Genomic DNA, 63,374 nt, shown 5'->3' on the forward strand with positions numbered 1-63,374 from the left:
AGGGATTAAGTCACCTGACAAACATCACATTGGCAATAAGCGGCATGGCCAGGATTTGAATACAGGCACTCCAACTCCAAAGCTTACAATCTTAACAACTCTAAGACACTCTGTCATTGAATACTTTCAGTAACAGTACTACTAATATCAGCAATGACCATTTCTTACATGCCTTTTAGGTACTGTGCACACATTATGAAAACATTCTTCTTCCTTTTTTCACTTCATGTACTTTGCAAGAACTTCAGTTGCTCTTAAATTCTTCCAGGATTTTTCTGGAAGTTGTTAGGGGTTGTGTCTGGTCTAGTTCCAGGCTCCTGTGGTGGTTTCTGATTTCCTCTCTTTCATCCCAGTTCATGGAGGCATATATCCTTTGATGCCAGTGTCCATATTGCAACCATTTACAGTACCCATCTAAAGACCATGATTTCTGAAATTCTCAATACTTCCCAGTCTCCATATTCAGTGTGCTGATGGGTGAAACCAAGAAGGAGTTTTCTTAGTTGTGTCTGCCCTTGTGTTGTGAAGCTCTGAATGACAGGGATAGAGGGAAATCTGAATGACGGTAGTTCCTGTGCAGCACAAAGAATTACTCTACCCCTCATACTCTGGCCCACTGTCTATGAACCAAAGTTTGGGCTTCGACTCCCTTCTCCTCCTGAGTAAGCTGTATGGATCCACATGTGAAAAAGCGTATTTAGATCTTTAATGCCACCATAGACATAACTAGACAATCTGTAGGTAAGTCCAAACTATCTATAAAACCATCTATTAGAGGTCCCTTATAGTAGAATGATTTTGGAGGGGGGTGCTATTCGTCAGTATCATCTTTTCTTAAAACCTCTACCAATAAAACTCAGGAGATAAAGCTTCCAACCCATAAGTTATAAGTCAACCTATTTATAACCCTCATCAACTAAAGTTTAAAAACATATTTATCCCAAGATATAGCAAAAGAAGACAATTGTCTTATATTCTAGAAACAACAAAATATCTCTATAATACCCATAATCACTTCTTCAATTTATATTTGTAAACAGATTTACAGTTTATATAAATATATTCAACAACCCTTTAGTGAATGTTTAGCTTGTGACTTTACTATGCTAGGAATTGGGAAAAAAACAGAGGTAGGATACACTGTCATTTATGGACAATTAAAACAAATTATTTATGTATCAATGCATAATCCATAGTGGTAAGAAATACAAAAGGTTAAAAAATGTGCTTTGGTTTTCAACAGAAGAGGACAACATAATGAATACAATAAACACATAAATACATGAACTTTCATGACTTAAGACTGTGACTTTCCTCTATATTTCCTTCTGTCTATCCAGAAATGTGAATGTATATAATATGTGACATAAAAAAGAAGGGGTTGTTAAATCAGTGGGAAAAGGTAATCTGATCTATGAAATGGTATTGAGAGAACTAGTTAGCTAGTTCATTACTCCTTCAAATTATATGCCTTAGAAATGTGGCTGTAAGTTCTACGTAGGAAAAAGGCAGTAGAAGATGTGGGGATGGTTGTTTAATAGTTGTACCTGGAATAACTGGGAAAATAATATATTTATGGAAACCAGATATTAAGCTCTCTAAATAGATCCCAATATAGAGAATCCCTGCTCTCCATTGAAGTTCTGAGAAAGGACATATAAGGAAAAGATAGAAGCTAAAATAACTTTATTATTGATTGAAATTGATTTAATTTTATGTTTGTCAGTCAAATAGGCTTGTTAATACTGGTCTCAAAACTAGGCAGACATAGTTGTGAGTAATTCTGAACTGGGTCTATAGGTCTATATGGTCTACAGGTCCAATAGGGGGGTGGCCTATACCTGGAGAAGCAGAGCAGAATACCTTAGTGGCCAGAATAACAGTCAGAAGGTGAAGAGTGCAGCAGAACAGTGCTTGCTTAGTTATTTTTCCCAAATTTACTAGTTTCATGACTTAACCTCAGCTTTAGAATCAGTAGAGGAGAGAGGCCTTGAGTTAAATATCAGAACTCTTTTCACAGAAAGAAAACACAGAGAGGAGGAGATGCTTCCTACTAATACTCTTTCAATATTTGTTCTCTTTATTCCTTTGGCTTAATCAATCAACTATGATCAACTAGGGATAATGTCATTTCTCTTGAATGATATTAGCAGTTTAAATTTTTTTAAGGTTCATTTATTTATGAGAGAGAGACAGAGTGTGAACGACGTAGGGGCAGAGACAGAGGGAGACACAGAATCTGAAACAGGCTCTAGGCTCTGAGCTGTCAGCACAGAGTCCAACAAGGAGCTTGCACTCATAAACCACGAGATCATGACCTGAGCTGAAGCTGGATGCTTAACCAACTGAGCCACCCAGGCACCCCGAGATTAGCAGTTTAATCAGGACTGTCCTGGTGACACCTTTCCAAAGCCACTCCTCCAATACCAGTCTATCCTTTGGGACTGCTGGTCAGTAGTTAGATTTTGCCCTTAGAAACCTGTGAAATTATCCAAACAGCACATTAAGTCAACAGAAAGGCCATTCTATAATTTGCTCCATATTCTATTTCTCAACCCAATTATGTCCAGCCCTATTGATCATCATCAGATTATTAGAGATTCTGCAATGAAATTAAATGATACACTTAGGATAAAGCCCCCCCAAAATTCTAAAAACTGCTAACAGCATAAAAATATCCCAAATTGGACTATATTCTCACTTCTTTTGTCAGATTCCTAAGAGAAGTTAAAGGTTAAACATTAAATCCCATTGCAACTCCAACTCCAAAGAAACAGAATTACCAAAATAAAATTTTCTTTCTTTTCTGAAATAGAAGTACATAATCCAGGGGCAACTGGGTGGCTCAAGACGGTTGAGTGTTAAACTTTGGTTCAGGTCATGATCTCACAGTCTGTGAGTTCGAGCCTCGCATTGGGCTCTGTGCTGACAGCTTGGAGCCTGGAGCCTACTTTGGATTCTGTGTCTCTCTTTCTCTCAGCCTCTCCCCCACTCGTGCTTGTTCTCTCTCTCTCTTTCTCTCTCTCTCAAAAATAAATATTTAAAAAAATTCTTTTAATTTTTTTTTTAAAATTTTTTAATGTTTTTATTTATTTTTGAGACAGAGAGAGACAGAGCATGAGCAGGGGAGGGGCAGAGAGAGAGGGAGACACAGAATCTGAAGCAGGCTCAAGGCTCTGAGCTGTCAGCACAGAGCCCAATGTGGGGCTCGAACTCACAGACCGTGAGATCATAACCTCATGAGCTGAAGTCAGACACTTAGCCTACTGAGCCACCCAGGCACCCCTTAATGTTTATTTTTGAGAGAGAGACAGAGCATGAGTGGGGGAGAGGCAGAGAGAGAAGGAGACACAGAATCTGAAGCAGGCTCCAGGCTCTGAGCTGTCAGCACAGAGCTCCACGTGGGGCTCGAACCCACAAACTATTAAAAAGAATAATAAAAAAAAGAAGTTCATAATCCAAAGCCCAATTTCTCTCAACTTGGAATTCTCCTGAGTCACAGACAGATGGATTCTTAATAATTTAGTAGATTCTGGGGTTCTATTAGCAGTTGCAGCCTAAATTTTGTCATTAGAATGAACCTAATTCCTTCAGGGTCTCAGAAAATCTAAAAAAAGTTTCTGATATGCAGCAGATTAAAAAGTTTGAAGACTTAGTAACATATAAAATAATATCACAACCCTGCCACCATCTATACCACATTTAGAAAAAAAACTATTCAGCTCATCTGGTTAAGTGTCTGACTTCAGGTCAGGTCATGATCTCAGAGTTCGTGGGTTCAAGCCCCCCATCAAGCCCTGTGCTGACAGCTTGGAGCCTGGAGCCTGCTTGAGATTGTGTCTCTCTCTCTCTCTCTCTCTGCCCCTCCCTCACTCATGCTCTATCTGTCTGTCTCTCTTTAAAAAAAAAATAAATAAACATTACATAATATTTAAAGTAAAAAAAAAGATAACATTAAAAAAAAGGGGCACCTGGGTGGCTCAGTCGGTTGGGCGTCCAATTTTGGCTCAGGTCATGACCTCACAGCTTGTGGATTCGAGCCCCACATCAGGCTCTGTGCTGACAGCTCAGAGCCTGGAGCCTGCTTCATATTCTGTGTCCCTCTCTCGCTCTGCCCCTTACCCGCTCATGCTCTATCTCTCTCTCTTAAGAATAAATAAAACATTAAAAAAAAAAAAAAAAAGAAAAAAAAACTATTCCCTAAGGCAATTATTCCAGGCAATGTTGAGCTACTGAACCTCAATATTGAGTATTCATCAAGACCACAGCAGGAACTCAATGGTATTCAAGGAAAAGAGAAACTATTCCTCGTTTTAACCTTTCCAGGGTGCCAATTACTTTATGCCTGTTGCCCAGATACCATGTGAGGTTTTCAGGATTCTTCAGAGCAACAAAACCAATATATGTATGTATATATGTCTTTATATTCATACATGCACATCCAACCATATATATATATATATATATATATATATATACACATTTATGTGGGAGGAAGTTTGGGTGATTGTAGGTATGTGGGTGTGTAAAGAGATTTTTTTTTTAAGTTTATTATTGTTTTTTAGTAATATCTGCACCCAACGGGGGCTCAAACCCATGACCTTGCGATCAAGAGTTGCATGCTCTTCCAACTGAGCCAAGCAGGCGCCCCTGAAGAGATTTATTTCAAGAAATATGCTCACATGATTTTGGGGGCTGACTAGTCCAAAATCCATAGAGTGGGTTGGCAGACTGAAACTTAGGCAAGAGTTGATGTTGCAGTCCTGAGTCTGAAATCTGTAGGTGGCCTGTAGGGTAAGGTTTCTATGTATAGTCTTGAGGGCAGAATTTTTTTTTTTGGGGGGTGGGGAATCTAGCTTTTTGTTCTTAATGCTTTCAACTGATTGAATAAGGCCCACCTACATTGTGAAGATAATCTCCTTTACTTCAAGTCAACTGATTAGAAACATTAATCACATTCCAGAATACCTTCACTGTACCATCTAGACTAGTGTTTGATCAAACAACTGGGCAACATAGCCTAGCTATGTTGACACATAAAATTAACTATCACATCATGCCCTGTATACTTAAATTAAGCTGTGAACAAACTCCCAGAAAGATGTTGGTTTTGACACAAGATTTGGTATATTAGAGAGAGTTGAGTACATGAAGGAATCCTAAGCTTCCTCTTATTAAATAAGTCAATAGCCAACATAAAATCATGCCATGGGAGGAGGGTAGCCCTCAGTTTGTGTTCAGTACCAGATGGGTCCAAAGTTAGCTTTTCTACAGCTCCTCTGTGGCCCTAAGCATGGAATAAAATTTGGGTTAGTGATTCTGTTGTCTAGATCCTGCTAGAACCTGAGTTTTAGAATATCTGCTTTCTAGAAGCTGATTTCTATAATAACAAGGAATATAACTTCTTTGCAGTTTAGAAGCAACCAATACTCTTCTGCCAACCATTGACCAAAAAACTTTAAAGGATCTTTTCTCTGTATGGAATGTTTGTCTCAGCTGCTCCAATTGAGGAAAAGCAGGGCCTGCTAAGAGGTCTCAGAGCCATACTTTATTAAGGCGCTATTGTTGGTGTTCTTGTGTATTTGTGCCTATAACTGAGTCTTTGAGTCTACTGAGACAAAGCAGAAAGTTCTGCTGTCATCTGCGAACTCTGTCTCGCAGACCTCCATCCATTCTCTGAGGCTATCCATTTGGCCGCCTTTGGCTTGGATCCTCTTCTGGCTCTCACTGAGGCTGCTCTCAAGGAATATACCACCTTTGCCCAAGACCTGCTTGAAGAAAAAACAAAAAAACAAAAAAACACTCCTTTAAGGTGAAATCCTACATAAGCTGCAGTTATCTATAAGGCCACTATACCATATGATTGACACCAAGGTTACAGGGGTCAAAACTGGCCCAGTATAACCCTTATTAAAACACCAACTTCGGGGCGCCTGGGTGGCGCAGTCGGTTAAGCGTCCGACTTCAGCCAGGTCATGATCTCGCGGTCCGTGAGTTCGAGCCCCGCGTCGGGCTCTGGGCTGATGGCTCAGAGCCTGGAGCCTGTTTCCGACTCTGTGACTCCCTCTCTCTCTGCCCCTCCTCCGTTCATGCTCTGTCTCTCTCTGTCCCAAAAATAAATAAACGTTGAAAAAAAAAAATTTAAAAAAAAAAAAAACACCAACTTCAAAAATCTTTCCCTTTATACCAGAGATTAAGGACAGAAACAAATGCCCTTTTCATTCCAAAAACCTCTCCTCATGAGTGTTTTATCTAATATTTTGTTATTTCATTTTTAGTGTTCTCAATCCAAGCACAATTGGGTCCTTTACAGACCATCGAAGGCTACTCTTCTTGGCTCAGCTTCTGTACAATATTAAGAAACAAAATAAATGATTAAAGATGATGCAAGAATATTGCCATTATTATTGACAGAGGACAAGCTGGAAAATATGACATTAGGTCTTAGCCAAAGAGAATTACTAAACCACAAATTTAGGCAGAATTTATCTTTAAAGAAAGAGTACATGCCCACTCCCAGAAGAGAGTAGCAATGAGCAAAACATGCCAGCCCTTCTCTCCAAATTACTAGTTAGATAAGACACTTCACCTCTTCAGGAGCAGAATGAATAAGGTAGTAAATAGCAATTCAAAATTAAAACAACGAATCTCCTTTTGCTTTGAGCAAATCTCAGAAGTACCCTCATTATCATGGAGCAATCAATGATCATCTGTTCACATCCCCCCCTCCCACACCTGCCCCAGTCGTTCATTTTTTATCATTTTGGGATTTTTGCCAGACCGGCCTGAGAAGGGGCTTCCTGGTGCTTAGCTACAAAGCCTGAGAATCATTATTGTTAGTGGGAATCATGCAGTTGGGAGGAGTTCGGCAATTAAGATATATCTTGGTTCCTAGCACTGCTAAATCCTTGGAAGGGTGCTATTTGAACCTAATTCTAACTGTATAGTTAAAGAAAAATGGATTTTGTGAAGAAAATATCTGCAGAAAAGGATATGGTTAATGAGCTCTATTGGAATAAAATAAAGGGTCAAATAGGTCTTCAGGGACCATCTGCCAAAAAGAACTCACAAAGACCTGAGGCATAAACTGTAAGCACTGTATGACATTCCTCAAATTGTTTGTTTTTGTTGTTATTCTTGTGTGCCCATTGTATTATCAGTAAAAAAGGGCACAGACAAATTGGGTTTCAGGTATCGATTTGAGAAATTGCAGGTAAGTAGTAACAAAAACAATAAAGTGAGAATGTTTGGTACACTCTGCAGGCAGTTACTAGAGACAGATGACAAGGTATATAACAGATGGCGGCAATTTAAAAAATCTGTTATTAGATTTCTTTGATGAAGAATTACTTTGAAGATGATATTTCTCTATCTTCAGACTAATTCTAAGCCTAAGACTAATTATGAACTATTATTATAAAAGAAAGAAGTAGTGAGAAAGGAGGGTCATGAATTTACTGTGGGTGAGGTAGGTAGAGATTTGTTTAGTAAATAGTTGTTTTCCTCTTCTATATGCAGTCTCCAAATTTTCTTTGGAATAGAAGTCATGTTTTCATTGTGGAAGTGTTAGTTAAGAAAATAACTTCAGGCCTCAAGTGCTTTCAGGACATTTGTTCTATGACAGATTAGTTAAGGAAATAATTATTTCCACATATCTTTGGCAAATAAGAACAAATTCATAAATTGTCATGTGCATGATCATGTGAATCCGAGTTTCCATATCTTAGTTATTTTCTTTCATAGTAGTTCAGAGCTGAAATTTATTCATTTGAACATCTTAATTCTTAGCAGTGGTTGGCCTACCTTCTGTCTGAATGAAATTATTTTACAAATAAGAAAATAGATAAGCCTATGAATTAGAACAAGGCATACTCTTATTATACTAATCATTAGACTTTATTATTACCTGCCAAAACATAATGTGACTATGTATATTTAAAGCTGAAAATATTTTCTTGAATATCTTAGTTTTCTCAGAATTATTTGAATGGGTAGAGGTGGGGGTGTGGTATTATGGAGAGCCAGAAAAAATATTCTCAAACATTCTATTCTGGATATGTCTATGGAGGGAAAACATTTCTTGAGTTCTACCATAAAAGTATTCATTACAGAATGATTAGACTTGTTAAATTAAGCAATAAACCTTTTAGAGGAAGAGTAGAACATCTTAATGACCTGATATTAAGCAAATATTCTTACATAGGACATAACTATAAGGGAAAAAATGACAAATTAGATTATATCAAGATAATAATACCAAAAGATACCACTAAGAGACCAAAAGTTAAGTCACAGAATCAGGGAAGATATTTGAAGTACATATAATAAAGGAAATATAACCAGTATGTGTATATATATATATATATATATATATATGTACATATACACACACCTATATACATCTATGTGTAAACATACTCAACACACATACACACACTCATAAATATAATAGACACACAGTATCTTTCAAATCAATTTTATTTATTTATTTAGTTTCAAGTTTTTATTTAAATGGTAGTTAGTTAACATAGAGTGTAATATTAATTTCAGGGGTAGAATTTAGTGATTCATCACTTATATGCAACACTCAAGTGCTCATCACAAGTGCCCTCCTTAATACCTATGGCCAATGAGCACATCCCCTGCCCAACTTCCCTCCAGCAACCCTCAGTTTATTCTCTATATTAAAGGTCTGTTTCTTGGTTTGTCCCTCTCTCTCTCTTCTCTTTTTCCTTCCCCTAGTTTCATCTGTTTTTTTTTTCTTAAATTCCACCTATGAGTGAAATCATATGATATTTGTCTTTCTCTGATTGACTTATTTTGATTAGCATAATACACTCTGTCTTTAGACAGTCAAGACATTGAAAATAAGTAAAAGATTTGAGCATGCATTTCATAAAAAAAAGTATATTAAAATGACCAGTTAACATAAAAAGTTACTCAACTTCACTAGTCAATAAGGAAGTGTAAATTATAACCACAGCGTGATACAAACTCACCAAAATGACTAAAATGAAAATTACATAAAATAAGTCATGGGGAGAATGTGGGACTGAACACCAGTAATGTAATTGAAAATTAGTATAACTACTTTAGAAAAATCTATGTGGTATTTTTTAAACCTGTGAATATCATATTTAACTCTTAGGTTAAATTCAAGGAAAAAACACCAAAAATATGTCTGCCAAAAATATGAACAAGAATGTTCATAGCAGTAGTATTTATAAAACCAAACAGGAAACTCTTTCAATGCCATCAAGGGCAAATAAATATTGGTATATTTCCACAATGAAATGTTATATAGTAATGAAAATGAAAAAAAAAAAACTACTAGTACAAGCAACATGGATAAATCCTCCAATTATAATATTGAGTGAAAATAATCAGAAAGCCAAAGAATCTATATGTATCATTCCAATAGTATAAATTTCAAAAAAAGCAAACCTAACCCGTGGTGTTGGAACTCAGGATTGCAGTGTCATTGTGGGGAATACTGACCGGAAAGGGGTCCAATGGAGGGGAAGGTCGGTATGCTGTTCTTCTGTTTCTTGAGTTGTGGATCTAGTTACCCAGATGTGTTTACTTGGGCATATTTATCTGGATACTTAAGATTTGTACATTCTTCTGAATGCATGTTATGCTTCACAAAATGTAAAACTGTATTGACAGCTGAAAATTCACATATTGCCATAGAACTTCTGTAACACTAAACACTATGCCTTCCCTAGTAGGCTGCATTGAGCTTTATTTTATATCTATTTACTTTATGTCTATTTGTTATGTATTCCTGCCTTTTTCTGATTTACTTTCCTTGGGTATTGGCTTTGTTGTAGAAATCCAGTGTACTTTAAGTATAAGACCTCAAAATATGTCCATAAGGACAATTCAGGCAAAACAATGTAAGAACGGAGTTTTCACACATACCAATCTGTTTAGAAATTTAGCTTTTAACCAATGGAAGGAATAACATTCATGAAATAAGCAAAAATGTTAATGAAATGGAATTTGCACCAATTATTTAAGCTAGTGAATAGGTCACACATTGAGCAAACTGTCCTGGAAAAGTTACTAATTTCTTTTATTTTGAAACAGTGCACATTTGGCTAAAGGTCCAAGGTAGAGCTGTCTAATTCACTAAAATTCCTTCCTCCTTTCCAATTATTTTAAACCACTGGTTTTAAGTTTTATTTGATGAATTTTTTGCATTTCCAAATAGGAATCCAGTCAGTACAAAAGAGTATCTTGATAGCTGTTATCTCTCTTTTTCTATCTCTCTCTCTTTCTCTCTCTCTATCATCTGTTTATCATCTATCACTACCTGTCTCTATCATCTAATCTATCCATTTATTATCTATTTTTATATTATCTATCTGTATCTATCTATCATCTGTCATCTCTCTTCTATCTTTCATTTATCACTATATCTTTATGCATCATCTATCTATATCTCTCTATATTATCTATATATCTATTTATCTATTATCTATCTATCTATCTATCTATCCATCTCCATATATACCTATAATCTTTCCATCTGGTATTTACTTGGAAAACACGAATAGCTCTTCATCACTTGGAAACAGCAATAGGTAATATGGCCATTGGTTTACATTTGACGTTTACATAAAATGTATAATCTGAAACCACTATCCAGGCTATCTTAGAATCTCTAAGGAGAACCACAAGAATTTTACTTTCTTTACAAATGCTTGAATTTCAGTATGCTCAAGAATTTTGGTACTCCTGCTCAATAGCCTAGAAGAAAAGAAGAGATATAGAGGGTACAAGTTGCAAGGAAATATTTTGTCCTTTCTCCTCCTTCTCCTCCCCTATTCAAATTTGCACGAGAAGTTTCTCCACAAGATTTATGACAGCTTGTTTTCTTCCTCCCTGAATAGGAGAGAACAGGACAGGGTACGGTCAGTTCTCATCTTATGAATAGACTGCATTACAAAAACTATCGTATTAGTTATGTATTTGGACTCTTAGTGAGCTTTTAAATCAACACTCAAAGCACACAGTAATTTAGTTGAACTTGAGCTATGCTGATGCCATCTTTTTAAAAATGATAAACAAATGCCAATTATACCATAGTTTATCAGAGAAAAACATTCACAAATCTAACCTTGCACGGGTTTGCAGGCAGTGTCCCTGCAGCAGTAGGTCTCTGAAAGTGGACAGAGCTTGGAACATTTACATTGTAAGCTCGGACATCTTTACCTGAATACATATATGTTAGTGCTTTGAGAGGTCATCTCATATCTAATACCTGAAGGAGATTATTTATATATAATTCTATGTAGTGTCACATAATTGTTAAGAATGACATTTTGGAGTAAACCAGACTTAGATCTATTCCTAATTTAAAGTTTCAGGTTTCTCACTTTATTTTCTTCCAGTTTTATTAAGAAATATTTGACATGCATCCTTGTATAAGTTTAAGGCATACAGCATGTTGGTTTGATTTACATACAGTGTGAAATGATTGCAGTGGGTTTAGCTAAGATCCATACTCTCATAAAAAGAAAAGAAGATAAGAAAGGGGAAAAAAAAGGAGGAAACATCTCCTTTGATGAGAATTCTTAGGGTATACTTATACTTTTTTTTTTTGACAACTTCCCTATTTATCACACAGCAGTGTTAGACATAGTTTTCATGCTGCACATTACATCTCTAGCACTTCATTATCTTATAACTAGAAGGTTGCACCTTTGACCACCTTCCTTTAATTCCCTTTTCCACTACTCTTTGTCTCTGGTAGCCACCAGTCTCATCTCTTCTGAGTTCCCCCCCCCCACTTAGATTCTTTTTTCTTTTTTAATATGAAATTTATTGTCAAATTGGTTTCATACAATACCCAGTGCTCATCCCAACAGGTGCCCTCCTCAATGCCCATCACCCACTTTCCCCTCCTCCCACCCCCCATCAGCCCTCAGTTTATTCTCAGTTTTTAAGAGTCTCTTATGATTTGGCTCCCTCCCTCTCTTTTTTTTTTCCTTCCCTTCCCTCATGGTCTTCTGTTAAATTTCTCATGATCCACATAAGAGTGAAAACATATGGTATCTGTCTTTCTCTGTATGGCTTATTTCCCTTAGATTCTTCATATAAATGAGATCACACAGTATTTGTCTTCTCTGTCTGACTTATTTCACTTAGCACAATGCCTTCAAGGTCCATCCATATTGCTACAAGTGGTAGGATTTCCTTATATTTTCTTGTTGAATAATATCCCATTATCTATATATATCTATATATATCTATCTCTATATCCATATCTCTATCTCTATCTATCATCTATCATCTATCTGTTGCATTTTTTAATTTGTTCATCTGTTGATGGACACTTAGCGTTTTTCCATGTATTGCCTATTGTAAATAATTCTCTCCTATGCTTTCTATGTTTTGGCTATTGTAAATATTGTAAAAAAATGTTTATTTTATATACGTGTACTATCACCTCTTTATCCGTTCATCTATCAATGGACACTTAGGTCATTCCCACATTTTGGCTATTGTAAATAATGCTGCTTAGAATATGGGGTACAGATATTTTTTCAGGTGAGTTTTTCTTACCTTTGGATATACTCCCAGAAGTGGAATTCCTGGATCATATAGGAGTTCAATTTTAATTAAAAAAAATTTTAACTACTTTAATTTGTGAGAGAGATAAACAGGGAATGAGCAGGGGAGGACTAGAGAGAGAGGGAGAGAGAGAATACCAAACAAAGGCTCTGAATTGTCTATGCAGAGCCTGATGTGGGGTTTGATTTCATGAACCATGAGATCATGATCTGAGTCGAAATCAAGAGTTGAACACGTAACCAACTTAGCCACCCAGGCACCCCTCTATTTTTAAGTTTTTGAGGATTTTCCATACTGTTTTCTGTAATGTTTTTTTACCAATTTGCAATCTCACCAACAGTGCATAAAGTTTCCCTTTTCTCCACATCAACAACAGAGTTTGTTATCTCATGTCTTTTTGATAATAGCCATTCTAACAGATATGAGGTGATCCCTCATTCTTGTTTTAATTTCCATTTCCTTGATGACTAGTGATGTTAAGTAAATTTTCATGTACCTATTGACATTTTGCATATCTTCTTTGGATAAATGTCTATTCAGGTGCTTTACCCATTTGTTATTTGCATTATTTGGTCTTTGTCTTTGCTATTGAATTATATGAGGTCTATATATGTTTTGGATATTCATCCTTTATTAGAAAAGTGGTTTAGCAAATATTTTTCCCATTCTGTAGGTTGTCTGTTCACTTTATTATTTCTTTTGTTGTGCAGAAGTTTCTAGTGTGATGTATATCCATTTATTTATTTTTTTATTTTGTTGCTTGTGGTTTAGGTGTCATGGTCAAAAAATAATTACCAAGACCCAAGTCAAGGAGTTTTGTTCTTTTCTTCTAGGAGTTTCATGGTTTCAGTTCTTAATGGAAGATTTAATTTATTTCAAGTTAATTTTGTGAGTGGTGTAAACGTGGGTCCAGTTTTATTCTTTTACATGTGAATATCTAATTATCTCAGCACCATTTATTGAAGAGACTGCCTTTTGTCCATTGACTATATTTGGCTCCTATGTCAAATATTAGTTGACCATATGTGCTTGGGCTTATTTCTGGGCTGACAATTCTGTTCCATTGGTCTCCTTGTCTGCTTCAATGCCAGTATCATATTGTTTTTGTTTGTTTGCTTTAAGTATTTTGTAAGATTTTCTTTTATTTAAAAGATTATTCACAAAATGCCATACCCATAGATTTACTTTCTGACATACAGCTGAACGTGGAATTCCATTCTCACATTTAAAAGTCAGCTGGATTGCACAGTTCAGATGAATTTGTTTTGTTCTTAAGCTTTCCACATTGAAGATGTAAGTAGTCATCTGAAAGCATCAGGTTTGATTACAACCACATAATGCATGTCTTTCTTAAGTATTGGTGTTACACAAATGGTTCTTGTTTTGGAAGGAGAGGTGGCAGGTAAAGGAGGGAAAGGAGAGAGAGTTCATAGTTGCTGAGACCTCAGGACAGAGACACAGTGAGAGAAGCCAAGGATGCCAGCTAGTGAGGACAACTCCCTAAGCACACTGCTAAGCAGGCTAGGGGACCTTGTAGCACCCCCTTCCCCTCCCACTGGCTGGTCTCTTCCACTGGCTCTAGTTGCTGGCTGGCCCTGAACTACTCTCAATTGGAAGGACCGGGACTCAGTGCAGGACCCAGGTTGTTCACACACAGGCGTTGGAGCTCAGAAGCAACGGCCCAGGCCCTGGCCCTGGGTATGTGCCAAACACAGTGTGTAGGAACAGGCAACCGTGTCCTAAGGAGGAGACCTGGTGACTTATAGCCTCTGAAGGCTCTTGACAGCTCTGCAGAGTAAAATCCTCAGTTCATCAAGTGAAACAGTAAAGTGCCAGATTTTAGGCCCATTTTCATTATAAAATTCAGGGAGGGTGGTAAGCACAGCATCTCACTGTTACTTACGCCAAGGAACAAACAGATAAATGCAAGGCAGAGACGGGGACACACACATGACAAAGGTCTGAGGAGCGCCCGTGTCCTCACTGCGAGCACAGCCTCTGTCATCCGGTCCACCTTTCCTGAATCCAAAGCCACTTTTATCTTGTTTTGTGTCTTCTGCAATGTCCACACAAAGTGACTGATCACCCAACCATGCACCATCATGTGTCAAGCCTTCATTATGGGAATCCACCTCATCAAATTCTACATAGCAGAATTTGTCTGTGTTTTTGTCTCTGACTAGCAGTACACTCCTTATGCTGAGATCCTTACAGATAGCATCTGTGTTGCCCTGAACTGTATTAAAAGGTAGATTTCCTACATATGCTGTGTAGCGGGGCTCTGTGGGCATCTCCTTCTGGCTATGGGAACCATGGCCACAAGCACTGCCGCAGGACCCTCTGCCGTGCCAGAGCTGCTGTAGGACCTATCATGGTAGCTATCACCAGAGTCTGCCATTTGCCTTCTCCTCTGGGAGAGGAACCAGTATCATACTGTTTTGATGACTATAGCTTTATAGGATAGCTTGAATCAAGAGGAATGATATCTCCTGCCTTGTTTGTTCTCAAGGTTGCTTTGGCTATTTGGAATCTTTTGCAGTTTCATATAAATCTTATGAGTGCTTTTTCTGACATCTGTAAAAAATACCATTGGAATCTTGATAGAGATTGCATTGAATCTATAGGTGGCTTTTGGTAGTATTGACATTTTAACAATATTAATTCTTCTAATCTATGAATATGGGATGCGTTTCCATTTATTTGTATCTTTGATTTTTTTTCATCAATGACTTATAGTTTTCAGCATAGATATCTTTCATTCTTCCTAGAAATTGATACTATTATTGTAATTACTGGAAAGAAAATTCTTTCAATATCAGATGGACTTCAATTCTTGGCTTTCAACAAATAACAAGGAAGGAGACTTAATAAAGTTGTCATCCAATAGATTATTAACATTTTAATTTTTTTGATGATTTTTGATATTTGATTTTTGTCAGATAAATCAGAACAAATGGGATGTATATATATACACACACACTACAAATGTACATGCATATATGTGTGTGTTTGCATATACATATATATGTATATATCATGAGATTTATTGCAAAAAGTTGACTTGTATGATTGTAAGGCCTAGTTAGGCAAGTCTGAAATCTGTAAGGCAAACCTTCAGACTAGAAACTCTAAGGCAGGAATTGATATTGCACTTTTTAAGTGGAACTTCTTTTTTTTTTAAATTTTTTTTTCAACGTTTATTTATTTTTGGGACAGAGAGAGACAGAGCATGAACAGGGGAGGGGCAGAGAGAGAGGGAGACACAGAATCAGAAACAGGCTCCAGGCTCTGAGCCATCAGCCCAGAGCCTGACGTGGGGCTCGAACTCACGGACCGCGAGATCGTGACCTGGCTGAAGTCGGACGCTTAACCGACTGCGCCACCCAGGCGCCCCTAAGTGGAACTTCTGAATTACTTCTTCCTCAGGTATATCTCTGTTTATCAATGAGAAGCTCCTTTACATAAAATCAACTGATGGTAAAGAAGATATCCAGATGCCCAACAGACACATGAAACGATGCTCAATGTCACTGATCATCAGGGAAATACAAATCAAAGCCACACTGAGATACCACCTGACCCTGGTCAGAGTGGCTAAAATGAACAAATCAAGACTATAGATGCTGGCAAAGATGTGGAGAAAAGGGAACCCTCTTGCACTGTTGGAAGGGATGCAAACTGGTGCAGCCGCTCTGGAAAACAGTGTGGATGTTCCTCAAAAAACTAAAAATAGAACTACCCTATGACCCAGCAATAGCACTGCTAAGAATTTATCCAAGGGATACAAGAGTGCTGATGCATAGGGGGCACATGTACTCCAATGTTTATAGTAGTGCTTTCAACAATGGCTACATTGTGGAAAGAACCTAAATGTCCATCAACGGATGAATGGATAAAGAAGATGTGGTTTATATATACAATGGAATACTACTTGGCATTGAGAAAGAATGAAATCCTGCCATTTGCAGCAACATGGATGGAACTGGAGGGTATTATGCTGGGTGAAATAAGTCGGTCAGAGAAAGACAGATACCATATGTTTTCACTCATATGTGGAACTTGAGAAACTTAACAGAAGACCATGGGGGAAGGGAAGGGGAAAAATAGTTACAAATAGAGAGGGAGGTAGGCAAACCATGAGACTCTTAAATACAGAGAACAAACTGAGGGTTGATGGGGGGGTGGAGGGAGGGGAAAGGGGGTGATGGGCATTGAGGAAGGACACTTGTTGGGATGAGCACTGGGTGTTGTATGGAAGTCAATTTGACAATCAGTTACAAAAAATAAAAATAAAAAAAAATAAAAGGAGTCCTTATCCCACATAATGAAGATATTTCATTTTGGGACTTCACATAATCTGTGTTCTTTTTTGTTGTTGTTGTTTGTTTATTTTTGAGAGAGAGAGAGGCAGACAGAGTGCAAGTGGGGAGGGGCAGAGAGAGAGAGAGAGAGGGAGACACAAAATCTGAAGCAGGCTCCAGGCTGTCAGCACAGAGCCCGACAAGGGGCTTGAACCCCTGAACCGTGAGATCATGACCTGAGCTGAAGTCGGACACTCAACTGACTAAGCCACCCAGGCGCTCTGTCACATAATCTATGTTCTTTTGGGAATATTCTTTTGTAATAAAAATGTAATTTTTATTAAAAATTTCAAAAAATAGTCAATTGATGGTAGATATTAATCACATGTATAAAATACCTATTCAGCGACACCTATATTCATTTGATGAAGCAGCTGGGTAACATAGGCCTATCTAAGTTGACATATAAAACTGATCATCGCACATACCAACCTCAGTAAATTAATATTATCAATATAGTGTTGTGTTAAGAAGGTATCTGAGGCTACAGTTTAATCCAGCAGAGAAAAGTGCCTTAATCTATTAGTGCAATACATATATATGCTATGTTTGTTTAATTTGTGTTATTTAATGTGTATTGAAATAGATTGTGAATTTGCAAAAGAGAGGTTTACAAATAAACTTTATTGGATGAGTTCAAGTGACTCTAATGTCATCATGCAGAACATGGAGCTTGCACTAGGCATTGTGGAAGCACTAAAAGGTGAAAGCCAGTACTTGTCATCAAAGAACATAGCTTAATTTGTTGATAGGTAGGTAGCTCCAAAGGCATAATGGTGTTTAGGAGAATACCTCTTTAGTTAGTAACTGTCAGATAAATTATCCAGGGGACAAATACTAGAAGACTCGGATGGAAGGAGAAGTTTCTTTGAGAGAGAGCGTGGCAAGAGAAATGTTTATTGAAATGAAATTACATAAACTTAAAAAAAATACACTTAAAAAAAAGAGAAATAAAATTAGAATTGGGCTTTTAATCTAGAGAGGTGGAAATATGGCGTCCTGGATGTTTGTGGGAGTGAGGTTGGGAGGAGAAAGGCATGATGTGAACAAAAGCACTGGTGCAGAAACACAAAGAACATTCAGGCACTGATGAAAACAGTTGGATTATGGAAGCATGAGGCCAGGATAGCCATAGTTTTAGAGTTTTAGAATATGGAGGAAACATGAACTGATTAATTTTACAGAATGAGAAACTAAAATCTATTTCTTTTGTTTTCTAAAATGTAAGCATTTCACTAAAGGAAAATCCATGATTAAAACACAGTTCCCTTGGGAGTTTTTGTGGCTCTTTTTTTTTTAATCAATAATGGCAGTTTTATAATAGGCACCTACTCTGGACAAGTGCCAGTACTTGCTTTGAATGCCACAGTGAAACAATATTTGTGGACACATTTGGTTTCTTGGAAAACGGTCTTTGATTGATTAGCAAGGGGCCAAGGATATGTAAGTAATCTCATCCTTGCCAGACATCTGCTATCACTATCCTTGAGGTATGTGCTTAGGTAAGAGAAAAATAGAATGAGATTATTCTAATTTTTTTTTGTTTGAAAATTATACGGATGATTGTTGAATAGGGAAAATAATGATAAAAGCATTATTTTAGGAAAATTAACTTGGTGGCAGTTTTTAAGTGATTTTAAAAGATATCAGGCACTTCTGAAATTGGAATTCTAGTAGGAGTGTTACTCTGTAGTGTGAAGCTTGAGTTGATGAGAGAGTGAACAGAGTTCTGGCATTTGGATCAGAGGCAACACCTGTAAGAAAAGTAAAAAAAAATCTAAATTCGATTTGTTTCTCCACTCTATATCCAGTGCCTAATAAAATACCTGGGACATAGTTAAAGCTTACTTAATTTTTTAAAAATTAAAATCCAGGTACAGAAACTTATTTCCACAAAGGAAAACTAGGGAAAATAGAAACTATCCTATCCTGCTAGTGAAGGCAGTCAGTGTAGCCGATCTATTACCCAGATTAAAGACTAGTTCAGAAAGACACATTTTTTATTCAAAAATAGACCATATAATCCAAAGCATGTATCACATTAACTGATTAATAAAGATAATAAATCAAATAGATCTGTGATCGGCTTTACTTTTGTGTTGTTAAGCATATTCTAGAAAGCTGAAACTAGTTCACCATATCCCTAGGTATTCAAGATTAACTACTACTAAACATATTTCTAAGGAACATACAAAAATAATTTATAATACATATTATAATAAAACTATCAAAACAACTATTTCCAAAATCATATATATATCACTCCCAGGAGATTTGCAGTTGCCATTAGATAAACAGTTTGCTGGGGCTAGGGAGGAGAGAAGTTACATGCCTGAGGCTCTATTCCCACTTCAGAGGCTGATGGCAGCCATTTGCTTATGAAGGCAAAACACCATCACCCAAATTATTGTAGCTGTCTCAGTCATGGCTCAGCTCCAGAACTCTTCTCCAGAACAAATAAGACCCAGGACATTCTCACCAAGCATGAGTTTGGGAGGTTGGGCCTGGCATGCAATTTGTCACATGCTGATATTATCTGCAGATAAAAGATCTTGCTGCACATGGAGATATAGATAAGTTCATCTAAGGCAAAGCTGGAGTTGAGAAACAAATGTCCCAAGGAAGCATTTTATCAAAGAGCCCAAGCTGATGGGCATAGGTGTTGGATGGTACACAGAAGGGAAATGGGGTAAGAAGGGCATAGTGGAAATTCAGAACAGAGTCTCCCTTTGGTACCCGTTTGATAAATGCCACACACACACACCAAAAAAAAAAAAAAAAAAAAAATCACAAAATGAAGTAACTGAAATTCCTGAATGCTGCCCAGAGCATGGCAATAGACAATTCTCAGCCTTGCAGTAGAGACTGTTGAGGTTGGGGAGGACTTTGCACAGGAAGCAGGTTGCTGCCTCAGTCCAGGCTCTCAGAGCAGAGCTACAGTTCCCATGGAAGGGTCTTAGGGAGACCAGTATAGGCCTTTCACCTATGGAGACCCAGAAATTGGATCCTCATCAATTAAAAATTTGTATGCTTAGAAATTAGATATAGGAACAACATTTCTGAAATCTGAACCACATCATCTGGGACATGAACTATGTTATCCAAATAGTGGCACTGTGAGAAGATGATCTATGACCCAGGGAACAACTTGAAACCCAGAACACAGCAATGGAACACAGTGTCCTGAGTCAAATTTTCAACAAAGGGAAGCTGGGGCAGAGCTAGAAAATATAGTTTCAGGGTGCAAATAGCACTTCTTGGACCATGTTAATAAGGAGGGGAACGGAATTCTCAGCCACAATATATAGAGATTGAGTAGGATAAGTACTTTGCGGTTCATACTAGTTTAGGAAAAGGCAGGAAGATCCTACAAAAAGGTAACAATTGGCCCTAACTTTAGGGAATTTGGAAGCTCAGAGTCAGGAGTGAAACTGAGACCTGATTAATGACGCTAAAAAAAAAAATCCATTTTAAAAGCACATTTTCTCCTTTATAAGTCCATTTGACTGCCCAAGTAAAGTCATAACTGCCCATTTTAACAAATTACAGCTCAGTTCTTCCTCCTTCAGATTGGCAGTGTAGGCTCTTTAAATCTCTGTGCGGAACTGAAGTGCAGTTCCAGACATTTCCTTCTTGTAAATGGCATCAAATTTCTCATTTTGGGCCACTGTGAAGTAATTCTTCCAGTCACCTGTAGTCCCTAAAAATAAATAAGAAAACATGAAGGAGTAATATATTTCCAGTATGAGGGAAAAACTAATGTATACTAAAAGAAAAGGTTAGAAAAGAAAGACTTTCCTTGTATTTGAATACTTTAAAATGTCAGTTCTCTTTTATCGGTAATTCCTTCCATCTAAAAAGGTGGCTTATAACTAAACAGAGCCTGAATTTTTTTGAAGTATAATTGACATCGAATATTAGACTCGTTTCAGTGTACAATATAGTGGTTCGACATTTCTATCCATTAAGAAATGATCAACATGATAAATGAAGTTATCATGTTATTACAATATAATTCACATTCCCTATGTTGTACTCTGCATCCCTGTCACTTATTTATTTCATAACCAGAAGTTTGTTCCTCTTAATCCCCTTCATTTATTTCGCCTATTCCCCCACTCCCCTCCCCTCTGGCAACCATCAGTTTGTTCTTTTATTTATGAGTCTGTTTCTGCTTTGTTTTAATTTTTTTTTTAATTTCACAATAAGTGAAATTGTACGGTATTTGTCTTTCTCTGTCTGACTTGTTGCACTTAGCATAATACCTTCTAGGTCCATCCATGTTGTTGCAAATGGCAAGGTTTTATTTTATTTTTTATGGCAAGTAGAATTCCATTGTATGTATAAACCACATCTCCTTTATCCCTTCCTCTATTGCTGAACACTTACACTGCTTCTATATCTTAGCTATTGTAAATAATGGTGAAATGAACATAGGGGTGCATATATCTTCTCAAATATATGGTGGTTATATTTTTAATTTTATTTTTAATTTTAACCTCCACACTGTTTTCTGCAGTGGCTACAATTTACATCCCAACAACAGTGTACAAGGTGTTCCCTTTTTTCCACATCCTCGTCAGCACTTGTTATTTCTTGTCTTTTTGATACTAGCCATTCCAACAGGTGTAAGGTGATATCTCATTGTGGTTTTGATTGACTTTTAAAGATACATTCTGAAAATGATTAATTTTCTTGTCTAAATTTACAGGCTGTACAATAGTTTCCCGAATGAGATTCTTTTAGTGTTTCTGTTTGTCATGGGTCATAAGGTTACTACTGGGCATTGGATCAATGGTCAGGGCAGATTTTATCTCATGAATTAGTTTTGGAAACTATACAAAGGACTGGTCATCAGCAAAAACAATCCATGTACTAGAAAGTTGATAAGTATAATTTCCCATGAATTTATAAATGAAGATGGGATGACACCTGGAGGATCCCTGCTTTCCCTGAGTTCATTAGACTTATACTGTATTTGAAGTTTAGATGAAAAGAATAGCATTTAAAATCAAATATATAACATCTCTGAACCATTTTTACAAAACTTTTGGGATACAAATTTACATTTATGTCTTATACTTGGATGCTTATAAATATTTATTTGGAAAATAAATTAATTTTTAAAATTTTTTAAAAGTTTAACGTTTTTGAGAGACAGAGAAAGAGCACGAGCAGGGGAGGGGTAGAGACAGAGGGGGTCACATATTCTGAAGCAGGCTCCAGGCTCCAAGCTGTCAGCACAGAGCCTGACACTGGGCTTGATCTCACAAACTGTGAGATCATGACCTGAGCTGGAGTCAGACGCTTAATCGACTGAGTCACCCAGGCGCCCCCCAAAATAAATAAATTATTAATGTACTACAAATGTGCTTGGAGATAAACATCTACTTTTGCTATTTTATAAAATATGAAGTATGTCCTATTGAATTGCAAGCTACACTAACTCATGATGACTTGATGAAGATTTCAAATCCTTTTATTGAAAAACATCCCCGTAAACAAGGTTTTTCCCTGGTTATTATACTTTGTGTTCTATGTTCACTCACTATGCTCTCTAGGGTTAAGAGCTCTTTGAAATGCAAGAGTAGTGTATATTTGGAACAGTACATCTGTAAAGATGCCATTAAAAATAAAAAGCACGGATTAAACAATAGTTATATATAAAGTATTCCAATGATCTTGTATTTTGAGTATTAATTATATAATATACATAAACACATTTGCTTCACAAGAGTAAGGGAAGTATAAATTTTTTTGACAACATAAATGCTGGTGGAAGCCCAGATTTTTCTGTTTTATTGCGATTTGGGACATAAGTATGAACATTGTAGATCATCTATCCTCTCCATACTACTTTTACTATTGTGTAACTAAATTATGACCTTGACTTAGACAACATGGCATCCTTCAAGACTGAGTGCACCTGGCCCTTTGTTTATACATCAATCTGAACCCTGTTTAACATCCATTTACATGCATGCTTCTTGCATTGCATTATAAGCCTCTTAAAGCAGATGCATGTGTCATTCATCCAAGCATGTTCTAGAGAATACATGCTGCATTCAGGTGTTCACGAAGAGTGTTTCCTATATGCAAATGAATGAATAAATAAGGATTCTTTAAGTGTCTCTTGAGTGCATGAATGAATAAGTGGATAAACTATTTAGACTAATAAGACTTGTTACTTTTTAATGTATTATTTATGGTCAGAAAAAACATTCCAAATGTTTACATGTCATTTACCATAATCCATCCCCCAAAATTTATGACACAGAGCTTGTTACTTTCTCCATATTTTCAGTGATGTAGCCAGACCTTTGGCAGATTGATTCAATGTATTCAAAGTCATAGATTCAGGGAGTGGAATAACCTGGATAAACACCAGATCAATCTGCCCTCAAAGAATATGTTTTTTTTTTTTTTTACCACTTCCAGAGAAGATGTAAAGACTGACTCTCCCATTAGACCAGCATGCACTCTTTTCTGTTTGAAGTTGGAGAAACATAGAATCCAGTTATGGAACTTATTTCATTTACCTCAATACCCTAACGAGATATCATGAGGTGGTACCAATTTTCATATGGCTGGGAATAAAACTCTCTTGGAAGTTACTTTCAGATAATCCGACAAAATGACAATTTGCCTTATTTAGTAAAGGAGTATTTTTTTCGGATTTTTTTTTCCTTTCTGCCAGCAAAATGTGTGTATGTGTGCACGAGTCTTTGTTTAGACACCACTTATAATGAAAATTTTACTTTCTAGAGGTTAGGTTTGAAAAGTTAAATGTAATGCTTTTGAAAATAAAAAATAATTTGAAAACACCAACACTATTTGCTATTTTTTTTTTAATTTTTTTTTTTCAACGTTTATTTATTTTTGGGACAGAGAGAGACAGAGCATGAACGGGGGAGGGGCAGAGAGAGAGGGAGACACAGAATCGGAAACAGGCTCCAGGCTCTGAGCCATCAGCCCAGAGCCCGACGCGGGGCTCGAACTCCCGGACCGCGAGATCGTGACCTGGCTGAAGTCGGACGCTTAACCGACTGCGCCACCCAGGCGCCCCCACTATTTGCTATTTTAATAACTAATAGAGAAAAATGTTTTAGAAAACAATTTAACCATGTAAGTCTTTGAAAATCAAGGGTTTTCAGCCACATGTTCATATGCACAGTACATTTTAGGGTTGTGTTTACTTCCTAGCACACTAACTGTGATTTTACCCCTTTTCCTCCCACTTCAATAAAGAATATTGAAAATAGAAGGTGACGTTATTAGGTGGAAAACTTCTCAAATTTGTTTGTTAATAATTTGTTAAATGCATTATTTTTATCACTAATAAAACATCTTTTGACACAAATCCTGTACAAGAAGCCACAAGCTAAAAGATTTGCTTCATTGGAATCAATAGTGAATGCCATATTCCTCTCTTGTCATCTTTTTAATTTAAATTTAGATTCCATGTTTCCTATAATTCAGATGGTATTTTTAGGGAACAGAATCTTCCCATAGGGTAAAAAAAAGTCCTTTCTCCTGGTGGATCCTTAACAAAGTGACCTCCGTTTTCTAAGTGATATGGGGTGGATGGTTCTGTATTGAGTGACGTTAACCAATTACTGAGGAAGAGAGGGAGGCCTATGCCTATTTAGGTAAAGATTCAAGATTTAAGAATAAAAATTTTGGAATGACTCACATGAGAACTGACAAAACTAGTCCCATTTAGTAGCAGAGTAAATAGGAGAAGAAATACACATCAAATACCCAAGGTATTCAGATAACAGGTTTATAAGCATTATTTCCTCTGGTAATTTCTAATCTAGTTCAGCAAATTTTTGTGGCAGGTATTTTTAATGTCCTTATATTACAGATAAAGAAATTGGTGCCCAAACTGGCTAAGTAACTTGTTAGAGATCACAAAGTTAATCCTCATTTCAGAGTAATTCATAAGAAAGTGAAAAGGGAAATTCAATTCAGCAAAATACTTACCTTTACGCATAAAAGAGGATTTGCTGTGATCCATCACTGTACTTGGTATATGTGTGTAATTCACCAGAGGGTTGTCTTTCATCATTTCAAATGAGGTGTGATGGATGATCTTATCCAAGACCTCATCATTCAAATTCTTCTCTAGAAATCTCATAATCTTCTTGACTTCCTGCTTTGGATTCTATCAGTGGGTAAAGAGAGACATACCCAAGAAAATGGTAAACAAACAGATCATTAACATAATGTGAAAACTGTAATATTTATAATTTGTTTTCTTAAGTCTTGGTTCTGAATATTCAATCCATATTTTGTTGGGTCATCAATGTTTTTTTAAATTAATCATGAAAATGAAAAAATCAATAATTTATGTTTGGGAAAAATAGGCTAGAAATATTTTGTTTATTCTAAATTTCATATTATATTCGTTTATATCAAAAGTAAAATAAGAACAAAGCTTGGCTAAATAGCAACAATATATGGAGGAAAAAAAGCAGCTATTTTAAGTCAAGTTGTAATCAGATTTGAACAGCGAAAGTTTAGGGACCCAGTAGTATTTTTTATTCTTCCTGGCTTTATTTATTTGTTCTTAATCGAAATTCCTTTCCTGTTTTTATTTTTATTTAAAAAAATTTTTAATGTTTATTTATTTTTGAGAGAGAGAGTGAGCTGGGGAGGGGCAGAGAGAAAGGGAGACAGAATCTGAAGCAGGCTACAGGCTGTGAGCTGTCAGCGCAGAGCCTGACAGGGGGCTCGAACCCACAAAATGTGAGATCATGACCTAAGCCGAAGTCCAACTCTTGACTGAGCCTCCCAGACACCCCATCCTTTCTTGTTTTTAATAACAATATTTAAAAACAAAAATAATAAATTCATGAACAACTTCAAGTATGTTTGCCTTAGAGTCTTTATACCTTCAACCTTGCTTGGATATAAATTATCAAAAATAAACTCCCATGAAAGCGCAAAGATATCAAAACTTAAGTTATTCATGAATAAGTGAGGATAAAAAGAACAAAATTTGATAAACAGATCACTTTCCGGATTCTAATGACATAAATTTAATATATGTAAATTTAAGGGAGCTAAACTAAACTCTATATGGGTATGTCTAGAAATACTTTGAGAAGGTGATAGCTAAGCTGAGTTGAAAAAGGGAGCCAGAATTTACCATGACGTGTGGTCTGCTGAGATGTTGGAGAGTGCATTTCCAGTAGAGAAAACAGTCAAAACTCTTGGGGGTATAGGGTCTCATAATATGTTGAAGGAAGAAAAAAAAGGAAAGAGGTTGAAGTTTGGTCTGAGTTGTTCATGGGAGTGAGGAGGGTTTTAAAACTGGAAAGATAAATTGGGGTAAAACTGAGAAAGTCCTTGGATGTCCTGCTGAAGGATTTGTACTTTATCTCTTATGCAGGGAAGCAACAGCATTTAATAATATGTCATTAACTGTATGTGTGTTCATGTACACACATACGTACATTTTGGCAGGGAGTTCCCTACAAGGGAAGGTCTGGCAATGTTTTATATGTCAGACAATGAGAGCAGAAAGAGATGACTAATTAAGGGATGCTTGGAAGAAGTAAAAGGTCAGAAATGATGATAATGGAAACAGGGCCAAAAGAAAAGTTAATAGTGGTGCTAGGAAAACCACAGATGGACAAATAGAAAACAGTTTCTATTAGGGATTCAAAGTGTTTGGAGAATAATCTAGCCACTGCCTAAATATCAATGAGCATCTTAGTTTATAGCGCAGTACAAGTGAAAGTGGGGTGCTGGCTCCTACAGAATCTCCTTCTGCTGTATTACTCTTTCACCTCATTGGTTAAGAATTTATGCAGATGCTCATAAACCTGATGTAAATTACTGGACCTCTCTCTGAATTTTATTACTGATATGCAATTATAATTTTGTTCTATTGTTGATAGAATAAACTTCTTCATATAACATTGTCTAAAAATGACTGGTATGACAGGAGAAAAAGATCATCTATCAGTACTATGATTGTAGCACGTTTGAGTGGAATTAAAAATATGCTTATATTCATATAAGATATAAGATATGCTTATAAAGCTGATTGGGTCGGACCATAAATCAGTATGAACAAGTGGGTTTGAATAACACATTTTAGCTAAATAAGGAGATACATGGTTAACACAAAAATGTCATGTAGAGGACAACATACTGTCAGACTCAGAATTTGGATACCAGCCCAGCCCAGAAAATGTACTTCCCCATCCCTATGGAGAAAAAGGACTATATTCAGAAGCTAAAATTGATCCTTTCATAAAGTTATTAAGGGCTACGCTGGGTCTAGGAAGTGAAGAAAGATAGAACAGAAGGACAATTTTCTCTCTTATGAATTCATGACTTAACTCTGGCTAATCAAACATTCATGGGATAGTGTCACTTTTTAAAAGTGTTTTCATAAGACCACTTCAGTTTCACAGCTGCATATTACCAGCAAATTGAAATAAATTGCCTCAAGCCCTGTGTAAGTGGACAATAGTAAAGCTTAGACCATGAATTCTCTATGGGCTGCAAACAGATGTGATGGAAGATGGGAGCCTGGGCAGAGCAGAAAAATTCAAAGGACTCTTTTGGTTAAAATGTGAGAAGTACCCTGAGGCATTTTCAGAAATACTTGGATCATGGGAAATTTTACATGGGGCAGGATTTCTGTTATAACAAGTAAAATTTTTGTCTCTAAAAAGCTTGTTATTACTGCTCATTCATTTATTTATTCATTCAAATAATCAATTATCCATACAAGTTATCCTATGAGTCCCTCTGTATATGTAAGGTGCTATATTATGTACTGTGAATGCAGCCATGAAAATGATAGATATTGTACTTTCCATTATGAATCTGAAAGGCTAAAATGTATCCTCATTTTTATGTCTAGGCTTTTTCAAATAGAGAGACTTGGTTTCCACATATTTCTCAGGTGTGTGTGTGTGTGTGTGTGTGTGTGTGTGTGTGTGTTTGCCTAATTTAAGTAAAATAGCCTCAGAATAGGGCTGGAACTATGAAGTATTTGAAGTAATAGTAGTTCATACAGGAGACTACATGAATGCTTATGAGTCTCCAAACTAAGAGGGATATAGTAAGAGAGTAAAGGAGAAGGGTACATTTCAGAGTTATAATAGATAGGTCATATGAACCAATGAGATGCTCACAATAGAGTGGAACCATACCCACTATATGGAAGCCAATGAAGACAATGTATTTTCAAACTTGAAAATTAATGGACAAATGACATCATTAACCAAAGAGAGAATAAAAGGAGAAAAGGCTTACGCGTTGGAGAGAGAGAGAAGCAAAATGAGTTTAGTTTTGAATGTGTTAAATTTGAGGGTCATTTTAATTAAAGCATGCATCTGAATTAGGGTGGAAGTTAAAATGGGGTTTTGGGGGGTCATTAGCACATAAATATTTTGGCAACAGTGGGCATGGGTATGATCACCAAAATGTAGCAAGCAGCTTAAAAAACAAAACAAAACAAAACAAAATTAAGTGATAGAGATCCACAGGAAAACCAGAAGAGTATGATAACTTGTTAAATGTAGGAAAGAATTTCAAAAAGAAAAGGTGCTCAAAATAAACACAATGGTGAAAAAGTATGAGAAGATAAAAATGTCATGGATTCACCACTAGAAGTCACTAATGATCTTAGAAAGATTTGAGTAAGCAGGCATGGAGAAGAGGCAAAATAATCATAAGAGTTTTTTAGTCTATAGATTAAGTTGAAAATATATATTACCCCTTGGCCCCAACCCTTTGGATGTAGTGGGGGAATTATCCAGAATGAATTTCTTTTTTCTTTTTAATTTTTTTTCAACATTTTTTATTTATTTTTGGGACAGAGAGAGACAGAGCATGAACGGGGGAGGGGCAGAGAGACAGGGAGACACAGAATCGGAAACAGGCTCCAGGCTCCGAGCCATCCGCCCAGAGCCTGACGCGGGGCTCGAACTCCCGGACCGCGAGATCGTGACCTGGCTGAAGTCGGACGCTTAACCGACTGCGCCACCCAGGCGCCCCCCAGAATGAATTTCTATTTACCTCTTTCATATCTTCATAGTGCAAGAAAAGTATTGGGTGTTCTTCCTTTTTCTTCCACCAGCTCTTAACATGATTAAACCAGGAACCATAGGCCACTAATACCAGAAAAAACAGTCTATTACCACAAGCATTCATCAAATTAAAGATTTGTTTCTAAACAATAAGCCAAATTGTACAAATGTTTTGTGGAATTTAGTAATCAAGGGAACTGAATATATAAGGCCAATTAAAAAAATAAATAATTATGAATGTACAATTAGATTTTAAAAATAGAAAGTACAAAGTAAATGTAAATTTCAAATGAAAGTGCTTTGAGCTCCAGTGGGTTTTACTTAGCCTCGAATGGAAGAAAACTATCCTACTAAGTACTCATATTAATTATTTGTCTAAGTACTATTTATGTATACCAGATCTAACTAAAGATATGGGCATGTTAAGCAATTTCTATCATAAGCAGGAAATGAGAATGGATTTCTAACAACTGAAAAGACATTGGAGAAAATTTTCATCAAGCCAATGTAAAACACCAAATCTATTTATTGATGTCATAGTGTGATATTAGATATAGTTGATCTAAGTTTTTTAAATGCTATTTAAATATACTTGTTACTGACTTTGAAAAGTGTTTTGATAAGAAAAGCCATACCAGTAATGGTTATTAGTATTATTAAAAATAAAAAAAATTATGTATTAATTTCAAGCCCAAGCCTACCTACCATTTCCAGTCATGAACTTCTCCAGGTATTCTTGCCAGGTGCCAGGAACAGGTTGCAAATTATTCATTAAGTCAAAATGGTAGTACGAAACTGCAACGTCCTTGGCATTTCGAGCCATATAAATCATCTGCAGGAAAAAAAAAAAAAAAAGAAGGAATCCACATGGATTTGAAATCCATGGAAATTAATAACAGGAAAACACTAGGGCAAATTAATGAAACAAAAAGCTGGTTCTTTTTAAAAATCACAAAATTAATAAATATCTAGCAAGGCTAATAAAAAAGAGAAGACACAACTAATATTAAGGAAAAAAACAGGCTGTATCACAACAAATCTTACAGCCATTAAAATTATAAGAGTATGAAAAGATGTTACACATCATATGTCATCAGGGAAATGAAAATTAAAGTGACAATGAGATATCACTCCATACTTATTAGAATGACCAATATCCAGAAAGCTGACACCAAATCCCGATGAGGATGTGGAGTCAGTGACAGGAACTCTCATTCATTGCTGGTGGGATTGAAAAATGGTACCGTTACTTTGGAAGACACTTCGGCAGTGTCTTATAAAGCTAAACAATACTCTTACCTGCAAGCTAGCAATTGCACTACATGGTATCTACCCAAAGTTGAAAAATAAGGCCCACACAAAAACCTGCAAGTGGATACACATAGCAGCTGTATTCATAATTACCAAAATGTGGAAGGAACCAATATGTCTTTTAGTAGGTGAATGAGCGAACTGGAGTATATCCAGACGATGGAATATTATTTGGCACTAAAATGAAATGAGCTATCAAGCCATAAAAAGATATGGAAGAACCTTAAATGCATATTACTAAGTGAAAGAATACAATGTGGAAAAGCTACAAACTGTATGATTCTGACTATATGACATTTTAGAAAAGGTAAAACCATGGAGGCAATAAAAAAGATCAGTTGTTGCCAGGTTGGGAGGAGAAGGGGATGAACAGGTGGTGTATGGAAGGTTTTTAGGGCAGTGAAACTACCCCATATGATACTATAATGGTATATATATGTATGTCATCATACCTTTGTCCCAATCCATAGAATGTACAACACCAAGAGTGAACCCTAATGTAAACTATGAACTTTAGGTGATAATGATGCATCAATGTAGGTTCATCAGTTGTAACAAATGTCCCACTCTGGCGGGAGCTGTTGAAACTATGTAGCTATGCATGTGTAGGGGCAAGGGATATATGGGAAGTCTCTTTCCCTTCCACTCAATTTTGCTGTGAACCTACAATTGCTCTAAAAATAAAGTAGCTATAAAAACATAGTCTGTTCAAAGAAAGAATAAGAAGAGAATTATAAAACACTTTTCATTACAAAACTCAGCAACTTAGAATTCCTCACACATCACAAACCAGTAAAAATCAGTGAGGTTGAAATAGATACTCAGAATAGCCCCACAATTATTGAAGAAATTGAATTTCAAATTTAAAACTTCCCCAGAATCAAATATTCAGGCACAAATGTTTTACTGGAGAATTTTACCAAATAATCAAATAAGAACTGACATCTTTATGTTGAGTTTTGGGAGTAGGCCAGAACATCTAGAGACCGCTGGGGAATAACAGTAGCAATACTGTCCTGAGATGGGGATCCTGTTGCTACCTGCCTTTGGCAAACTTGAATACACAGGTTTAGATTGAAATATATGTATTTTTTATTTAACCACTTTCTTATGTAGCTCAGTTCTCATAGTGACAAGTAAACAAAACATTTGAGCAATCACTATTTGTATGATTAAAACAATAAGGTCACATTAAAAAATTGACTTGCAGGGGAACCTGGGAGGCTCAGTCAGTTAAGTGACCGACTCTTGGTTTTGACTCAAGCCATGATCTCACAGTTTCGTGAGTTTGAGCCCCACATCAGGCTCTGTGCTGATAGCGTGGAGCCTACATGGGATTCTCTCTCTCCCTCTCTCTCTTTCCCTCCCCCACTCACACCATCTCTGTCTCTCTCAAGAATAAATAAATACATTAATTAATTAATTAATTAATTAATTAAAAAATTTTGGCTTGCAATGTGGAATATACCTTGCAGTTGTTCTCCCAGAAAGACTTAGGAAGGAGATCAATTGGTAGATGTGTCTTCACAAGCCGGGGTGAGGGATTCTTCTCTAATTGTTCTATTCCTGGGAAAATTTAGTTTGGTATAGAGATACATTAAAGTCTTCAAGGAGCCTGCATTTCCTGATTTTCTACAACCTGTTAAAATATTTTTGAGCAGTATATAATGCTGCTAGATTTTAAACCAATCACAGATTTTATTTATCTGGATTCTAAGAGGCAATATTGCATCATGGTTAAAGGCATAGTTCTGAGGTGTTGGAATCCTAAGTCTGTCGCTGAACTCATCATGAGACATTTGAAAGTATGTTAGTCTCTATGTTTCATTTTTTCCACCTCCAAAACGAGGGGTAATAGTATTGGATTTAGCAATTTGGAGTTTTATCATACCTTGCATTATTATAAATAATTACAAAAATATTTTCTGTATCTCAAAGAGATATCAATAACTAGTAATTCTCACATCAGCTATTATGGTTTAGACAATGTTATTTCTGTAGAGCATCTGCTGTTGCACCTACGTTTTTATTATTTCCTTTATGTGTCATATGTATATATATATGCAAAATGAAAATGTTGTGTAATTTTTAGGTGTTAGCTGGACTCACTAAAGTCATACAACTAATATGTGGGAAACCTGGCTTCAAGTCTTTGTATAAGGGGTATGTGAATTTCCCTGAGATGGAAAATATCCATTTATTTTGTATATTCAGAGCTAGGAAGATCTCAGCACCCTGTATCTCACTACTTAAGCGACTTTGGTCAGTCTGAAGTCACTTCTGGGGTAAAGGCACACTCAGAGAATTCCTGACATAGACTAGGAAAGGCTGGGCCTATACTTTTAACTTACTATTCTTTTAATGCACTCAGTGGCTTTACCATATCCTAGATATATCTGTTAATGATGCTATTTCCTGTTCAGTCACCAACACTTAAAATCTCAATTATTGTTGTCTCCTCCTTCAGGTTTCATATCCAATAAAAAAGTCCTTTGCATTTTTTCACAGTATTACTTATACCCAGTCTAACCTCTAGATTACCTGTTAATCCTACATTATCTTCCCACCTTTTGCATACAAGGCACACCTGCTCAAAATTGCAGCTGACTTATTCAAAACAATCTTATGCTTCAGTTGTTTACAAAAAGTTATTACATATGCTAAAAAGCCACTGCATCTCTATTAAAACATCCTTTTAAAATGTTCTGTGTAAGGTTTATTTTTGTTTCATAGTTTATTACTTGTCTATTTATTTATTGTCAGTTCCCATGCCTCTTCCTCATTCCCACCCCAAACACACACACTCTAATGGAGATCCCACAAGAGCAGAGATCTAGTTTGCTTTGTTTACCAATGAATGTTCTGTAGAGAAAAATGTATAGCACATAGTTGTATTAGGAAGAATCTCTTAATTTTAATGTGGATAGGGTTGGCCAATTTAGGAAACAAAGATCAAGAATCTTAGTTAAATTTGAATTTCATGTAAACAACAGACATCTTTTAGTGTAAGTATCCTCCATCTAATATTTGGTATATACTTATGCTAAATAAAAGAGCTATTTATCTGAATTTCAGATTAAATTTGGTATCTTGAATTTTATCTGGAAACATTAGTTATACACCTACAAAAGTCACCAAGTATTTCATTATGCTAATACTGACCTGATAGTGACAGTCACCTTACAAAGCATATAGAAATGAGAAATCATAATCTTCCATAACTCATTATTCCTCAATGCCCATGACATGAACTCTTACGTTTGTTTCTCTTATGAAGTTTTTCCCATAGCTGTTGTTCCTCTTCCCTGCCTAACTTCCTTAAAAGATTTCTCAACCTCTAGGTTGTAATTGTTTTACCACGTAAGGTCCTTCAAATGAACCCTTTATTGCACAAATGTGAATGTGGGGAATACGTAATGACATTACACATATTCATATTCAGGCTCCAGAGTCCATCTGAGTGTCATTTTACCCTCTATTACCTGCTGAACCTCACCTACTCACTCTCTGGTGATGCTACAAGGCTTCACTCCCTACTCTTAACCCCCATCTGCCATTAGTCATACCTGAGTCTCCCACCCTGATTATTCTGATTCTATTGCTTTTACATTTCATACTTCTTTACGGCTTTGGAGTCTGATCTCACTCTTGAACTCACTTTGTTTGCTTATCCCAGAATAACTCTTTTAGCACCAAGATTCAGCATTTGCTCTGACTTCAGGCAACCACACAGAAGGAATGACACCTTCCCTATTGGTTCTTCTCTGCTTGTGGAAGTAACTAACTCTGGTAGGATAGAGAATTTGGATTCTGCTCTTTAAATTGATATAAACATTCACCACCATACTTCTGTCTTTCTACCCCAGGTTTCCAGCAGCATTGGAGAGCTAGGTCTCACTTCTTAAGCCCTTCTCACTTGCCCACAGGACATCATACTCCTGATCCTCTCTTAGATCACTGAGCATTTCTTGAAAACTGCAAGTGCTTCTTTCCCCCTTTCATTGTTGTTTAATCCCTGGACTGTGCCAAGGTCTTTTCTGCATCTAGGACTTCATACCTACTATTTCATCACCTGAAATGTGTTTTTTCCAACTATGTGCATGACTTTATGTCTCATTTCAAAGTAGAGTTCCCTAAATATCTGAGCTAAAATAAACTCTCTTTTATAGAGCCCTATTCTTTGGATACATGAGCCTAATAATATTCACATATTATTATTTACTTTTTTAATAACAATATTACTATAAACTCCTTGGGAATAGGGCATTGAATTTACTAATCATTTTATAGCCCATAGCACAGTGCATAATTCTTTAGAGCACTCAAAAAATATTTGTGAAATGAGAATGAATTGTATTAATAATAAATTTTGTGTTTGAGAGGCATTGGTACTTTACTTATTTAACTACAGCAATATCCTAAATTATGAGCTTATTAATCCAATCTATAAGATTCTATACAACAAAAGTAAAAAAAAGATAAGGAACATTTTTTATGTTATCAACCAAATTTTTAGTTGTTTTCTACAACATAATTCTTTCATCTTAGGCTATCATACCTGGATATGCAATGTATTAAACTACAGTTTCTCTATATGTATTGGTGATTGTACTGCTTGCAAACTTCCATTTTATGGCACCAAATTGACTCCATTTTCTTTGAATGGAAATTGCAAATATAATATTTAATGTGTTGTATAAATAATACTACCAAAATATAATTCCCAGCTGGTTTAAAATTACCTGAAGTTCTTAGTCCAGGGACGGCCATTTCCAACATTGGAACTTTAACTGTTATAAAATCCCGCTTACATTTTTCAACATCTCCATTATTTACAACCATGTCCACAATTTCACTAACCCAAGTGGTACCTGCGTTGAAAGGCAACATTTTGTATAACTATTATTGAATCTGGAGAGGAAAAGTACCTACAGGGAGTTTGCCATCTTCATGCATTCTATTAGAAACTTAATTCTTCTTTCTGCGCCCCAAATGCTCATCCAAAATATACTCAAAGCCGATGGCCAGACTGACTGACAGGAATAATAATTTTATTTAGGATGATAATGATTTCATTCATTTATTTTTTACAGTTTATTTACTTTGAGAGAGAGAGAGTACAAGCAGGGGAGGGGCAGAGAGAGAGGGAGAGAGAATCCCAAGCAGTCTCTGCACTGTCAGCATGGAGCCTGATGCAGGGTTCAAACCCACAAACCACAAGATCATGACCTGAGTCAAAACCAAGAGTTGACACTTAACCGACTGAACCACCCAGGCACCTTTAGGATGATAATGATTTTGTAGAGAAGCTGATTTTCAGGAAACAAAGGCTAAAGTCAGATATGTATTTGTCAGGCTATAAAACTCACCTGATTTGGGGTAAGTGGCTATCACGATGTCATCGGGTCTGCTGTGGAACTGTTCAATCTTTTCCCAGTTGTTTGTAAATGCATAGACCATGGGACAGCCATGAATCACCTTCAGGTTTTTTCTCATGATGTCGTTCGGGGAAGTCATTTTTATACCAGGTTGTACAAATTCTTAAGATATTGCTATTTTCTGACAATCCAGTCTTGGGAAAATAAAGGAGATAAAAATTAGAAGTTGAGTAACTAATGTTATTCTTAAGACACTGTTAGTTGATACAGAGTGAAATTGGCCTTTAACACACTCAGTGTTCAGAGATCTAAATACAAAGGGCATTTTTGTGGGTGTAAAGCTGTAGATTGCAAGAGCAGCAACTGGCTCAGTGACAAGCAGGACAAAGGTCTTTACTGGAAGCCTTGGAAAGAAATGAAACAGCACATCTTAGAACTGGAAATCAGATTTTACAGAAATATGCTAAGAATTATCTGATTATAAGATATATCTATCTTATAGATTGGATAGTTAGGGCAAGATAAATCTAACACTCATCATTACACTTCAGTTGTACCTCATTTTTCCTTGTAGGAAATCCATCATCTTTCTTACCTTTGTTCTTCTGTACATAACACCTCTGCTTTTTTGGTCTGCTTCTAAGATTTTCTTTTTTAATTTTTTTTTTGAGTATAGTTGACACACAATGTTACATTATTTGCAGGTATACAACATAATGATTCAACTTCTCTGTACTTATCTATGCTCCCCACAAATGTAGCTACAGCTATCACTGTACAATGCTATTAAAATATCATGGACTATATTCTCTATGCTGGGCCTTATATCCTTGTGACTATGATTTTCTTTTTTTCTATCACTGGTTTTGAGCAATTGAATGATGATATGCCTTGGTATGGTTATTTTCACAGGGAGTATGTGTGCATGTGTGTGTGTGTGTGTGTGTGTGTGTGTGTGTGCGTGCATGTTTTAGATTTATTGATCTTCTTGGAATTATGGGTTTATAGTCATTATTTCTCTCGTTCTTCCTTCTGAAACCTCAGGCCACGTAAAGTTATTCATAGCTCACTGATGCTTTATTCATTTTAAAAAAATTCTTTTCTCTCCTCGTGTTTCATTTTATTTATTTATTTTGAGAAACGGAAAGCATGAGCAGGGGAGGGGCAGAGAGAGAGGGAGAGAAAGACTCCCAAGAAGGCTCCATGCCTTCATCACAGAGTCCCATCCAAGGCTCTGTCTCACAAACCATGAGATCATGACTTGAGCTGAAATCAACAGTCCGATGTTTAACTGACCGAGCCACCCAAGCACCCCTGTGTTTCATTTTAAATAACATCTATTGCTACGCCTTCATAGTCATTGACCTTTTCTTCTGCAATGTGGAGTCGATGTTAATGCCACTTATTGCTTTTTTATCTCAGACATAGTTTTCATCTCCAGAATATCATTTTGGAAATGATTATACTTTTGTTATCTCAATTTCTTCAGCATATTGAATACAGTTAAAATGATTGTTTTAAGGCCATCATTTGCTAATTCTAACATCATGTTAGTTCTAGGTAGTTTTCAATTGAATAAATTTTTTATTATGGTTTCTTTTGTCTGCTTCTTCGCATGCCTTGTTTTTGTTTTGTTTTGTTTTGTTTCATTTTGTTTTGTTTTTGGATGTCTGCTCTTATCTCTTTGTGGCCTGGGGATTCCTTCAAGGCAGTCATCTGGAAATCACAGGGCTCAATTTTTTTCCTGTTACTCCATCTTGCTTAGGAGCTATGATGGTTAACTTTATTGATCAACTTGAGTGTAGCATGAGATGACCAGATATTTGCTGAAATATCATTCTGAGTATTTCTGTGAGGGTGTTTTTGGATGACATTAATATTTAAATTGGTATATTGAATAAAGCAAATTGCCCTTCTTAAAGTTGAAAGCCTGAATAAAACAAAAAGACTGACCCTCCCCCAACTAAGAGAGAATGCTTCTTGCCTGACAATCTTTGAACTGTGACATCAGCCTTTTTCCTGTCCTCACACTGGAACTAAAACATTTACTTTTCCTGAGTCTGGTAACTGACAGCTTTCAAGCTAAAACACTATCAGCTCTCCTGGTTCTTAGGCCTTCTCCAGTCTCAGACTGGAATTAAATTATCAGCTATGCTGGATCTCCAATTTGCCAATTTATCCTGCAGATCTTGGGACTTGTCTGACTGTAAAACCTCATAAACCAATAGGTATAATAAATCTCTCTATATGTATATATGTGTGTGTGTGTGTGTGTGTGTGTGTACATATAAAAAATTCCTTAGTAAACTGTTTGATGTAACTATCCTAATCATAATCATACTAACAATACTAAATCCAAATTAGAATCTCATTGCTCTGTTAAGTCTTCAAAAAATTTTGAATCCTAGGAGCAGATTATATTATTATTCTCTCTTCTCCAGAGAAACAGAACCAATATTTTATATATATAACATATATCTTAATATATATTAAATTAGATATAAAATATGAATTATATATATTGTAAAAATTAATGTTATATATATAAATTTATTTATATATAATAAAAATATATTTATATATATTTGGAGAGAGAGAGAATTCATTATGAAGAATTGGCTCATGCAATTATAAAGACTGACAAGTTCCAGGACATGTAGAGGTCAAACTGAGACTCAGGATAACCAATGGTTTAGTTTTAATCTGAAGGCCAGCAAGCTTGAGACCCAAGAACAACCAACGCTTCAGTTTGAGTGTGAGGGAAGAAAAAAAACAACTGATGCCTCAGCTCCAAGGCATTCAGGTTGTATGAATTGTCCCTGACTCCCTGGAAGAGGAAGCCTTTTTGTTCTATTTAGGCTTTCAACTAATTGGATAAGGCACATTCACATTAGAAAGGGCAATCTGCTTTATTCAGTCTACCAGTTTAAATGTTAGCCTCATCCAGAAATACCCTCACAGACCTAGTATAATGTTGCCCAAATATCTGGGCTCCCTGTGGCCCCATTAAGTTGACACATAAAATTGATCATCACAGAGAGCTACTCACTAAACTTTGTTGAAGGTTTTTTTTTTTTTTTAAAGTATATTTATTTATTTTGAGAGAGTGCAAGTACGTGCATGCAGGTATGGGTAAAGAGAGGGAGACAGAAAGAATCCCAAGCAGGCTCCATACTGTCAGTGCAGAACCTGATACAGGGCCAGAACTCAGGAACCATGAGATCATGACCTGTGCCAAAGTTGGACGCTTAACTGACTGAGCCACCCAGATGCCCCTTTGCACTGAACTTTGTAAATAAAACTCTAGCTTTGCTTTTACTACTGTTTCTCATTTTACAACCCTCTCACCCCCCATCCCCACAGAATGTAAAAATCCTAGAAATGGAAGGAAATGTAAAACATAGAAGTTATAGGACCCTTGGAACCTATTGTTCCATTTATTTTTGAGACTTGTAATAAAAAAATAATACATAGTATATATTACACATGAATAGAGTTTGAATTAACAATCTGAATTATATAGTATCTTAGAAGAACTCTTATTGTCACAAGCAAAATAACTATAACTAGACTTCAAAGATTGCCAACTAGAGGTTCTTAAATGGATTGATATATATATATATATACATATATATGTATATATAATTTTTATCATGTAAATATTTTGTAAATAATTTAGTGATTCCAAAATTCCTTGAAGGAACTTTAGACAGTGATGAAGCTTTCAATATTTACTTGTATAATAGGAGCTACACACAAAATCACTAATTTAAAAGCTACCTGCTGCTTAAACTGTTATGCCTAAAATTAATTTGTATAGCAAGAAGTATGTTTTTGATTAGGAAAAAGTTGTTAATACAATAGCCTGGTGTTTTAGAGGTAATTCTTCCACACATCCCTGAAAAATAGTCTAGAAGAGAGAAATCTGGACAAAGATTTCTTCATTTTACATTATAAGACATGTATTATATATCGTAATTTTATCTTATAATTAATAGGTATGCACACAAAATTAGTGTGTCTTTTTGTCTCCCCATAAAGGTTGTTACTAAATCATGGGCTTGTCTTTAAATATATGGTATCTTGGGGTGCCTGGGTGGCTCAGTTGGTTGAGCGACCAACTTCAGCTCAGGTCATGATCTCATGGTTTGTGAGTTCCAGCCCTGCGTTGGGCTCTGTACTGACAGCTCAGAGCCTGGAGCCTGCTTCTGATTCTGTGTCTCCCTCTCTCTCTGCCCCTCCCCCACTCATGCTCTGTCTCTCTGTGTCTCAGAAATAAATAAACATTAAAAAAATTTTAAACATATGGCATCTTATGCTAGGAAAACAGTAAAAATAATCAGGATTTTTCATCTTTATTACTGCTCATAAAGGAGCTGGGTCCTTTGGAGGCCTGAAGAACAGTATAATGATGGAAAAGCAGAGGTTTAGTATAAGTAGACACATGAATTTAAGGCAGATGAGATCCTAAGATGAGATGCCGATAAAAGCTGAGTGACCAGGGCATTTTAAGAAAACTATATTAAATATTCCATATTAATTTGTTGCCTTCTCTATGCTTCTCAATCATCTTCTATTTTGTGGTAAATATCTGGTTGCTTTAGCAGTCCCTTGTTAGTGCAGGAACAGAGTCTAGTAGAAGAAATTCTCCAGCATGAATTACTGTGGAATACGTCAGCAGCCCCAAGAAGGGAACAAATAATGTTGTTGGTCAAGAACCCAGCAGAAGCAGGAAGTAGAAAGGAGTGAAATAGATTCTATAAGCTCTGTACTTGGAGTGAAGTAGATATTGAGTGAACTGAATGAGTGAATGATTAAAGCTGCATGTCCCACTTAGAATCTTCTAAGATCTTGGGGGTAGTGATACTTCCTAATTTGGATATACAGGAATGAGTGACAGCAGAAGGCAACATAATATATTTGGATATTAGACCTGAGTTTCACAAAATAAATGAAACAGTTTTCCCTAAAACGTTTTGTTCCACTAATTTATTAGCCAATTATTTCTGCCCAGATTATATAAAGGTAACTATTGATCCCAAATATCATTCGAATGCTTATATATTTTGAATTAATTTTGGAAAGTAAGTAAGGCTCTCTTTTTCTTCTTTGGTTACACAATAGAAAATTCAGCAGCACTATAACCCCGCTACCAGCTCTTATTATGCATATAGATTATTATGGGAAAGCAAATAAATACTGAGGACACAGCACCCCCAATTTTGTACTGTCTGCTACAAATCATGTGGACAAATTCGTTCCCCACTTGGTGGGTGGTTAATGTTATTTCATACGTTTATAATATCATTCCTGGGTCCATTCATGTCTTCACTCATTCTTTTTCATTAAATCATTCATTTTGATTCATTTGTTCTATTTTTTAAAATATTTATGTAATCAATTCACAATTGCTATTCAAATACAGTTCATGTACAAGCACCATGTACTATAGGCATCACCTAAGAGCTTGTTAGAACTGTAGCATCTCAGGCCTTAACATAGAATCAAATTTATATTTCAACAAAGTTAAATTGTAATTTGTATGCGCAAGGTAATTTGTATGCACAGTAAAATGTGTAAAGCATGACTTTAAACCACTTTTAATCTACTCTCTAACAATATAGGGTAGATATAAATGATATATCAAACTGAATTCACGTCTTCTAGAAAACAAATTGTATCGACTGTGCTACCCACCCCAATGGTGAGTCTCACTTTCATTCTGTGGAAGAGATTAAGTATCAAGTGCAGAGAGTCTGCTCAAAGACATACCACAAGTGAGTGGCAACCAGAAACAGACTTTGATTTATCTCATCCAAATGAGGGTGTTCATAATTTGTAAGGAAATTTTTCTCTGACAAAGCAGACTTGCCTCTGACCAGAACCTTAAGCTATTAATGCTGCAAAAATGTTGTCAGAGAAGCATGTATATGAGTAACAAGATGAAAATAAAGCAGCTGATTCTGAATACATACTAGTCACATCTGGAAAGTGGGTGTAACCAATTCAGGAATCTAGGAGGAGTAGTCCTGAATTGCACTGCCTTTGTGTGACCCACAGATAATGATGAATTCAGAATTACAGGGGGAGATGGATGCAGTGGGGTCAGGTTGGAAGACATAACGTAACTAATGTCACTGAGCCTGATTCCCTGGAAGGTGGTTGATGAATGATATTTAAAATTATAAAAATTAGTTTATAAACATCTTTTAAATCCTATCAGAAAGTGACATACAATTTTATGTGGTTATATATGATAGTCTACATGACATGACAGGTCTTCCTACTTGAGCAATAGGGAGAAAATTACAATATCTAGATTAGTTTTTAAAAAGATCAATGGGGGGCGCCTGGGTGGCGCAGTCGGTTAAGCGTCCGACTTCAGCCAGGTCACGATCTCACGGTCCGTGAGTTCGAGCCCCGCGTCAGGCTCTGGGCTGATGGCTCAGAGCCTGGAGCCTGTTTCGGATTCTGTGTCTCCCTCTCTCTGCCCCTCCCCCGTTCATGCTCTGTCTCTCTCTGTCCCAAAAATAAATAAACGTTGAAAAAAAAAAATTAAAAAAAAAAAAAAAAAGATCAATGGTAGGGGCTCCCAGATGGCTCAGTTGGTTGAACATCTGACTCTTGATTTCGGCTCAGGTCATGATCTCAGGGTCATGGGATTGAGTCCTGCCTCGGCTCTGAGCTGGGCATGAGCCTGATAAAGATTCTCCCCTCACCCCCTGCTGTCTCTCTCTCTCTCTCTCTCTCTCTCTCTTCCTCTTGCCCTTCTCCTCTCCTCACCCATGTGCTATCTCTCTATCTCTCTCTGTCTCTCAAGAAAAAAAAAAAGAGACCAATGGTAAAAAAGAGAAAAATGAAAAACAACTCCCCTCTTAGGAGAAACTAACTGAGATAATTGACATTAAAACTGAACGGTTCTTTTAATGAGAAAAGAATATTTGTTTCCATTTGTTTCACCCTAATGAAATCCAACTTTATTCCCCTATGAGGCATGCAGTTTCATAAGAAGACCCCCAATCCTGGCATGCTTCAGAAAAGTCCAACTGACCCTAGAAAAAGAAATGTGATCACAGAAACCCCGAGAGACTGTGCACAGCATCAACAACAATACTGAGTTTCCTGTGGGAAAACTGGAATTAGGCAACAGCATTTAAATTGCAAACATGTGTTCAAAACGGAAATCACTAAAGAAGCCCAATGCTTTATGGCTGCAGGACAAAAACTTCAAGACAAGAAATTTTAAAAAGCAAATTTTACCTCACAGTTTAATCTCCTTTTTCAGTGTTTATTTTCAGTCAGTGGTGCTGGCACCGAAAAGAACCCTGGGAGCTGATGGTAGTCCCAGGATGGCAGGGCGAGGGAAGCCTGGGGAGGCTCACTTCTGAAGCCAGGACAAAAGCAAGTTCAGGATTGGCTCTGCATATAGTAGCCAGTGACTTTGCAGGCAGTTAAGATACAAAAAGTTTGAGCTACACACACATTCACACACACAGAGGCGGGCACTGCTGTTTCAACAGCTGACAGAACCAGGAAGTGCGGAGAAGGAAATGGATCAGGGTGGTGACCAGAAGTAAGCACAGTCAGATTGCCTGGATTTGAAGGTTTCCACAGGGTTTCACAGGGTCTGAGAGAAATGCCTAGGGGAAAATCTGAAGCATCAGTGTACGTAAGCCTGTTGCTCCTCTTACAAGAATGTCTTCTAACAATTTTTTAAAATGCTTATTTATTCTTGAGAGATAGAGACAGAGCATGAGCAGGGGAGGGGCAGAGAGAGACACAGAATCCAAAGCAGGCTCCAGGCTCTGAGCTGTCAGCACAGAGCCTGACATGGGGCTTGAACCCGTGGACTGCGAGATCATGACCGAGCTGAAGTTGGACACGTAACCGGCTGAGCCACCCAGGCGCCCCATAATAATTTTGATTATGATGAAAAGGCGTGTGTTTGTGTGTGTGCTTCATCTAAAAGCAACGTAAGTTTACAATATCGCAGAAAGGGCAAACATATACAAACATTTACTGACAATGAAATAACTTCGGGAAGCAGAAACAGGGTAGAACTGATGGTTTCTGTCACTCTAATTTCTACAACTTCTCAGCATTTTATTTTTATATGCTGAGTCACTATACACAAAGAAGGATTAAACAAGAAGCTATGTGTGGAGGGGAAGAAACTTTGCCCCAGAAATAGGCTCCTGTTCTCTACCCTTGTTATCTCAACCACTCTGTAAGATTTGCTTATAGTCTGCTTGCTGTAATCAATCCTTTAGTTAAGGCCACTTAACAAGATAGATCCAGCTATAACTGCCAAGCCTTTGTCCTGGAGATTATACCTATGTAGTTCTGGGAAATCAAACAGCCTAGAAGGAAATTAGCACATTCCTTAAGACCCTCCATTTTACTTACAGATTATTAAGGACGTTGTATAATTTTTTTCTTTTTTTCTTTTAGAAAGCGAGACAGAGAGAGAGAGAAGGTGGGGAGGGGCAGAGGGAGAGAGGGGCATTTATATTTGGCCCTAGTCATGATCGCCAAACTAGTACAAATGATATTTTAATTTTTTACAGATATTTTGATAAACACCTGGATTCTCAAAATATTATAGTGCCAAATATGGAAGTTAAATTGGTTGGAAGTTTTAATCTGATATGTATTATTTTCCAGTTTGATTCAGCCAAATTTCTGAAAAACATTCAACTTGCTGAGTCATATCCCAATACAATGGTATTTCAACCGATTGAAATAGATTGTAGACAATTTTGTCCTTATATTTGTTACTTTAAAGACATTTCTTTTCATTTTAAAATACATATTATGTAGCAATAAAATTTTACATAGGTTTTAAAATGAAATATAATATTTTAAGGAAATTTTATTTTTGATTTGGGTTCTACTTCTGAACCTGTCTGCTTTCCCCTCCCCACACTAAGGATCACATTTACCTTTGTCTTTTGTTAAAGATCTTCAACATTAGCTTTGAGAAGGGATGACAAGTCTGGAGTAGCAAAAGCAAATGTCTATGAATAGGGTGACCTATAATTTATCATCCAAACCAAGACACTTTGGAGACAAAGGTAAGACTATGAATAATTATGTAGGACAAAGGTATAAACTGAGTCTGTCCCAGACAAACTGGAAAAATGAATCACCCATACATTAATAGACAATTTATTATTTTTTTAATTATTTTTTTTTATTTTAAAGAGAGAGAGAGTGCAAGTGGAGGAGAGGGGCAGAGGGGGTAGAAGGCAGGGAGAGAGAGACAGAGAAACAGAAAGAGAAAGAAAGAGAGAGAGAATCATAAGCAGGCTCCATGCCCAGCGCAGAGCTCAACACAGGGCTCCATCCCATGACTGTGAAATTATGACCTGAGCCGAAATCAAGAGTCAGACAATCAACTGACTGAGCCACCCTGGCACCCCTCATAGACAACCTATGAAATAGCTTGAGATTAAGAAAAACAACAATTCACGAAAGATAATACTTTGTCTCTGTAGTGGGTGAGTAATGTGATGATGATGCTGGATCCAGCGTATTTTTCCATGCAGAAAACGAGGGCAAAATTTTTAGAGATCTAGATTCTTCTTGTAAAAGTGTCCAAATGCTAAATGCTCAAGTATGGACAACTAACCACATGCATCAATTAAAATAAATATAAACACTTTTGTATGACACATGGCAAAGAGTGCAATTTGCAAAGTTTGGCACTAGGTGTTAATTTCAGAAAAACTCTATTCGAATATGTATGGATTGCCTGGCAACTACATTATCAATGAACTCATCAAACTCTAATCAGTATATACTAATTCAAAAGTAACCTAAGTCAGAGATTCTTAAATAAGAGGCAAATATTGGAGGGCTTCAGAAAACACAGATTCTTGAGTCCCAACCCCCAGTCTCCAGGATGGAGCCTGAGAATTTGTAATTCAGACAAACTCCAGGATGATGCTGATGCTACTGGTTTGAAAAGCATGCTTTGAGAATCATGAATAGAAATTTGCTCTTGCTTTCAAGGAGACACCAATATTCCAGGGTCAATTCTTCCATTAATCTATCTATCCATTCATTTATTTATTTAGTTTCCAAAACTATCATGTTCCAGATACTATAACAGGGAAAAAAGAAAGGTATTGTGTTTGCCTTGCTGATTTATAAATCATTATTGATTTAGGGCATGCTTAACATCAGTAACTCAAATTTTACCTATGAAATTCAGAGATTCTAAATGATTTGGCTAAGGGCTTATCAATACTGGGTAACAAATCAGCTTCAGAAAACAACTTATGACTTCCAAGTCATGTAAGCTTAACACATAAAATAATAGAGATGGAAGAGAGATTAAGAAAGACTTACAGGGTCACCTGTGTGGCTCAGTCGGTTAAGTGCCTGACTTCGGCTTAGGTCATGATCTCATGGCTCGTGAGTTCCAGCCCCACATCAGGCTCTCTGTTGTCAGCATGGAGCCGGCTTTGGATCCTCTGTCTCCCTCTCTCTCTCTGCTGCCCCCAAAATAAAAATACACATTAATTTAAAACAAAAACAAGACTTACAGAAAAGATTCACAGAGAATGTATTCCTTTTTCTTTGAAATTGGTCCTTTGTTGGGGCGCCTGGGTGGCGCAGTCGGTTAAGCGTCCGACTTCAGCCAGGCCACGATCTCGCGGTCCGTGAGTTCGAGCCCCGCGTCGGGCTCTGGGCTGATGGCTCGGAGCCTGGAGCCTGTTTCCGATTCTGTGTCTCCCTCTCTCTCTGCCCCTCCCCCGTTCATGCTCTGTCTCTCTCTGTCCCAAAAATAAATAAACGTTGAAAAAAAAAAAAAAAAGAAATTGGTCCTTTGTGTACATCAACCAGTCTAAACAGAAGTAATTAAGAAGTTTAGATTCTTTCAATGTCATTCTCCAGTAAAATAAATAAATAAGCAAATAAGTAAGCGAATGAATAAATAAATAAATAAATAAATAAATAAATTCTATGAGGTGTTATAGAAATTAGAAAATTAGTTTATGGCAGGTGAGAAAAAAAAATTTGAGAGGAACTTAACATTTTAAAATATTTGCTTTTTGCAGGGTGCCTGGGTGGATCAGTTGGTTAAGCATCTGACTCTTGATTTCAGCTCAGGTCATGACCTCAAAGTCGTGAGATCAAGTCTGGTGTCGGTTCTGGGTCGGGTTCTGTAATGGGCATAGAGCTTGCTTAGTATTCTCTCTCTCCCTCTCCCTCTGTGCCCTGCTGCTTGCATTTTCTCTCTTTCTCTTAAAAGTGATAATAAAATAATAAATAAAATAATTTGCTTTTTTCTGTTTATAAAAATAAAGAGGCATATTGTAAAATAATTCTAGAAGATATAAGAAATATGAATTTAAATTTGTTCTAAATTTCACATACAGAAACAACTATTAATATTTGGGTATTTAAAGAACATTCTAAAAGTTTTGCACATTTTACCCCCAAAATAAAATTATATTATATATAACAGTTTTATGCTGAATTTCACTATTAAGTAAAATTATTTCTTCAGAAAAATTTTTAGAAGCAGAATTGCTAATCAGAAGTATGTAATTGTAAAGTCTCTATCAGTTTAAATTCTCATCAACAGAATACCAATGGACCTTTTATTCATTCTAGTGACTTGGAAAAACTTTATGGTACTTTATAATCTTACATTCAAAAATGATCAGTTATCTCATTGTTTTAATTGACATTTTTAAAATTATATCAGAGCTTGACTTTTTTATACTATCTCGATTTAATGTTGCTTTTAATGGGGTGGGTAAACTATTATTAATCTTTTCCTATTTTTCTATTAAAATATTTATGTTCTTGTTATTTTAAAACTCTGTATATGTTAAGGACAGTAACCATTTTTCTTCCATAAATAGAACAAATATTTCCCAAAGTTGTCATTTTTTGTGGCATGCAATTTGCCTTTGCATAATAGCTTGGCATTTATTAATAAATTTTAGTTTTTTTATTATCTTATAAGAAGATAATTTCCGTGAAGACAGAGAATGTGTCTTATGCTTTTGAAAATAGCAGCTATGTGGATAGAACTGGAGGGTATTATGCTAAGTGAAATTAGTCAGTCAGAGAAAGACAAAAATCATATGACTTCACTCCTATGAGGACTTTAAGAGACAAAACAGATGAACATAAGGCAAGGGAAACAAAAATAATATAAAAACAGGGAGGGGGACAAAACAGAAGAGACTCATAAATATGGAGAACAAACTGAGGGTTGCTGGAGGGGTTGTGGGAGGGGGGATGGGCTATATGGGTAAGGGACATTAAGGAATCTACTCCTGAAATCATTGTTTCACTATATGCTGACTAATTTGGATGTAAATTTTAAAAAATAAAAAATAAAATAAAAAAAATAACATATGCAAGGCAAATACAAAGAAATGCTGAATACATACTTTCTTTTTATATTTGCATTGGTATGGAAAAGGGTCTCTAAATTTTCACCACAGTCTTATAATGACCACAGTGCATGGTATATCTTACTGCATGTTTATAAAAATAGTAGCCTCAGATTATGAACCTAGTAATACTGAATAAATGTTCTAATTTTTTTAAAGAGCAAGTTCAAAAATGGAAAGTGGGAAGAAATGTTGAAACTCGAAATGATATTTTTGTGATATTTAACTCAAGGCAAAAGAGATGACAGTTTTTCTCACATTATGATGTTTTTTTAGTTCCCTTCTACACTTTGAGGACATTTGTTTTTATTTTCCTTATACGAGTGTGCAATTTACTATCCTAATATCTATCTATGTTCTCCAAATGTCATTGTTTTTATACCAGTGGTTTCTGCATGCATATTTTTCTCATTTACACTACTTAGGAATGTGTGAGTCCAAAGGAGAAGCCAATCCTTTTAGCAACTTTTGCTTCCCTACAAATTCTTGAGCAAAGGGCCATCTCTCTCTTTCTGTGATAGAAATAATGCTAAGAGTCATTTCCTTGAAATTCCTTGTGTCATCATAGCTCATCTACCTAAGAAGGCAGGGACTAGGGTGGAGATGAATCTACTTCCCTCTGTGAAGGCAGGTTACACGGACATATGTCACCAAAATGCTTTCTCCTCATTTCCTTCTTCCCTCATCTGAATATTGACATCCCTGTATGCCTCAGTCATCTTTAATGAGGAAGAAGATGACAGTAATGAAGGGTCATTATTGGGTAAAGAAATATCCACAAGAAATATGGGGTGCTTGGGTAGCTCAGTTGGTTAAGCACAGGGATCTTGATCTCAGCTCAGGTCATGTCGTGAGATCAAGTCCTGCATGAGAGTCCATGTTGAGAATGGAACCTGCTTAAGATTCTCTCTCTCTCTTTCCCTCTGCCCCTCTTCCCTGCACGTGCTCTGTCTCTCAAAATAAAAAAAGTTAAAAAATTAAAAAAAATAAAGAAATGTCTACAAGAAACAAAAATTATTGACATTGAAAACTAAATGAAAATATCCAAAAGTGGGCTGGCAGAATCTGGACCTTCTTTCTTTAGATGTCTTCAAAAGGAAGAGTTCACTTGTTTAACCCTGGTTCAAACTCCTTCGATGGCAAAACCTAGAGCTTATTCCTCTTCATAAATGAATTGTCTTTCAAGTACACCACGTTGTGCACTGTAATATGAATGACCTGGAATTGTAGAGTGCACAACATAAAGAACTATATTTGCTGGTGCTATAGACTAGCGACCCTTTGAATGCACTTGCTAAATGTTTTGATGAATGAAAGGCTTTTAGATTTATGTTTATGTTTATGTTTATGTTTATCGTTAATTTGGCCCAAAGTCCAAGTAATCATCCTTCAATGAGACCATAGTACAGCAATGAGAGCATGAACTTCAGTATCTGGAAGATGAACGCGTTCAAATTCTTCCACTTACGTGTTGCTTGTGGGGTATACTCCACTGAAACGAAAGTGAGTACAAAAGTAAATTCTCATATATCACTGCCACCAATCAAATATATTCTCTTCTTCCTCAAGAAAGGGAAGTTTGTTTAATTAAGCAAGACAAGGTTGGGGCTGTGTGTATGGATACGTATTTTTTTTTTCTTTTTCATTGTTAGTAAAAGTGAGTTTACAGAACAATGGAAAGTGAATGTCTCAGCACCAAAGGTTATAATCTTGGGTGCTCCAGGAGTGTTTAGTTTCTTAGTTGCCAAAGAGAAAAGCCGTGTTTGATAACCATGGTTTTTGTACATGATCCTGGCTTTCCCTTGCTCCTGAGAAGGAAATAAAACCTACTACCTGATTTCCAGTCTCTTTCCCATCTAGCCGCACTCCACCCCACCCAACTTCAACACACACACACACTCACGCACTCCTCTCTAGGAATAAATGGAAGACAAGACAGCTGCTTTCCTGGGAACCAGTGCAAGGCGCATACAGTCTGACTCACAAAAATACAAAGTGGGTAATCCCACTCTTGGGATTAACATCATAATGCTAAGGTCTTGAGTTGAAGACGTTCCCTCCTCTTACTCCAAGTGGGGGAGAGAAGCCAGTGGAAACACAGGTTGGCTCTTTACTCCTTCAGGCCTGGGAAAGGTGAGCAGCTGCTTCCACTGTCCATACTTCTGTCTGTGGTTTCCATTTCCTGAAAAAAGAAACAAAAGCTCTCTTAAGGAAATGAGCCTTTGGCCTGAGACCTTACAGCTGTCTCAGCAAAACATAGAAATTATATTTTCTGTTTACATGTAATTTGCACTTCAATATCTCAACCTTTGCCCATCATTTCTCCTTCTCTAATCTCTACAGTGCTGGAGACACCCGCCCTGTATCAGAACCTTGTTCACCCTCAGCCTGAGAAAGTGTGTGGTTGGGCAAGAGCCCCTGTTGAATACATCACTTGGTATAAGGTTTTTTAAAAAATGAATATTTAGTAATGCCTATTTTAGATTGAGAAGTAGTTCTTTGGATATACGTCAACAACTTTGTCAAAAATCGTATATAACCAATTTTTAAAAACATCTTTAGAAATTATAATTTCATAGCTGAATAAGTTTTTAGAAAAGTTTTCTGCTCCCTCTTAACCACTTACCTTGTAGATGTTTATTCAACTTGCTCTTGCAAATAATTGCTATCATTTACTGCTTTTGAAGAAGTTGTATTGTTAATGCTTTTAGGAGTCTTGACTTTCATAACTAGATGAGGTAAACATATGAAAGAACAACTAGTCTAAGATGTTTGCTTTATGACTCTTTGAAATGCAAAACAAATGGTTGCTTTTATTTTACCTTCATGAAATTATATATATATATATATATATATATATATATTTCTTTTATAGGGTATAATAATGACTTTTTCATTTCACTTTTGATAAAATTAAAGTGATCTTATACGTTGTAGTTATTGAACTTTCCAAAGTTCAGATTAGCTTGAGATCTGGGAGACCCTTTTGGGTTTGTATATATCTAAAGAAATAAAGAGCTTAACGTCATGTTATCTGGATATACAGTATTTTAATTGACATAGAAAGTTGAATATACACCCTATAAATATCTGAATGTACTCAGAAAATAAAGACATTCCATCAAGAAATAAATATGGAATGGTGATTCAAATTTCGGTAAATATAGGTGGCTCGTGTATTTGCTATTCTTGGTATCGTTTTTAACTTTTCCTGAAGAGCTGTAACTCTCTGGGACAGCCAGACTACACCAAAAATCTGTGAAGGGGAGAAGTATAGAAAGTGTAGATTGGTGAATTGCAACTCAAACCCTCACCTTATGCACATTGTCTGTGTGTCCTTTGTCCAGGATGTAATTACCTCTGTTTTGTTGTATCATGACTTTAGTTTTAAATCCCCTTCACTATCTGGGCTGCACCATTTTCAGCCAATCATGTTAGAGATTTAGGGCTGAAAGTCAGAACTGAAGATACTTTCTAACCTAGTCTCTGCCCCTTTCTATCAGGAGAGCCTGGAAGCATTTTTAATTTTTCCAGTGCCAATTTTATAATTTATGAAGCACTAACTTTGGTTAGGATGAGGTAGGGTTGTGTAGCAAAGCAGAATTGACTAGATTCAAATACCAGTTCTATTGGACATTAGGGAAGCTACATACTATCTTTGTATTTCAGTCATGTCTTATGTAAAAAGGGGATAATACTGAGCTAAATTCATAAAGATGATGTGCAAATTTCAAAAAGCATTCGTGAAATACTTAGTACCATGCTCTAGTGGTAGTCAGCACTAAGGCAAGTATGAACTTATTATTTCTCCTGTGTTCACTTCCTAATTCAATAGGAGGATAGGCTGGAACAATGAATATGGCCTCTGAGCAGTGCCTAGACAGAAATGAGCTATTTTACTGAATTTTTAATAAACCAGATGCAGTTATGCTCAGTTTTGTCCACAACAGGAATAACTTTATTCCCATGGAACTGCCAACCATAGCTGGCTTCCCCCTCAATGATGCTACATCTCCTTTGCTTTAGAGGACAGTTCCTAGAAATTATGTTTTATGTTTTCCATTGTGTTGTCTCAGAAAGCTCCGTCGGGACACCCAGTATTGCTACTATGTACCTATATTTGCAACTAAAGTGTCAGTGTGTGTTTGAATTCTTCCCCTTCTCTGGTTTTCTTACTGTCTTCTTTTCAAAAAAATTTTTTTTAACATTTAGTTATTTTTGAGACAGAGAGAGACAGAGCATGAACGGGGGGAGGGCCAGAGAGAGAGGGAGACACAGAATCCGAACCAGGCTCCAGGCTCTGAGCTGTCAGCACAGAAACTGATGCGGAGCTCCAACTCACGGAGCGCGAGATCATGACCTGAGCCGAAGTCGGACACTCAACCGATTGAGCCACCCAGGCGCCCCTTTACTGTCTTCTTTTATCAGCCCAACCCCCCAAACTCACACGCCACAGGCATCCACAGGAACCATTGCTCCCTACGCTGTTCACATTTGCTGTTACCAAATTTGTTCCCAGGAATTTTGAAACCCCCATAGTGCTTGGGACATAGAAACTCTTACTAAAGACACTGCTATAAAAATTGTAACTTCTGTTTTATAGATAATTCATTTGCTCTCCGAAGAAAAATCTACCATGGACTGCTGAGTTAAAATATGGTCTTGATGTATCAGGTCTGTTAAAACCTTTCACAGATCTCTGACAAGGTGATGTAAGTGGAGCATGCTTATCAATGCAAGTTATTTGACCCTCAGAACTATACAGGCACAGATGTCATTCTTTTTGGACATTCTCTTAAATGAGGAGTGTTTGTGGTCTGAAAGTGGAACAGAGCATATGGCATCATAATTATTAGTAAGAATTCATACTCGTTAGAACTTGGGCTTAATATAAAACCGTTTTCTTTTCTTTTCCCAGTTTCGTTCCCTTTGCATACTAATGGAGTCTGGTTTCATGGACGCATTTTTGGGAGTGTTGTTTGCTGTACAAGAACCACCACAATCCACCACCAAACTCCACAGTGCCGAAGCCACGGCTGCTTCACATTGCACTTCTAAAGTTTTGCATGGTCCCTGTTTTTCAGTTTTTTGGCCAAGAATGCATAAAATCTTTTACTTGGTGCCATTTTGTAGTAGCCTCCAGTCACCAGCAGCTGTTTGGAATCAGAAGGAGAAAATGAAAACACAAACCAGGGTTTTTAACTGTGGCAAGAGAATGTTCAAAGAACCCTCTCTATGATAAAACAGAATTTATTGCAACAAGTATTGCAGAGCTAATGAAATCAGGGAAACCCCACAATGAAAGATGTTTCTCTCTGGTAAGACTGTGAGTTGATAACGTTAATAACACCTCATTAGAATTTGTTACCATAAGCCTTCACCATGTGGGTCTGCAATCAAATGTGCATGATCTACATAGACCTGCAAAGTATTAAAGCTGCAATAATATTGTCCCAAGTTAGTAGTGGCCACTGATGCTTGAGAAATGCAAATACAAATGTTCTCTGATGAATACCGTTCTAAATATGGGTCTTTCAGGATTCCAATATATAAAGTTCACACAATTATTACCTCCCAATAAAATTCCACAGTACAGGAGGAAATAATCCACTACAAAAAAGAGATTGTGGAAACAAAGTTAATGGGATATAGGTTTTTCAACATATTAAGGGTTGGTTTTATCACAGAGAGTTTAAATTAACTATGATAAAATATTTTAAGAAATAAAATAGCAATACAAATTAAACTATCAAAATGATTATGCAGCTATAAGAAAACACTAAACAAAATTTAAAAAATTAAAATCACAGAAATAAAAAAATCAATAGATGGGCAAGCAACAAAGGAGTAAAACTGAACAACACTAAAAAACTGAACAGTTCTAAAAAAGAATCAAAGCAAGAGACAATGCGAAAGGAAAGAGGAAGAGAACGCACATGTAGAAAATAAGATAAAATGGGAAATTCTAACATATGTGTAATAAAAGTTTGAGAATGAGAAAACAGAAAGAATAGGGGAGATCAGTTTTTTAAAGAAATTATGGATGAGAATTTCTAGAAATGATGAAATCCGTAACTTCCCAGGTTCAAGATACACAACATATTGCAGACATGATACATTTTTTTTTAAATTCCAGTTATAAAGCTGCAAATATCAAAATAAAGAAAATATCTTAATTTTCTTAATGTTTATTTGTTTTTGAGAGAGACAGAGTGCCAGTGAGGGAGGGGCAGAGTGAGGGAGACACAGAATCGGAAGCAAGCTCAGGGCTCCAAGCTGTCAGCACGGAGCCCAATGGAACACAAGATCATGACCTGAGAGGAAGTGGAATGCTTAAGCGACTGAGCCAGGCAGGCGCCCTGAAGAAAATATCTTAAAAGCAAGAAAAGAGATGATGTGTAAAGAAATAACAATTGGAATGCCAGCCAAATTCAAGAGCAACAATAAAAACTCGAGGCTGTAGAATAATATACTGAAGCACTATGAGAAAATATCTGTGCAATTTGAATTGTGCGTGACAAAATAATTCTTTAGGAGCAAAGCCAAATTAAAGACATTTTATGTCTTTAATTAAAAGCTAAGACTTTACCACCAGTGGAACTTCACTACAAGAAAAGAATAAAAGAAAAAAAAAATATATATATATGAAAAAGAATTAAAGAATAAAATTTGAGAAGAAAGAAAGCAATCCTGGTAGAAAGTTCTGAGGTTCAAGAAGGAATGTTGAAAAAGCATGATAGTAAATATAAACAAATTCTAATTGTATAAAACTAAAAAAAATGTGAATCATAGGATTAACAATATATGGGGCAACTTAAATACAAAATTAGCATATTACTTGAAGAGATGAGTAGACTGTTATATAGGATTCTAAGTTCCTTCTATTAATCAGAGGTCAAGTTTTTGATTATTTTTTATATCTTGTTAATTAAACATGAAAAATTTTGTGAGAAGTTACTAAAATAATAATAATGATAATAAAGCTTCTAAGCCAGTAGAAGTGGAAGCAAGAACAGGGAAAAATCAATCCAAAAGGAGCAAGAAATGAGGAAAAAAGAGAAAGGAGACAAGGAAGGAGGAGGAGAAAGAGGATAAATATAAAGTATAAAATAAAATAGCAGAAATAAATCCAAATGTATCTGCAACTGTAGTAAAAAAAAGGATTAAATTTATCATCAAAATACAGATGATACTTGTCATGTTGAGAACTGGGAGTTATATATAAGTAATGAATCACTAGATTCTACTCCTGGAAACAATATTACACTATATGTTAGCAATCTAGAATTTGAATAAAAATTTGAAGAAGAAAAAATAATAAATAATAAAATAGTGAAAAAAACAGATTACTAGATCAGGAAAAAAAATTCAGTAAAAGTCTTTTCCAAGAAAATACCTAAAGCAGAAAGAAAGAGTAAGACTAAAAGTAAAAGGAAGCTAAAGATATACTTGCAAAATGCTAATCAGAAAAAAAATTTTAGGCACCTTAAGATCAGGTAAAACAGACTTTAAGACCCCTACCATTTCTAAGGAAAAGCAAGTCATTGAATAGTGATATAAATTTTATTTTAAAATTGCAAGTTACTGGACACAGACCTTACTCCCTCTATAAAAATTAACTCAAAATGGATCACAGATCTAAATGTAAAATGCAAAATGGTAAAACTGCTAGAATATAGCATGGGAGTAAATCTAGATGACCTTAGGCATGGTGACAACTTTTTAGGTATGATACGAAAGGCATAATCCATGAAAGAAAGAATTGATAAACTAAAATTAAAAATAGAACTACCCTACAACCCAGCAATAGCACTAGCAGGAATTTATCCAAAGGATTCAGGAGTGCTGATTCATGGGGACACATGTACCCCAATGTTTATAGCAGCGCTTTCAACAACAGCCAAATTATGGAAAGAGACTAAATGTCCATCAACTGATGAATGGATAAAGAAAAATGTGGTTTATATATACAATGGAATACTACTTGGCAATGAGAAAGAATGAAATCATGTCATTTGCAGCAACGTAGATGGAACTGTAAGGTATTATGCTAAGTGAAATAAGTCAGTCAGAGAAGGACAGATACCATATGTTTTCACTCATATATGGAACTTGAGAAACTTAACAGAAGACCATGGGGGAGGGGAAGGGGGAAAATAGTTACAAATAGAGAGGGAGGAAGGCAAACCATGGGACTCTTAAACACAGAGAATAAACTGAGGGTTGATGGGAGATGGGGGGAGAGGGGAAAATGAGTGATGGGAATTGAGGAGGGTGGTTGTTAGGATGAGCCCTGGATATTGTATGTAAGCAATGAATCATGGGAATCTACTCCCAAAACCAAGAGCGCACTGTATACACTGTATGTTAGCCAGTTTGACATTAAATTATATTCAAAAATTTTTTTTAAATTTTGGTCTTTGAAATACTGTTGAAAGAATGAAAAGACAAACCACACACTGGAAGAAAATATTTACAAAAGACACATCTAATAAAGGACTATTCTCCAAAATATACCAAAAAAACTCTTAAAAACAAAAATAAGTAAACAAACAACACACACGCACACAAATGGGCCAAAGGCCTTAGCATACACCTCACCAAAGAAATTATACAAGTAGCAAATAAGTATATGAAAAGATGCTCCACATCCTATGTCATCAGGGAAATACAACTTAAAACATCAGTGAGATGCCACTAAAAATGATTAGAATGACCAAAATCTGGAACATTAAGACGTCAAATCCTGGCAACAGGAACTCTCGTTCATTGCTGGTGAGAATGTAAACAGCACAGCTGCTGTAGAAGACAATTTGGCAGTTACTTAGAAACCTAAACATACTCTTATTATATGACCCACTAATCCACACTCCATGGCATTTTCCCCCAAAAAGTTGAATATTTATGCCTTCACAAAAACATGCACAGGGGTGTTTATAGCAGCTTTATTCATAATAACCCAAAGTTGGAAACAACTAAGATATCCTTTGGTAGGTGAGTGGATAATTAAACTCTAAACAATAGAATATTATTCATCTGTCAAAAGAAATGGGCTACCAAGCCACAGAAAGACATGGAGGAAAATTAAATGCTTATTACCTAGTGAAGCGAGGTAATCAGAAAAGGCTGCATACCATATGATTCTAATAATCTGACATTCTGAAAATGGTAAAATTATTGAGACAGTAAAAAGATTGGTGGTTGGCAGAGGTTAGTGGGGAAGAAGGGATGAATAGGCAAAACAGGATATTTAGGGTAGCAAAACTACTCTGTGTGATAATGGATACATTAATATGTGTTTACATATAACTATATACATAAATTATGTATGTTTCATATATTTTATATATAAATATTATACCAAGTTTGTATATAAAATACAGTCCACTTTTTCTTATCTTAAAAAAGTAAATCTGGCTGTGATTATATTCGTTAAAAATTTTCAGGAATTCTCCCGTACATTTTGTTGAAGTTATAAACCCTTTTATTTTCATAAATGGGGTCTTTCTTAAAGTCCTTGATTGAGATAAAAAATTTAATATTTTTCCACTTTCTTCAGCACACTATCTATGGGTTTTTTTTTTCCATTTTGAAAAATAGAAATACAGGACATACTAATGGAGAGGATTCATAAGGTTAGTTTATTTTTGGTTTAAACTGTTCAAGGAGTCACATGTAATTCTATACTTGCTCAAAAGATAAAACATTTTACCTCCCTAAAGAATTGGAAGCAATGCAAGATAAGTTTCCATTTCCCTCTTTGGATGCCGTAGTCTTGGCATATATAAAATGGAATTCTCTCTCTCTCTCATTCTCTCTCTCTCTTCCTCTCTCCTTCTCTTCCTAGCTTACTAATTTTTAAAAACTATCTTAACCATTTCTTTCTTTGTCTTATTTAACATTTAATATGGGGGGCACCTGGGTGGCTCAGTCAGTTAAGCGTCCCGACTTCAGCTCAGGTCATGATCTCATGGTCAGTGAGTTTGAGCCCCGCATCCGGCACTGTGCTGACAGCTCAGAGCCTGGAGCCTGCTTCGAATTCTGTGTCTCCCTCTCTCTCTGCCCCTCCCCCGCTCATGTTCTGTCTCTCTCTGTCTCTCAAAAAAATGAATAAACATAAAAAAAACATTTAATATGGAAATTCTGATCTACATCTATTACTGTTTGATTCTAATAATTCTCGCCACATCTTCCTGGTCCGTATCTTTTGACATATAGACCAGTGATAGTTAATTGTTTAGAAAGTTGTAACTTATAAAATTCTAAAGAAAAATGCCCCTCTTGGGGCACCTGGGTGGGTCAGTCCATTAAACCTCCAACTTCAGCTCTGGTCATCACCTCTCTGCTTGTGAGTTCAAGCCCCGAGTGGGGCTCTGTGCTGACAGCTCAGAGCCTGGAGTCTGCTTCAAATTCTGTGTCTCCCTCCCTCTCTGCCCCTCACCCACTTGCACTCTGTCTCTCCCTGTCTCAAAATTAAATAAACATTAAAAAATATTTTTAAAAAAGAAAAATGCACCTCTTTCCTTCTAGAGATAAAAACAGTGCTGACAATTTGTACTCTGTCTCTCACAGCTGAAAGAAATATCTTATCAGAATTTCTGAGATATTTTATGTCTGAACAAGACAATGTAACACTTAATATGTAGTCCCATGTCTCTCTTTGATTTATTCAGTTGTAAGCTCTCCAAAGACAAGAGCCATGTGCTCAGCATTTGTTTGTTTCTAACATGAATAGTGTAGTGATAGAAACATAGATCCATGTGTTCATGAATTGGTTGATGGAAACCAGTGAAAACCAAGCATAGGAAAGTGTGGCTTAAAGAAATAGTCCCATTTAATGATTCCTTAAAGTTTTGTTTATATATATGGTTTTAATTTTTCTGAATATTGCCATTCTGAATAAAATATGTATGAATTTAAATCATATATGTTTTTATTCATATTCTCCTTCCACAGGAACAGCTCCACTTTTTCCCTTTATTTCTTTGGGCTCTGCATAAGCAATAAACATCCTAAAATATTACCTAGGTTGGTACACACACATATTATTATAACATTGCATAATATAATAATATGGAATTATACTTTTATATTTAATACAATTATTAATATTATTATATCATAGTATAATATATAATATTATATGGTTACTGAATTTATAAAACAGTTCACACTTTATAAAATTATTTAATCAACTAGAATAGGTCTGTTTATAATTACGTATCAGGAGGTTATTAATTTGCTAAATTAATAGCATAAGGAAAGTGACTACATCTTTCACTGCAACATAAAAGCAACCACCTACAGTCTTAGTCTTGAGTATGTATTCTTTTTCATTTTACTTTTAAAAGTGTCATGTGAGTGTGTCTAGAATAGTATCAGAGCAACTGTCTTATTTGTTTCAGGTGAATGTAAGATACTCAAAGTATAAATACCACATTTTTAAAAAATTTATTCACTTATTTTGAGAGAAAGAAAGAGCACAAGCATGAGCAGGGGAGGGGCAGAGAGAGAGGGGCAGAGAGAAGCCCAAGCAGGCTCTGCACTGTCAGCTCAGAGCCCAACATGGGGCTCAAACCCCATGAACTGTGAGGTCATGCCCTGACCTGAAGTCAAGAGTCGGATGCTTAACCGACTGAGCCACTCAGGCACCCCACTACCACATTTTAAAATAAAACCTAGGAACATGCATGCCAAGTTCAATTACTCAACTGCTAATTTCAATAAATTGAGATCTCCTCTCTTCAAATTAGAGCTCTTGATGGTTATTATAATATTAGAATAATTGAGAGTTGAAAAGGACCTGGTTGATGAAATTATAGTATAGTATTTATCAATAAGAAAACGCTTCACATCATTTGAAGATCAAATGGTTTACATCAAATGTAGATTTTAGGTAAGTGGATTTGAACTCTTCCATTTCAATTGAGTGCTAAAGATAGACAGTATTTACTACCTTTATGCCCAAAGTGTTATTTTTATACTAAGTCAAGAATTACAAGTGCAGTGCTAATGTTTTCTGAATCAAAATATGGGCAACGTGGTCTGAAAATTACTTGTATATCCATGACAAAAAGAAGGCAAAGTATCTGAAATGAGAGACATTATGAAAATTCAGCTTATGTAGTTACTGTAGTTTATGGCGTGGTTTTCCTTATCAGAGCATGCATGCCATGTTTATAGTTTCCGTACTGCATTGAATAGGAATTACGTTTTGTCTACATTTGCATATCGACTATATTTTTTAGAAATCTGAAGTGTGTCCGATTCTCTGCTGTTTTTCTCCAAAAACAAAATGAAACAAAAATTCCCTGGATGCCAATGTATTTTTATTTTTCTTAGTGTTTTATTTATTTTTGAGAAAGAGAGAAGGTGAGCAGGGAGGGGCAGAAAGAGAAGGGGACACAGAATATGAAGCAGGCTCCAGGTTCCAGTCTATCAGCACAAAGCCTGATGTGGGGCTCGAACTCACAAACTGTGAGATCACGACCTGAGCCAAAGTTGGACGCCTAACCGACTGAGCTACCCAGGCGCCCCTGGATGCTAACATATTTTAAGCCAAAAATAATATCTTGATTTATTCAAAATACAATTTTAAATCTTCACTGAATAAAGGGAGCACAGAACATAGAGGATATTGGCAGAAATTTGAAATGACCACTTGTTCATTTCAATGACATGTATTGGAAAACCGGTGTTGGTCATTTGTATTATAGAACAAATCTCATTACTTCTTAAATGTATGATTTGGGGAAAATAATTTAAATTCTTTGTGATTTTCTCTATCTTTAAAATAGTCATAATTGGGGCGCCTGGGTGGCTCAGTCAGTTAAGCATCCGACTTCAGCTCAGGTCACGATCTCGCGGTCCGTGAGTTGGAGCCCCGCGTTGGGCTCTGGGCTGACGGCTCAGAACCTGGAGCCTGCTTCGGATTCTGTGTCTCCCTCTCTCTCTGCCCCTCCCCCGTTCATGCTCTGTCTCTCTCTGTCTCAAAAAGAAATAAGCGTTAAAAAAAAATAAAATAAATAAAATAGTCATAATTATTAAGACTATCTATAATGTGAAGAAAGGTGAGAGGCACTTCAAGATCTAAGGTAAGTCAAAATAGAAAATAAATATGGATTAAAAGAAGTTTGAAAACTCAGTTTGTGGCATCTAATACATATTATTTTATTATTAAATTGCTACTATGTGTATATATCACAGTAAAAAAAGTTAAAAATAAAATCCAAGAATAGATATTATTGATTCCTACTTGAGGTTTTTTGAAGCAACGCAGTTTTTCTTATTGTTTCACAATGCATGAAATTTGAGAACTTCTGTTATTTTCCTCATCAGAGAAATTTTCAGTGATCTTGGTAAGTTTAACTACATCTGAAATAGCTGGTAGTCATGAAGTGCGATTAACACACAATGGCAGGGATTTGAAAACATGAAAGAGGGAGAATACAGAATAAGTCAGAGAGGAATGTGGGGATAAGAGTTAATAAAAAAGGATCAGAAACCACATTGACCTTTCTTTATGCCTTTACAGAATATTTGTTATGTGTGTACTGATAGTTTACTGACTACGAAAATTGGGAAAAATTAGAATACCTATTTTAAAGAATTGAATGAAGATCAATATGTAAGTGATGAATCATTAAATTCTATTCCTGAAACTAATATTACACTACATGTTATCTAGCTATAATTTAATTAAAAACTTGAAACAAAAAAAATAAATAACAATAAAAAATAAAGAATTGAATGAAGATCAGTTAAAGTATAGCCATGTAAATTGTATAGCACAGTGCTTGGTACGTAGTAAGCTGTCAGTAAATATCAACTACTGGTATTGTAGCTGTTTCTTATGTTCTTACAATTATTTCTCTGAATTTCCTTCCTTTTTTAATGTTAATTTTCTTATTTATTTATTTATTTATTTATTTATTTATTTTTAATTTACATTCAAGTTAGTTAGCATATAGTGCAATAATGATTTCAGGAGTGGAATTCAGTGATTCATCTCCTACATATAACACCCAGTGTTCATCCCAACAAGTGTCTTCCTGTGGCCCCTTGTCCCATCTCCCCACCTAAAACCCCTCCAGCAACCCTTAGCTTGTTCTTTACATTTGAGTCTCTTATGTTTGTCCCCCTCCCTGTTTTCATATTATTTTTGCTTCCCTTCCCTTATGTTCATCTGTTTTGTACCTTAAATTCCACATATGTGTGAAGTCATATATTTGTCTTTGACTAATTTGCTTAACAAAATAACCTCTAGTTCCATCCACCTTGTTGCAAATGGCAAGATTTCATTCTTTTTGATTTCCAAGTAATACTCCATTGTGTGTGTGTGTGTGTGTGTGTGTGTGTGTGTGTATGTATGTATATATATATATATATATACACCACATCTTCTTTATCCATTCATCAGTTGGTAGACATTTGGACTCTTTCCATATTTTGGCTATTGTCAATAGTGCTTCTATAAACATTGGGGTGCATGTGGCCCCTTTGAAAAAGTACACCCGTATCCCTTGGATAAATACCTAGTGGTGCAATTGCTGAGTCTTAGGGTAGTTCTATTTTTAATTTTTTGAGGAACCTTCATACTGTTTTCCAGAGTGGCTGAACCAGTTTGTATTCCCACCAGAAGTGCAGAAGGGTTCCTCTTTCTCTGCATCCTCACCAACATCTGTTGTTGCCTAAGTTGTTAACTTTAGCCATTCTGACTGGTGTGAGGTCATATCTCATTGTGTATTTTTTTCTTAGTGCTAATCTGGCTTAAATTTCTTTGAACGCATATAAACTATAACAGGAGACTACTACTGATTGATATACTATCCAAAATTTAATCTATAGTAAACCATTCTAGAGTAATACATTTCAGTGAACTCTCTGCACAAAAATGTCATTAAGCTTATATTACACTGGTATCATTCTAAGCATGTAACAAAGAGAAATTAAAGCCTTTTTAAAGTGAATATTTTGGTTCTAATCCATCCATCTTGAAGACTGTCCTAAATATCTTCTTTGCAAGTCCAATGACCCAGAACTTGAATTAAAAAAAAAAAAAAAGCAATGAGGCATCACCCAGGTCAGTCAGTTAGCACCCAACTCTTGATTGCAGCTCAAGTCATGATTGTACAGTTCATGAGTTCAAACCCCCCATCAGGCTCTGTGCTGACAGTATGGAGCCTTCTTGGGATTCTCTGTCTCCTTGTCTCTCTGCCCCTCCTTGTTTGCTATCTATTTATCTCTCTCAAAATAAATAAATAAACT

The 63,374-nt window shown here is 36.1% G+C and overlaps 2 protein-coding genes across 2 annotated transcripts; both read right to left on the bottom strand.

Moving 5' to 3' along the window:
- Nucleotides 1-5,588: 5,588 nt before the first annotated feature.
- LOC124521075 (eukaryotic translation initiation factor 4H-like) lies at nt 5,589-14,980 on the bottom strand. Its single transcript, XM_047092255.1, is given in 4 exon segments — nt 5,589-5,768; nt 11,126-11,220; nt 14,486-14,929; nt 14,932-14,980. Coding segments are annotated over 4 exon segments (768 nt in total).
- A 5,550-nt stretch (nt 14,981-20,530) lies between these two features.
- On the bottom strand, nt 20,531-35,827 carry LOC124520935 (sulfotransferase 1B1). Its single transcript, XM_047092074.1, has 7 exons — nt 35,680-35,827; nt 35,053-35,181; nt 31,779-31,876; nt 29,705-29,831; nt 28,989-29,083; nt 24,930-25,110; nt 20,531-20,643 (listed from the first exon to the last, which is right to left on the bottom strand). The coding sequence occupies exons 1-7, from the start codon at nt 35,825-35,827 to the stop codon at nt 20,531-20,533; spliced, it is 891 nt and encodes a 296-aa protein (XP_046948030.1).
- Nucleotides 35,828-63,374: the final 27,547 nt, after the last annotated feature.

The sequence above is a fragment of the Lynx rufus genome, unplaced genomic scaffold, assembly GCF_022079265.1.
Source record: "Lynx rufus isolate CCGP_SWC_20201006 ecotype Redwood Valley unplaced genomic scaffold, mLynRuf1.p SCAF_3, whole genome shotgun sequence".
Classification (NCBI taxonomy): domain Eukaryota; kingdom Metazoa; phylum Chordata; class Mammalia; order Carnivora; family Felidae; genus Lynx; species Lynx rufus.

Excerpts from the sequence above, each read along its gene's own strand:
- LOC124520935 (XM_047092074.1), bottom strand. The coding sequence starts at position 35,827 with ATGACTTCCCCGAACGACATCATGAGAAAAAACCTGAAGGTGATTCAT. Across the intron at positions 29,832-31,778 it reads TCTGGGAGAACAACTGCAAG|ATGATTTATATGGCTCGAAA; the intron begins GTATATTCCACA and ends TTTTTCCTGCAG. Across the intron at positions 20,644-24,929 it reads ATCCTCTTTTATGCGTAAAG|GGACTACAGGTGACTGGAAG; the intron begins GTAAGTATTTTG and ends ATTTATTTTTAG.